This window comes from Zingiber officinale, chromosome 10B, assembly GCF_018446385.1.
Source record: "Zingiber officinale cultivar Zhangliang chromosome 10B, Zo_v1.1, whole genome shotgun sequence".
NCBI classification, from domain to species: domain Eukaryota; kingdom Viridiplantae; phylum Streptophyta; class Magnoliopsida; order Zingiberales; family Zingiberaceae; genus Zingiber; species Zingiber officinale.
In genome coordinates, this window is record NC_056005.1 from 91,095,577 (window position 1) to 91,167,665 (window position 72,089).

At 35.8% G+C, this 72,089-nt stretch overlaps 4 protein-coding genes and 1 pseudogene across 4 annotated transcripts; 4 read left to right on the forward strand and 1 right to left on the reverse strand.

Annotated features, from left to right (window-relative positions):
* The first annotated feature begins 21,210 nt into the window (after nt 1–21,210).
* On the forward strand, nt 21,211–23,956 carry LOC122030379 (adenylate kinase isoenzyme 6 homolog). Its single transcript, XM_042589585.1, has 3 exons — nt 21,211–21,452; nt 23,299–23,444; nt 23,609–23,956. Exons 1-3 carry the CDS (start codon nt 21,255–21,257, stop codon nt 23,790–23,792), a joined length of 528 nt encoding a protein of 175 aa, XP_042445519.1. The 5' UTR covers nt 21,211–21,254; the 3' UTR covers nt 23,793–23,956.
* A 1,452-nt stretch (nt 23,957–25,408) lies between these two features.
* LOC122029403 (dolichyl-diphosphooligosaccharide--protein glycosyltransferase subunit 1A-like) lies at nt 25,409–36,772 on the forward strand. The gene is made up of 10 exons (XM_042588369.1): nt 25,409–25,584; nt 27,130–27,174; nt 28,922–29,556; nt 29,644–29,791; nt 29,897–30,073; nt 33,148–33,216; nt 33,300–33,389; nt 34,174–34,332; nt 35,503–35,727; nt 36,366–36,772. Exons 1-10 carry the CDS (start codon nt 25,486–25,488, stop codon nt 36,555–36,557), a joined length of 1,839 nt encoding a protein of 612 aa, XP_042444303.1. The 5' UTR covers nt 25,409–25,485; the 3' UTR covers nt 36,558–36,772.
* Nucleotides 36,773–41,667: 4,895 nt separating this feature from the next.
* On the reverse strand, nt 41,668–43,924 carry LOC122029268 (probable ubiquitin-conjugating enzyme E2 23). The gene is made up of 5 exons (XM_042588203.1): nt 42,968–43,924; nt 42,525–42,920; nt 42,066–42,305; nt 41,893–41,962; nt 41,668–41,819 (listed from the first exon to the last, which is right to left on the reverse strand). The coding sequence occupies exons 1-5, from the start codon at nt 43,922–43,924 to the stop codon at nt 41,668–41,670; spliced, it is 1,815 nt and encodes a 604-aa protein (XP_042444137.1).
* A 7,327-nt stretch (nt 43,925–51,251) lies between these two features.
* LOC122030749 lies at nt 51,252–51,383 on the forward strand (annotated as a pseudogene).
* Nucleotides 51,384–56,954: 5,571 nt separating this feature from the next.
* Nucleotides 56,955–57,920, forward strand: LOC122029269 (F-box/kelch-repeat protein At1g80440-like). The gene has a single exon (XM_042588204.1). It carries the CDS (start codon nt 56,955–56,957, stop codon nt 57,918–57,920), a length of 966 nt encoding a protein of 321 aa, XP_042444138.1.
* The last annotated feature ends 14,169 nt before the right edge of the window (nt 57,921–72,089 follow it).

Below are 72,089 nucleotides of genomic sequence, written 5' to 3' on the forward strand. Positions count from 1 at the left end.
GTACTAATGTTGTATTTGGTTTGATTAATAAAAATTAAACACTTACATTGCAATGACTTGTGATTGATCCTTTTTGTTTAAAGGACGATTATGATGAATCACCCCTACGGAATCAAAAACTAAATCCCTTAGCACTTGGTGATCTTCTTCATTGATTTTCATCATCATCCACATCTCTTTACTTGGACGCATTATATAATATGGAGATGGACAATTTTTTCAACTGCAATGGGCAGTCTTTCATCCACTACCAACACAGAACAAAGCATGATGTCTTCTCAGCAGTTGTTCGTATCTCTGCGAGAGAGAGAGGTCACAGAACCTGTAGCAAGATTTCAATGGAATCACGTCGATCCTGTCTGTGTACAATATTTCCTATGGCATGAACAAGGATGCAATAATTTAAAGGGCTTTGGTGTTAAAATTAGTGATGAGGCGGAGATAAGTAGCCTATATGTGGCACCACCAAATCGGTTAAAAGTCAAGTTGAATTGTAAGTCGAGTCGAAAAGGAAATAGACTCTAGTCAAGGTGGACCCAAAACTGGTCAAATTGAACATTGAGGTGCCGATGTGGTAGGTCAAGACACACCCCCAATACGCCAAGGCTAGCTTAAGAGGGATTCCTACTCCCTCAACTCGGCTACACTCGACTCCCTCAAGCTCTACCATACTCGACTCCGTCGGCTCGGCTATATTCAACTCCCACAAGCTCAGCCACACTCGACTCCCTGAGCTCGGTTACACTCAACTCCCTCAAGAAATCGAAAACGATTATAACTATAAACCTTTCTTTGATTGTTCTTTTCTTGCTTTGGATTGCCTCTTGATTGATTAGAAATGTAGTAGTAATTATTTCTCAACGTCACAAGAACCGATGACGAAAACTCCAGACGAACTCTCCTTTATATGGATGTTGTACAAAGTGATTTTTGTCTCCAATCGATTAGCTTTTCTTCCCAATTAATTGCCACATCGTCATTCGATCGTTCAGCTTGTAGAATGATTTTTTTTCAAATCCATAATTAATTAGTGAAACATACTAATCGATTCAACAACTTCTAATCAATTGTCTCGATCGATTTAGAAGTTTTCTCTTTCAGGACAAAGGCCTCAATCAATTGGGAAATGTTGAATCGATTAACCCAATCGATTCACTAAGCCTATGTTCTTGGCAAAAAAAACAACTCAATTAATTGAGCATATTCCCAATCGATTCAGCACTCTTACTCAAAAAGCCACTGTACTTCATGAAAATCACACTCCAATCAATTGGATGGGTCAATCAAGTACCTTAATCGATTGACTTAGGGTAAATCAATTACTCCAATTGAGTGGATGAGCCTATCGATTACCCTAATCGATAGGCTTAAGGTCAATCGATTATTCTAATCGATTGTCCAATCCTAACTCACTTGATCCAAATTTAGGGTTCATTTACCCAACATCCAATCAACCATGATTTGTTGGGACATTCTATTACCTAGCATCCGGTTAGTCTTGACTTTTTAGGATTTCTTGACCAAGTGTTCGGTCCTCCGTGACTCACTTAGACTTTCCCTTGTTAACTCTCGTTGAACTTCCAATCACCAAGTGCGGTCTTCCTTGACCCACTTGGATTTTCCTCTTATCTAACCTCTAGTTAGGACTTGGCCAAGTGTCCGGTCCTCCGTGACCCATTTGGACTTTCCCTTGTCAACTCTCTTGGACTTCCAATCACCAAGTGCGGTCTTCCTTGACCCACTTGGATTTTCCTCTTATCTAATCTCTAGTTAGTACTAGTTACTCGGTAGTCTTCCACCCTACCTAAATTCAGTTAGGATTTTTTTTACCAACGTGTGATCCTCCTTGATCTATTTAGACTTTTCTTTGCCTAACTTTAGTTAGGACTAGTCACTTGGTAGACTTCCACTCTGCCTAATCTCAGTTAGGAATTTCTCTTGTCTAAACACAGTTAAGGTTTTCCTCTGCCAATGTACGATCCTTGATTCACTTTAACTTTCCTTTGTCTAACCTAAATTAGGACTAGTCACTCAGTATACTTCCATCTTGCCTAACCTCCAGTTAGGACTTCGTGGGTAAGTATCCGGTCCTCTTTCGATCTACTTGACGTCGCTCTCACATATTGTCAAACATCAAAACTCAAGCTTGACCCAAAGACAATTGTAGCAACATAAATGATAGATTGTGAGTATGAGGATGACCAACATGAGATGTGGCCATGGAATCAAATAATAATCAAGGGTGAGGGATGGAGTTGAAGAGCCAACGCCCTTGAGAACTCTCCGTAAGTAAAGAAGGAGTCAAATGATATTCCTTCCATTGACCATACAAACTTCTACCAAGGTTATCACTTAATGTCCATCTTAAAGAGGAATGGACATGTAAACTCCTGGTAATAGCTCATCACCAGACAATAGCCAAGTTTCCACATTTGCTCTTCTTTGAGAATATCCATCTTAACACAATTACACTCATCGATCCATCCAGCATACTCTCACACAAGCAAGATAAAGTTATTCCAAAATGCGAAAAGATATCCCGAATGACATATCTTATCTTTTTCCAATCGATATATAGAGAAGGGAGACAATGATGATAGTTCGGTAGCGCCCCATGTAAGAGTCAAAAGTGAAAATGCCTAGGAGAGTTAGCATTGATGCGATGCCATTCCATACATTAATAGCGGCTGTTATCGTCACTGTCCACTCATGGAGAGGCCCCATGAGGAAGGAGATCAGGTTGCAGACGCCCTGTAGTAGGCGAACTCTGCAATCTCTACCCCTATTATAAAGAGGGCAGATGACCAGTGTTAGAGTGTATACTAAAAGTCTAGCTTTTGTAAATATTTATTTTTGAAATAAAAGAATCACATTGGTCAAATGTCTACATTTTATTTGTCAAGTATAGTTGTTTAATTAATTTATATTGTAGATAACATGGTGTGTGGTGTCACACACAGAAGATCATGTTATAAGTTCTTTATAAATTATAAACAGTTGCTCACGACTAAGATGGAAAGGAACAAACCATTGGAATAGTCGTAGTGTAATTAGGAATTAGTTTATCTTGACTAATAAATTACACTAGTACACTCTAAGTGTATTGAGCAGGACTATTTTAGGTAAGTTCTTTTATATTGACTTAATAAAAGAACTAGACCTTAGTTATTATGTAAGTGTGTGCTCTTAATTCTAATATAATAACAAGCACATATATTTAGTATTTATTTCTTTAACTTATCAAAGGGTGAGATTTAGCTCGATAAGTCAATAGACCCGATAAGTTGGGAAATGATATTACTTATAGTGTGTGTTGTTGATTATAGAATGAAACTGTGTCCTAGTAATCTAGGTTGAGAATGCCCCCAATAGGAGCTCATAAGGATCGTCATATTAAACCCTGCAGGTGGACTTAGTCCGATATGATAATGAGGTTGATTGGTATTACTCTTGGACTAAGACATTAATTAAAGTGAGTTGTCAGTAACTCAATTAAATTAATGGACATTAGATATCTTAAACACAAGGAGACTAACACACTCACGATAAGAAGGAGCCCATAATGTAATTTGGAATTGGTGCGGTAGTGCAGTAATAACTCTCTAGTGGAATGAGTTATTATTGATGAACTTAAGTTGTGTGTTCAGGGCGAACACGGGATACTCAAGCTCATCGGAAGGTCAAAACCAATTTCTCCTCTAGGTCCCTTACGTAGCCTCATTAAAGCCACAAGTCCACACATATAAAGCCCTTCTTGGTGTTCAAGAAGAGGCCGACCCATGACTTGGTGACCAAGCCAAAGGGGCCGGCCAATCTCCTTCACAAAGGGGTCGGCCCTTTGCTTGGTGTCCAAACAAAGAGGGACCGGCCATGATATGTCAAATTAGGAGGGGTGTTTTGAATTTTTAAAATCTTCTCTTTGTAGAAAACTACAAGTTTTAAAAGAGAGTTTTTAAAATATAAAACTTTTCTTATTTGAATTAGGCCACATGGTTTAAAAAAAGTTTAAAAGTTTTAAAACTTTCCTTTTTTAACCATCCTCATGGTTTTAGAAAAAAGGAAGAGAAGTTTTAAATTTTAAATCTTTTAATTTTGTAACCATGGTTAAAAAGGAAATTTTAGTAGAGAAGATTTAAATTTTAAAAATTAATTTTAATTTTAATTTTTAAAACTTTCCTTTTTTAACATTCACAATAGGAAAGAGAGCTTGTAAAATTTTATAAGAGGATTTTTTCTTTTGTAAATTTTTTATAAAAAATTATTTTTCTCCTTGATGATGTGGCTGGCCACCCTTGCTTGGTGCCCAAGCAAGGGGCCAGCCAAATTAAATTAAAATAAATCATCATTCAATCCATGATTGATGATTGAATCAATCAAGAGGAAAGAAAAGGAAAAATAAAAAGGGAAAAGGAAAAACAAGAGGAAGATTTTAATTTTTGTAAAAAGTCTTCCCTTATTTGCCTTGGGCAAGTAATATAAAAGAAGAGGAGGGGAGGCCTCATGAGTTAACAACTCTTATTCTCTTGGTGGAGACTCTTCTTGTGGCCAGTCCTCTCTCCCTCTCCTTTCCCCTTGCTCTCTTTTCCTTGGTGGTGGTAGTGGCCGAAAGTTAGAGAAGGAGGAGAAGCTTTTTGGGTGGTGTTCATCTTGGAAGATCGTCGCTCACACGACGTCCAAGGCGAGGCGAGGAATACGACAGAAGATCTCGAGGTCATTAGCATACAAAGAGAAGGTATAACTAGTAATTTTCTTCCACATCATGCTAGTTATTTTTCTTTATATGAATTCCAAACACAAGAGACAATAGATTCTAGTTTTTCGGATTTGTTATTCGAATTTGTGTTTTTTGTTTTTCGAATTTGTGATTCTATTATTCTTTTTGGTTAAACCTAGAGTTATATAAGGGAATTAAATATTAGCTTTCCTTAAAAGGCTTTGTCTAGGAAGTGGTGGTTGCTCCCATATCCAAGAAGGCCTAGTGCCTCGCCATGTTTAACCTGGAAGCCAATTTTAGAAATTAATATTTAATTAAATTTATAACGTAGGTGGATTTGGATCAATAATGTTAAGTTCTGCTTGCGATCCAAGTCTAAACCATTAAGAACAGATAAGTTAAATTTGGAATCAATAATGTTAAGTTCCATTTGCGATTCTTAATTTAACATCTAAAGAACACAATAGGTTATTTAGGAAAGGTTCGACACTTGTACAAAATTTTTGTACAGTGGAACCGGTATGATCTTCCTAGGACTAACCAACAACCAGTTGCTAGAGGTAGATCTCGAGGCAAGATGACTGTAGTAGTCAACAACACCTTCCATTGGCTTGAGAAGCCTACCTTGGGAATTTTAGAGAGGATCCATCTCCATTGCCACTGATTTGTGATATTAAAATGCTCTGCTCCTGCCCCTCATTTGGAAAGACCATATTGTTCATCTCTATTTTGTTCTTCAACTTTTGTATCTCAACCTCAATGTATCTTGCTCGTGTTTCCGCAGTGGTAGTGACGGTCCGAGTACCTTCACCATCCTTTTGCTCCCCTTCTTGTGTTCATCTTCTGCCATAGCTTTTTGTAAGATTTTTCTCTAGATGGTGCCATTTTGATGGTCACTTTTTCCATTTACTCGGGCTATTCCTTTCCCGAATGCAAGATTGGCTTACCATCCAGCGAGATCCAAGTATCTTGAGATATAACACGTATTAGAGCTTAGGTTGGCTTGTCCACGCATGACCCCTCTGATGCTCAAGCCAGTTATCAATCAGAGAAGGAAGAAGTAGAAGACTAAAGAAGAAAACTGATGGAAAGGAGTCACCTCCGCTTGCAAGAAGAAAAGAACCAACTTCGTTGCATCTTACCTCTTCTAGTGCTTATATAGCTATTAAAAAGGCATCTCCACGTCGGATCCTTCGTGTCCTTCCCATTTTCTCTCATATGAGTGAAGACACAACCTTTGACAATCTGTTACTCACTTATTCATTCATTGATCGCCATGTGTTGAGATAAATGAATCAAGGGAACCAGATCTGATATTTACTACTTGCCTATCCATTTAATGATTGTCACATATTCACAACTAGAAGCTTCAAAAACTTTGCTGATCGGCAGAGCTCAACTAATTGCTCAGTGAGATTTATTTGTATTACTCAAGATAACTTGAGTATATTGCTCAAAGACACTTGGTGATGTTGCTCAGCAAAACATAAATATATTGCTCGGTGGAACTTTGGTCATATTATTCTGGAGAATAGACTAATTTCGAGAACATTATATCTTTGTGAGTATTGTAGAGTACTATTTATTGGAACCCCAAGGTTGTTTTGATGTGATTAAACAAGATAAGTTAGGTCATGTTGGGTTTTGATCCATGTGTCTAAGTGTGCAGAAACTTAGGAGCATAGGAAGTCGAGCAAAAAATGCAACTAGCGAGAAGGACGACACAGGAGAGAGCCGATGAGCTTGGTGCGTCTGAGGGACGAGGTGTTGCGGAAGAGTACACCGGCGGATGAGAAGGGAGCGTGCGATATTTCTGAGAGACGAGAAGCTGGAGCGGAAGATTGCTCGGGGAGCAAAAGACGTAGCTAGAGAGAAGGTCGGCACGGGAGAGAGCCGATGGGCTCGGTGCATCCGAAGGACGAAGTTGCGGAAGAGTATGTTGGCGGACGAGAAGGAAGCATGCACCGATTTCGAGGGGCAAAAAGCTGGAGCAGAAGGTTGCTCGAGGAGAAGGCCGAAATTGGGTTCGGGTGAGTCTTATTTCGGTTGGTTGAAATCACCCAAGCGAGCGGAGTCGGAGTGGAAGACTCGGATCGAGGTGAGCAGCACCAGAGTAGAGGGCCGGGATCGAAAAAGACAACAGCGAAACCCTTCCGGGTGCCCGAAACCCAAATATTATCAGCATCGACATGGACATTGACCGTTACGTCGGGGATAGATTTCTATCCCACTCCAGGTGCCTAGAATCCTTCCAGGCGCCCCGACCAAGGTTATAAATATAGTCTTGGTCCAAGAAGCTAAGTAGAATAAAAATTACTGAGCAACACTTGTATACGCTTTCCACTTTGTTTAGCTTCTTCATTTTTGTGTGCAAATTGCTATAAAGAAGCTTCTTCACCTGAAGGAGAAAGTAGTGTGATTCATTTCCTTGGATTAACAACCTCCCCGGTTGTAATCAAGTAAAAATTCCAGAGTCTCTTTCTTTTCTGTTCATTTAATTATTTTTTGCAAGTGTTCGTTATTTAAGTTAATTGTCCGAGAAGAGTTTCTTTTTGTAATTGTGTAGGGCTATTCAACCCCCCCCCCCCCCCTCTCGCCAGCCAACTAGGGTCCAACACTATCGCACTCGCAATTGGGATTGTTTGGGGAGATGAGGTTGATTTTTTGGAGTATTATAGCACAATAATACTATAGCAGTTACTGTAGTAGGACTGTTACTGTAGTACTTACTATAGCACTCGTAATTGGGATTGCTCAAGAAGCTAGGGCTGATTTTCTAGAGTAGTATAGTGTAGTAACACTATAATAGTTATTGTAGCAACATTGCTGCTATAGCAATCAAGCAATATATTGCGTGAAAGAATAATCTTGTAGTAGAGCTACTGTAGTAATGTTACTGTAGTAATCGAGCAATGGATTGTTTGAAGAATAATATGGATTGTGGAATAAGTACCCGAGAATGAATTGATCGGGAGAAGATTCTAACTATTTGGAATACTCGGGGATAAATTCGGATACCATAAGATATCCCTCTTTCAAGTTGGACTAAAAAGCGAAGTCGAATGAAGTTAATTAAAAAAGTGTTTAAAAATACTTAGCTTGGGGGTAAATCTAGTTACCATCAATACCTTTGGGGAGTTCCTCGGTAGGATTGCAATGGAGTTGATTCCTCAAAGATGTTGAATATAATGGGGAAGTCCAAGGAGACTTCGAGCTCCTCCTGCAATCGCTTGTTCTCGTCGAGTAGCTGAAAGCTTTAGGATATATCAAAATGAAACAGATCTAATTATCATCATCAATACGATTAACATAGATATTGAAACATTGAAGAAACCAAATGTTCGATCTGAATCTAGCGATAATACCATTTGTCTCAATATTTATGAATACAAAGGAAGAAGTTAGGCGATAACCGGAGTCCTTGTTTCAATGGAAAAATAGAGAGGAAGAAGAAGCTTAGATTGTAACATCATGCCTAAATTGAAATAGCTTTCCCCTCTTATACTAAGCCCAAAACTACAACAATCATTCATCTTAAAACTCATAATATGTTAATAGTCCATTAATATTAACCAATTAGGTTATTAGATTTACACATACAATCTACATTCAATAACTTAAATCCCTTTCATACATGATGTATTAGATAACTTAATGAAGTTTAAGGTGGTGTTTGGTTAAATGATGGGAATGACTATGTGTATAGGTTTGATAGTAAGGTGGAATGAGAATGAGAATGAAAATGAAACCCACCTAGTTATATGAGTTTTGTTGATTCCCAAAAATCTAGAAATCATTCCCAAATTGTCATTCCGAAACCCACAAATCAAACATTATCTTTTACAATCATTTCATTCCCTCATTTCCAAATTCATCAACCAAACACCCCCCTAATTTTTAATGATAATTATGTGCGATATTAATTCTGTTGGTTGGTCCTAGGAAAATCGTACCAGTTCCACTGTACAAAAATTTTATACAAGTGTCGAACCTTTCCTAAACAACCTATTGTGTTCTTTAAAAATTAAATTAGGAATCACAAACGAAACTTAACATTATTGATTCCAAATTTAATTTATCTATTCTTAATGGTTTAGATTTGGATCGCAAATAGAACTTAACACTATTGATCCAAATCAGCCTATGTTACAAATTCAATTAAATATCTATTTCAAAAATCGGTTCCCAGAACAAACATGATGAGGCACATGACCTTCTTGGGTATGAGAGCATCCACCACTGCCTCGACAAAACCTCTTAACGAAATTAAATATTTAATTTCCTAAAATAACATTAGGTTTAACCAAAAAGAACAATCAAATCACAAATTTGAAAAATAAAAAAAAACATAAACTCGAATTACAAATTCGAAAAACTAGAATCTAATGTCTCTTGTGTTTAGAATTCATACAAAGAAAATAATTACTAGTTATGCCTTTTCTTTGTATGCTAATAACCTCGAGATATTCTGTCGTATTCTTTGCCTCACCTTAGATGTGGTGTGGGCGATGATCCTCCAAGATGAACACCACCCAAGAGCATTCTTCCTCCTTCTCTAGAATTCGACCACCACCACCACCAAAGAACCAAAGAGAACAAGGGGAAAGAGAAGGGAGAGAGGGTCGGCCACAATAGAGAGCACCAACAAGAGAATAAAAATTGATAATTCATGACGTCTCTCCTCCCCGTCTTTTATATTACTTGCCCAAGATAAATAAGGAAAATATTTTTACAAAAATTAAAATCTTCCTCTTGTTTTTTCCTTTTCCCCTTTTATTTTTCCTTTTCTTTCCTCTTGATTGATTCAATCATCAATCATTGATTCAATCATCAATCATTGATTCAATTGACTGAATCATGGATGATTGGATGCTCTTAATGGCAGGCCCCTTGCTTGGACACCAAGCAAGGGTGGTCAGCCACCTCATCATCAAGAGAAATAATTTTTTATAAAATTTTATAAAAGAAAAAAATCCTCTTATAAAATTTTATAAGCTCTCTTTCCTTATGTGGATGCTAAAAAAGGAAAGTTTTAAAAATTAAAATCAAGTTTTAAAATTTAAAACTCATCTTCTAAAATTTCCTTTTTTAACATGGTTACAAAAATAGAAAGTTTCAAATTTAAAATTTCTCTTCCTTTTTTTTTTCTAAAAACCATGATGATGGTTAAAAAAGGAAAAGTTTTAAAACTTTTAAACTTTCTTTTAAACCATGTGGCCTAATTCAAATAAGGAAAGTTTTGTAAATTTAAAAACCTTCTTTTAAACTTGTAGTTATCTACAAAAAGAAGGTTTTAAAAATTCAAAACACCCCTCCTAGCTTAAATTTTATTGTCGTCGACCCCTTCATGCTTGGGCACCAAGCAAAGGGTCGGCCCCTATAGAGAAGGTTGTGGCCGACCCTTATGGCTTGGTCACCAAGCCATGGGCCGACTCCCTCTTGGACACCAAGAAGGGCTTTTCTCAAGTAGACTTGAGGTATTAATGAGGCTACGACAGGGACCTAGAGGAGAAATTAGTTTTGGCCTCTCGATGAGCTTGAGTATCCCGTGTTCGCCCCGAACACACAACTCAAGTTGATCAATAATAACTCATTCCACTAGAGAGTTATTATTGCACTACCGCACCAATCCCAAATTACATTATGAGCTCCTTCTTATCATGAGTGTATTAGTCTCCCCGTGTTTAGGATATCGAATATCCATTAATTTAATTGAGTTACTGACAATTCACTTTAATTAATGTTTTAGTCCAAGATTAGTACCACTCAACCTCATTGTCATGTCGGACTAAGTCCACCTGCAGTGTTTAACATGACAATCCTTATGAGCTCCTCTTGGAGACATTCTCAACTTAGATTACTAGGACACATTTTCATTCTATAATCAACAACACACACTATAAGTAATATCATTTCCCAACTTATCGGGCCTATTGACTTGTCGAGCTAAATCTCACCCTTTGATAAGTTAAAGAAATAAATACTAAATATATGTGCTTGTTATTATATTAGGATTAAGAGCACACACTTCCATAATAACTAAGGTCTAGTTCATTTATTAAGTCAGTATAAAAAGAACTTACCTAAAATGGTTCTACTCAATACACTTAGAGTGTACTAGTGTAATTTATTAGTCAAGATAAACTAATACCTAATTACACTACGACTATTCCAATGGTTTGTTTCTTTCCATCTTAGTCGTGAGCAACTGTTTATAATTTATAAAGAATTGATAACATGATCTTCTGTGTGTGATACCACACACCATGTTATCTACAATATAAATTAATTGAATAACTATACTTAACAAATAAAATGTTGACATTTGACCAATATAATTCTTTTATTTCAAAAATAAATATTTACAAAAGCTAGACTTTTAGTATACACACTAACAAATTTATGTATAGCCAGTCAAATGGTGACCTAATATTCAGTAGTTCCTTCATGTAATCGATGGTGTAGAATGGAGGTTCTGTCTATCTGTTGAAGGTGTTGAAGATCAACTGATTTCTTGGGTAAAGGTATGTTTGAGCCTACTTAGCTTACTTGAACTAATCAAAAATATAAGTTCAATTAGTGCATTGGCCTAACTAAAGTGATTGTTCTAGTGAAAATGGATTAGATACCCAAATTATTTCATTAGTGAATTAATAATATTAAAACTTTAGAGGTGATATTTTATTGAAACAAATAATATAATATTAAAAAATTTATTGTAAAATAAAGTATGTGGATGCTCATAACCCCCAATGACTTCATAAACTCCCTCATCTACATAATCTATCATCTTTTAAACTCCTAAGTTATGTAAATTCATGAGGAGTTTCAATATGATTATGTACATATAAATACATATGTATTCATTTCAATAAGTAAGAAAAAGTGAGGAAAAAGAGAAAAGGTTAATAATATTTCCTTTTCATATGCAGTTGCTTATATAATTTTATAACACGTTATCAGTACGAAGAGCTCTACTTTTTCTTTTAAATCAGTTATAGGTAATATCATATATATATATATATATATATATATATATATATATATATATATATATATTTTCTCAATCAAAATTATTCACATGCTAAGAAGTTAAATTTATAGTTCCTTTATCATTTATTAGCTATTATCCGATTAACTATTAGTTAGTTACTTATTTGTATGATTTGCAACGTTTTAAAAATTTTACAATATTTTACAGTTAAGTATTACCAAATCATCTTTTGATTATATCATGTTATATCATTTATTAATAAATATATATGATGCACGATAATTATTATTAATAATTTAGTTTTCTTTGTAATAGATTCTTACTATGTCCAATCTTTCAAAGTTAGAGTTTGTTGCTCTTGACATTTCGGGAAAAAATTATCTATCGCAGATTTTGGATGCTATGGGTCTTGGAGACACCATAAAAGATGGAAATAAGGAATCTTTACAAAATTGTGCAAAAGCAATGATATTCATTCATCACCATCTTCATGAAACATTGAAAATTGAATATTTGACAATTAAAGATCCACTTGAGCTATGGAATAATTTAAAGGAAATGTATAGCCATTATAAAACCGTGATTCTTCCAAATGCTCATTATGAATGGATTCATTTACGTTTACAAGATTTTAAATCTGTAAGTGAATATAACTCGGCAATATTTAGAATTAGCTTAAAATTAAAATTATGTGGTGAAAAAATTACTGATGAAGATATGTTGGAAAAAAATATTTTAAAAATCGCTGTTAAAACCGGTGTCTATTAACGAAAAATGGGTGCTCATAGACATCGGCTAAAAAAATCGATGTCTATGAGCGAAAATCTGCGCTCATAAACACCAGTTTTTGAAAAATCGGTGTAAAATACTCAAAGACATCGGTTTTTACTTAAAACCGTTGTTGTTCCACTGATGCCTATGAGGGTTTTTATTGTAGTGATGCTCCTGCAACAGCAATATAGAGAGAAAGGTTTTAAGAAATATTCTGAGTTGATTATATGTCTTCTGGTGGCTGAGCAAAATAACGAGCTTTTGATGAAAAATCATGAGATCCGTCCAACTGGTGCTAGTCCAATCCCTGAAGTGAATGAGATAACTGGTAAAAATGATAAATGACAACACAAACAAAAATTTCATCATGGTCGTGGTCGTGGCCGTGATCGTGGTCGTAGATATGGAAATGATTGATCTCAAGAAAATCATGATGGTTATAATAAAAGAAACACAACAACTCACCAGAAGTGGGTTAACAATAATGTTCATCAAAAGTGGACAAATGACAATGGTAAAAGGGTTCAAAGTGGACAAGATAATGACAAAAAGAAATCAAAAAATTCATGTTATAGATGTGACATGAAAGGACATTGGTCACGTACTTGTCGTACGCCAAAATACTTTATTGATCTCTGTTAGGATCAGTTGAGCTAGAGGGGGGGGGGTGAATAGCTCACTTCGTTTTCTTGATCAACTTGATTTTGCGCAGCGGAAACTCGAAGGCAATGCTAACTCGAATATTTACTTGGTATCCACCTCCCCAAGGAGGTGACTAGTCCAAGGATCCACACCACTCACACTCTTCCACTATCAAAAGCCCTCCTTCTCGAAATCACACCGAAGGTGGAGAAACCTTACACAATTACAACCCTCCCTCTCCAAAGTAAAGAATCGCACTCACCACAATGAAGAAGAAAAGAAATATTACATACTTTAGGAAAGGCTTCTTCTTCGCTGCGTGAGATTTGAGAGAGTAACAAGAGGGAGATTCCGAACTTGAGCACCTTTTGAAGATCTTGAGCACTTGAGAGAGTTGAGACCTTGGAGAGCAATGGAACAGTGTTTCTTTTGTTTCTACTTTCTTTTCTTTTTCTTCCATGCCTTTAAACGTTGAGAAAACTAGCTGTTTCTCACGTAGCTGTCGCCGTGAATCGATCGGAGTCATATTTGGATCGATTCATAAGTATCCGTTGGAAACCATCGCGTCACGATCAACAGCTTAGATTGATTCACTTGAGTTTGAATCGATCGGTGCAATTCTTGAATCGATTCAGACCTCTGCTAGTGAGTTCGCAGCTTTGTGAATCGATCCCCCGATCGATTGAGTAACCTCAATCGATTCCCCGATCGATTGAGTAACCTCAATCGATCGGATGATCGATCTAAGGGAAATCTGTGCTTCGCACAGAGACTTCCTGATCGATCGCTCGATCGATTGGATTTTCCCAATCGATCGGCCGATCGATCCAGAAGCATTCTGTGCGTCGCACAGAAGCTTCCTGAATCGATCGGCCGATCGATTGGTTTTCTCCAATCGATCAGCTGATTGATCCAGAAGCATTATGTGCTTCGCATAAAAGTTTCCTGGATCGATCGCTCGATCGATTGGTTTTCTCCAATCGATCGGCTGATCGATCCAGAAGCACTCTGTGCTTCGCGCAGATCCTTCCCAATCGATCAGCCGATCGATTGGCTTCCTTCCAATCGATCGACTGATCGATCCAGAGGCATTCTGCCTCACAACCGTGTCTAAATCGTTTTTCCAATTGATTTCTAATACGTGAGGGATCATGCATCCAGCTTTATGACCTGCAGGAACTTCTCTTGCCAAGAATCTGGTCCTCGACCTTCTTGGACTTCTCTTGCCTTGCATCCGGTCTTCCGACCTGCAAGGATTCTTTTGCCAAGAATCCGATCCTTGACCTTCTTGGACTTCTCTTGCCTTGCATCCGGTCTTCCGACCTACAAGAACTTCTCTTGCAAACTCACACTGTATGTTAGATCCAACGTATTAACCTAAACTTAAATAATTATCAACACATTGAAACTTCCAGGGCATGATTGCACCAACAATCTCTATCAAGACTCTTTAAAGGGCAAGACAAAAGATACAGAGACAAATGTTGTCTTTCAAGACAATAATACAATTGTTGGTCCTTCTATGACAACACATTTGGATGTTTCTGATTTCTTTATAGATCCTGATGGAGGGATAGACAATTTGACCGGAAATGATGATATTTATGGAAATGTCTAAATCAATCAAATATTTTAAAATAAATTAGTTCATTTGCTATTATGTTTTCTTTTACTAATCTTTTAGTTGTTTCTCATTATGTATCTCTTTTGTTTTAATGAAGAATATCATGGCTTTTGGATTACATAATGGAGATTTATGCCTTATTGATAATGTAATGACACATTCTATATTCAAAAAGAAAAAAATATTTTTCTTATTTAGAAATGGGTGAAAGTAATGTTAATACAATATCTGGTACTACAAATATTATTGAAGGTTCTGGAAAAGCTAATATATCATTATTTGGAGGAACAAAATTTGTTATTGATAATGCATTGTTCTCTCCTAAGTCTCAACAAATTTTGCTAAGTTTTAAAGATATTCGCCGAAATGGATATCACATTGAAACATATAATGAGAATATTGAATATCTCTATATTACAAAATTAGTGTTGGATAAGAAACATGTATATGAAAGATTACCCGCTTTCTTATCTGGTTTGTATTACACAATAATATATGCAGTAGAAACAAATGCAATAGTAAACCCGAAGTTTACTGATTCAAATGATTTTATACCTTGGCATGACCGATTGGGACATGCTGGTTCTACAATGTTTCAAAAAATTATCAAGAATTCACATGGGCACCCATTAAAGAACAAGAAGATTCTCCAATTTAATGAATTCTCATGTTCTACTTGTTCTCAAGGAAAACTTATTATGCGGCCTTCACCATCTAAAGTTTGAATTGAATCCCCTACATTGCTGGAACGTATACAAGGTGATATATGTGGGTCTATTCACCCACCATGTGGACTATTTAAATATTTTATGGTGCTAATTGACGCCTCTACAAGATGGTCGCATGTATGTTTATTATCAACTCGCAACCTGCGTTTGCAAGATTGCTCGACCAAATAATTCGGTTGAGAGCTCAATTTTCAAAATATTCTATCAAGAAAATACGTCTTGATAATGCTGGTGAATTTACATCCCAAATATTTAACGACTATTGTATGTCTACTGGAATAACTGTTGAACATCTTGTTGCTTATGTTCATACACAAAATGGTTTAGCTGAATCATTTATTAAACTTCTCCAGTTAATAGCTAGACCATTGATTATGAGAACTAAGCTTCCTACATCTATTTGGGGGCATGCTATTTTGCATGCAGCAACACTTATACTTATCAGGCCAACCAGTTATCATATATTCTCCCCTTTACAATTGACTTTTGGTCAAGAGCCTAATATATCCCATTTGAGAATATTTGGATGTGCAGTATATGTGCCAATTAACCCACTGCAACGCACTAAAATGGGACCCCAAAGGAAATTGAGAATATATATTGGATATGATTCTCCTTCAATTATAAGATATTTGGAACCAATGACAGGAGATGTTTTTACGGCGCGATTTGCTGACTGTCACTTTAATGAAATAATTTTTCCAAAGCTAGGGGGAGAAAATAAAGAGTTTCCCAAAGAAGTCACTTGGAATGCATCATTATCGCAATTTGATCCTCGTACAAATTAATGTGAACTTGAAGTTCAAAGAATAATACATTTGCAAAGTATTGCAAATCAATTGCCTGATGCATTCACTGACTTGAAGAGAGTGACTAAGTCATATATACCAGCTATTAATGCTCCGGCTCACATTGATGTTCCAGTTGGACAATCAATTAATGAGATTACAACTCGCCTGAAGCGTGGTAGACCAATCAGTTCTAAAGATAAAAATCCTCGAAAAAGGAAAGGAGCAACTAATCAAGATGTTCATTTTGAAGCACCTAAGTCTCATATAGAGACAACTGACATAACTTTTGATAAAACTCCAGAAGAGGTTCAAATACTTGAAAATAATGAAGAAATCTCAATAAATTATGTTAGGATAGGGAAGAAATTGAATCGATCAAGATTAGTTATCGACAATAAATTTGCATACAATGTAGCGCTAGAAATTATTTATGAAAATGATGATCAAGAACCTAAATCTATTGAACAATGTCGTAGTATGCATGATTGGCCAAAATGGAAAGATGCAATTCAAGAGGAATTAAACTCACTCGCAAAACGTGAGGTTTTGGGATTTGTAGTCCAAACACCAAAAGGTGTAACCCCTGTAGGGTACAAATGGTTTTTTGTACGAATGCGAAATGAGAAAAATGAAATCATAAGATATAAAGCTCGTTTAGTGGCACAAGGTTTTTCTCAAAAACCTGGTATTGATTATGAAGAAACATATTCCCCTGTAGTGGATGCAATCACATTTCGATATCTTCTTTGTATGACAACACATGAAAAGCTTGAAATGCGTTTGATGGATGTAGTAGTAGCTTATTTGTATGGAAAACTTGATAATGATATTTATATGAAAATCTCTGAAGGGCTCACAATGCCAGAAGCATCAAGTTCAAATTTTAAAAATATTTATTCCATTAAATTACAAAAATCTTTGTATGGATTGAAGCAATCTGAACGTATGTGGTATAAACGTCTAAGTGATTATTTGGTGCAACATAAATATCAAAATGATCCAATATATCCATGTGTTTTTATAAAAAAGGATGGATTAAAATTTATCATTATTTCTGTATATGTTAATGATTTGAATATCATTGGAAGTTCTAAAGAAGTTATATATACAGTTGATATCTTAAAAAGAGAATTCGAGATGAAAGATTTAGGAAAAACAAAATTTTATATTGGATTACAAATTAAACATTTTGCGGATGGAATTTTTATCCATCAATCAGTTTATACACTAAAGGTTCTAAAACAATTTTATATAGATAAAGCTCATCCATTAAGTTTCCCAATGGTTGTTCGATCGCTTGATGTGAACAAAGATCCTTTTCGACCTAGTGAAAATGGTGAAGAACTGCTTGGTCATGAAGTACCATATTTAAGTGCAATTGGTGCATTAATGTATCTTGCTAATAATACAAGACCATATATAGCATTTGCTGTAAACTTATTAGCAAGATATAGTTCTTCTCCAACACGTAGATATTGGAATGGAATTAAACATATATTTAGGTATCTTCAAGGTACCATCGATTTGGGCTTATTTTATTCTAATATGTCTACTTCAGACTTAATTGGTTATGCAGATGCAGGATATTTATCTGATCCACATAAAGGTCGATCTCAGACTGGTTATTTATTTACATATGGTGGAACAACCATATCTTGGAGATCTATCAAACAAACCATAGCCGCTACATCATCGAATCATTCTGAAATACTTGCTGTCATGCCCCAGAGGAGTCTCTGCCAGAGGAAATTCCGACAGCATCTCCCCTGTACGGGTGACAATTTGAATGCTTTCTATATGCACAATATACCTCAGCCACATGCGGCTGGAATATACACACAACCACGCAGTTTATATGCAGTCTACTTGGCTGATAAAATAAAAACACAACCACACAGTTATATGTAAATTTAACAACTCACTCGGCTGTACCAAAAACCCAAACACAGCGGAAAATGATAGAAAATCAAATACAAACCAAAATACAAGACTGCTAGCCGGCTAGACTTACACCACACAACAACACAACACTCCGGAAACAAAACCGGAACACAAAGCTAAATACACACATATCATATACCAAGATAAAAATAAACAAAAATGCGGAGACTGGTTTTCTAATGTGACGTGGGGACCAGTAGACATGATACTCCAAGCGACTCCATAAACAACCTGGTACCTAAAAAAGATAGTGTCCACGGGGGTGAGTTTAACAACTCAACAGATACCAGTTGACATGTATACTAAGCTATAACAGACAGTAATAATTATGGAGTACAGTCTCCTGGACAAAAGCTGGAAATGCACAATAGAAAAGACTGAAGAGAACTGTACTCACCAGGGCCTCCTATCAGAATTATCAGGTCATCAAACCGAGAGTATCATAAATCCTGTATGCATGTCAAACATATGCATCCATCCAAATGCAGCATATAAGTGCAACAAACACAATCAGTAAATGCAGCAATGCATATGATGCCAATGACATGGTCACCCCTGATGCCAGTCAGCCATCTCACACACGATGGTGAGACCGAGTGGGTAGGGCTGTGACAACCGTCCACTCTGCCATCACTGTTCCTGATGAGTGACCGAGTGGACGAGATGCTGTCGGAGTACACCTATCCTCCTACCCCAAATCATAAGTGGGGGAGCACAATGCTCTCATCTCCCGATACACGATGACGGGGAGGAATCTCTGCCGGATACCACGCTGCGTCACACTACCCATGAGCGGACCAACGGAGTCAAACAAAGTCCAACCGCCTGCTGACTACCACGCTGCTACACTAAACCAGCGGAGCCAAACAGAGCAGAACTGTCTGCCGGCTACCACGCTGAGTCACCAGACCAATGGAGCCAAACAACAGAACTGCCACACACTTGTCTGATATACCACTAACCCATGAGTGGTGGTGTGTGCAGATACATGTAACTGGCGATGTGCTCGACAATAATGGAGCAGACTATCGCACAACATGCAATCATGCGAGATGATGCATGACACTAAACATGACAATATCCCGAACAGCATAACAATATCCATATATAAATATAAAATGTGTACCATAGGACAAGGAGCCAAATCAAAGGTACACATATAAGATAAGGTATAAAAACCTAAATCTTGAACATAATAAACACATGGTCGTATCACTACCCTAATAAGCATGTATAATCAGGTAGGTACTATCATGAAGTGCATAATAAGTAAACAAAACAAGCATGTAACAGGTATCGGGTAGTGACCAACCGAAGCAAAGATGAGCATAATTATTACTAAAGGTTATAACCTACTAAACATATCAACATGACATTATCAAAGATAAGTCAAGGTACCTGCCTCCAATAGGAAGGTCCAATCCAATCCAAATCCGATGTCGAGATGCTCGTCTCGTGTCAAGGTCCTGTGTCACCAATATAAATATATTTTATTTAGCTAACTCAAATGTATAGCTAAATAAAATCCTTAAGGCTAAATTATGGTAAAACCCTAATCAATCTAACCATCTAGTAATCCAATTTATCTCTAATTCAATACATAAACCTAATTCATCAACATCACGTATCAAAATTACTACACACGAACCTAACTACAAAATATATCAAATTCCTACCCCCTTACCTCAAATCACAGCCGAAAAGGTTGCTGTCGGAAAGGAGATGCTGCTGGAAACTACTTCTCTGCCCTGATAAAGTTACTGTCCACCAAATCAATATCCCTAAATTAGCAACAATCCTAGATAAATCACAACTAGAGCACGGTACAACAAGGATAGGACCACAGTGAAGAGCAAACTAGGGCACAAACCTTTACCCCTTTCCTTCTTCCTTGTCGGTTAGGGCACGCGAGGAGAAGGCGCGGCGCGCGGGGGAGGGGAAAGGAATGAAGGGAAAAGGCTTGGGGAAAAGAAATAAAGAAAAAAGGAGAGGGAATAAAAATAATTAAACATTTCCTCGTTAAACGGGGTAGCCTAAACAGGCTTTCCCGGGGTCCAGTTTTTTTTTATCCCCGTGACCTGAGCCATACGAGCTCCGAAAAATTTCAGAAAATTTTCTTATCATTATTCGCCATTTTTCAGTATTTTACACTTGCAATACATGAAGTCGGTCGGGAATGTGTTTGGTTGAGATTAATGATTCAACATATCAAGGAAAAATGTGGTTTGACTACTAATAAGAAAATTCCAACAATATTATATGAAGACAATGCGGCATGTATAGTTCAATTAAAGGAAGGGTACATCAAAGGAGATAGAATTAAATATATTTCACCAAAGTTCTTCTTCACTTATGATCTACAAAAAAAATGGTGATATTAAAGTTCAACAGATTTGCTCTAGCAATAATTTGGTAGATTTATTTACTAAAGCATTACCTACAACAACATTTAAGAAATTAGTACATGGTATTGGAATACGGCGGTACAGAGATCTCAAATGAAATTTCAAATAGGGGGAGTAAATTTTCACTATATCATATTATGTTGTCTGGTAAATTTATAGTGATACAGTTGTAGAATGACGTACTCTTTTTCTTTACTAGGTTTTTTCCCATTAGGTTTTTCCTAATAAGGTTTTAATGAAACAGATTCCTTAATTATGGGCATCCAAGGGGGAATGTTGTTCATAAACTCCCTCATCTACATAACCTATAATCTTTTAAACTCCTAAATTATGTAAATTCATGAGGAGTTTTAATATGATTATGTACCTATAAATATATATGTATTCATTTTAATAAGTAAGAAAAAAAAAGAAAAAAGGTTAATAATATTTCCTTTTGATATGCCTTGTTTATATAATTTTATAACAAATTTATATATTTCATAGATGCGATAGATTAAAACTGCTGTGCTAATTTGAAAATTCCTTACAAAGTTGGAGATTGAGCCCATTACTTATGTGGGCCGGTCCAGGTTTATGGCTCGCGTATTAAGTAGACGACCTTAACGCTAGCGACTTCGCTTGCCGACTCATTATTTGGTGCCATGGCCGACGGCGGCGGAAGAGCGAGGCCGAACATCCTGGTGACCGGGACGCCGGGGACGGGGAAGACGACGACTTGCTCGCTCCTCGCAGAAGCCACCAACCTCCGCCACATAAACGTCGGCGAGCTCGTCCGTGCGAAGGATCTCCACGACGGCTGGGACGAGGAGTTCGAGTGCCACATCATTAACGAGGATCTGGTCTGTCTCTCCGTAGCCCTAAACTTCGCATTCATCATCGATTCCCTATATTTTGATTTTTTTTTTTAGATTCCTTTTCGTTGTCCTTCGTTCGTGATCATTCGACGAGTAAAGTTGCAATTTTCTCTAGTATCTCATAGGAGAGTGCTTGATCGAATCTTTCCTAGTTGTAATCGAGGATTAGAAGCAAAATAACTGTTAAAATACGATGAGATTGTCAAATTTGATCACGGAAGTAGGTTTTGATGGAGTAAAAAAGGGGCAGCTGTGTGGAAAATAGTAGAATATGAAAGATGACTCTTTTCCTGTTGTTCTCACTATTTTTGCACATTGACCTTGAGTGAACGTTAACAATAATGTGAGCTCTCACTGGCTTCCACTATCTGAAAGATGGCCTTTTCCTATTGTTCTCACTATTTTTGCACATTGACCTTGAGTGAACATTAATAATAATGTGAGCTCTCACTGGCTTCCACTATCTGATTCTTGGTCTTGTAGTTCTTCATATCATTTGGTTATCCTTATACTCTCTATTATTTGCATTATACTCTGGTACAATTGGTGTTCTCAGAAGAAAAGGGAAGTGAAAATAACACCAAAAGAGAAGTCGCTCAAACTTCTCCAGATCAAGTCTATGTATCATGGATTTCTGTGTTGTGGTGCTCAGTAGCTTTTCCAAGTTTGTGCATTTAACGCTTTTTGCTGGAGAAAGCTATAGCATATCACCTCTCGTTTTCTGCTAATAGAATTGAGAATTTAATCAAGTTTCTATGCTTTGGATATATGTTCCATAAATATGGGAAAAAGGAAAAGCTAAAAAGAGGTGCAGCTGATTAATGTAGCATAGAAACAAGAAACGAAAAGAAATAAACTGGAGGCACTATGATCTCGTAGAGTTTTAGTGCTCAGTATAACTTTGAATCTCAATAAGCAAACAGCAAAACTGGCATGCACAAAGATCAAGCAAGCATTATCAGTTGTTGATTAAGCGTCGAATGATCACCGCTACTCGTGAATTACTAATTGATCTCACATGTATGATTAGTCACAATCATGTTATGTCAACTTCATCTATTCCACAAAGTATGTCTGCATGGAGTAATGGTCATTTACTAATGTGTAACTGATAGAAATTCACTCTTTTCAAAACTTGATATTTCCTAACATCTTAATTGTTTTGGTTCATGTTCAAGTACTAGTTCATTGTCTGAGCAATTTTTAAGATAGTTTTAATTTGCATAGACATCTAAAGAAGCTGGAAAGAGGACAGCTACAAAATATATTTCTAATTTTTTATGGTAATTTTTTTCTGCAAAAAGGTTTCTTGGACCTTTCAGATCTTCATAAACCTTTAGCCTTCATTGTTTGCTCATCCCATGGGTTGTTTTGATCGTGTAGAAGTTTCTTATGCTTCCAAAATATCCTGTTACTAGTTTACAAGTTCATTTTCAGATATATCACCTTTTCTTTTAACAATAAAGCCTCTTACTGTATAGTCAATAACTGTTTTAAATTATGGCATTGAATCATCATGAACTTGTTTTCTTCCTAGTAAATTGAATTGTTACCGCAACGTGACTTAGTACACCGTTGGATTGGAATTTGAGACGTGAATCATCAAAAGAATTAGGGCTGAAGATGACAATACACGGTTGCTATGATCTACTGTCTTATATGTATGATATTTATCTTGCTCTATGATGGAGAGAACAATTCTTCAGTATGTCCCTTGCAGACCACTTTCCTAAGCTTCGTTTGAATGTTCAAATCAATTAGTCTTATGGTGCATTTAATTTGCCGACTGTAGGTCTCATGGTACATTTAATAAGCTGAGTGTAGTTTGCAGGTGTGCGATGAAATCGAGGATAAAATGGAAGATGGTGGTAACATTGTGGACTATCATGGATGTGATTTTTTCCCAGAACGTTGGTTTGATTGTGTGGTGGTTCTTCAGACTGACAATTCTATTTTGCACGACCGTTTAAGTAGCAGGTATTCCTTCCCGTTTAAATCTTTCATGGACATAAAAAGTGCTATCTTTCCCATTGATTCCTCTCCTGAAAATCTTGTAAATCTGGTGATAAACGCAGCAAAATTTCCTTCATCACAGTTCTTAGTTTCCTAACTTGTATTTGTCATTCGTATACTGCTCGCAGAGGATACATGGGTCCGAAGCTTATGAACAATATCGAATGCGAGATCTTCCAAGTCCTACTAGAGGAGGCCAAGGCGAGTTATGCCGAAGAAATTGTAGTAGCATTGCAGAGTGACACTGTCGAAGATATCAGTAGGAACGTAGCCAATCTGACCGAATGGGCTGCTAATTGGACTCCTCGTTGATTCTGTCAATACGATATGGTCATTGTAGCTTCTGAGTGCATCTATTCTGTGTGACATAACGCTGAAGAGCGATTAGTTAGGAAGGTTAGTGACCAAATAAATGTTGGTTCCAAGAGTTTGTAGTTTGTACGTGCGATATTTGCTATTTAGTATTTTGCTGTCAATTTTCGATGTCTTTGGCTGTTTACTTACGAAACGAATTGAAAGGAAAATCTTTTCTTAATAAAATTCCCCAGTTTTGAGGAAAAAAACAGTGAATTAATAGATTTGTCAGCATTATCTTGTGTTTTACTAGGGGGAATATTATCTCGTTTTAGTATTGATAATGTATTGTAAAATAATATTTTACTAAGGGGGTGTGATGCAGTAAGTAAAATATTTAAAGAAATAACTATTTGAAAAAGGTTTTCTTTTGGTCCAACTAGTCCCGAAGATGAGCAGACTTCTTCTAAGCTTCCACATTTGTATTAATGTAGGATTATTATAATATCTAAATGATTTTACAAACTAATAATATGGTTGAATGCTATAATATCCACATATTAACCATGTTTAATTGTTTAAAAGTAGTTAATGAGTAAATTTTATATAAAAAAAATTAAAACTTAAGAAAATAATTTTTTAATATAAAAAATAAAAATAAATAAATAGATTGTGAGAATGACACATAATCAATGTTAACATTACAAATAAATGTAATATATGTTAATAAAAAGGAAAGTATTAATATAATAAATACTTTTTAAAAATGCGACATATATTAGCGTTTAAATCAATATAAATATTTAACCCATATAACATGAGCTGTTCTTTGACACGATAGATCAATTGTCTCAGTAAATCAAATACTCATCGTGTCTCATATAACAGAGCTCAAATTCTCTCGTCCATAAAAAAAAAAAAAAAAAAAAATAGATTAAGGAATGGATCATTTATAATTGCGGTTGGATTATGATTGTAATTTGACTGTAATTGATTGTGATTTTTCCCTAGACTTACTATCCCTTTTAAGTTGTAGTTTGGGTCAGGACGGATGGTCGGAGACTACGGACAGTGGAAAAGTAGTCAGGAAGCTTGGCACCGAATGAGGAGCAGCCTTCGACCATCCACCCTAGACTCAAATTATAATCTGGGGATGCCTTCACGGACTGGATCAGCTGGTTAGGTGCCTGCAACTCACCAATGAAGTCGTGGGGTCGAAGGTCGCCAGTTGTACTCGGGGATAAAACCTTGGTCTGCTGTGCCAAAAATTCCTTCGACCCCCAGTCACCTATCCTGCCCAGCATTAACCGTGATTTACTCCCTCTGAAATCTTGTGGGGTCGGGGTCAGGGGCCGCTAGGGTGGTGGTTCCACCTTTTTTGTTAAATTATAATATGGGGATATGATGAATTAAAAAAAATCATAATCAATTACTATGAAATTATAATCATGATCACCTTAATTACAAATGATCTATTTATCTCTTGTTGGATATATATTTTTTTTTTTTAGATCAGACTATGTGCCCTGTCGGAGGGAAATAAAATAAAATAAAAAATGGATGCAATTATGCAAAATAGGCTGTGTGAGAATACTTTGGCCCAATAAAAATGAACACCACACGCGGCCCGACGAGGGTTTTTATCGTGACTGATATTTTGGGCAGCCAAAGACCTCGTCGAGGGGGCTCTTGGTCCGATCCCGATAGTGCCATGGCGACGTCGTCTAGATTCGCCTTCTTCCTCTTCTGCCTGTCACTCCTGTACTCTACCGCGCTCTCCGACCTTGTGATCTCGAGAGTCGATCGACGGGTGAGCAGATCTGTTTCTCCCGCCTTGCTTTTGTCGTATCGTTGGTTGACTAGCATTATTGTGCCTCAAATTCGATCGTTGGATTACATATAGGTTGAATGTGATGCTCTTGTTTCTGATCTGTTCCACGAAAATAGATCGCTTTTTGTAGAACAGAAAAATTTGTGATGTGTTAGCTAGGTGAACGTACGAGGTTTGAAGAATGGAGTGGTTGTTCGATTACCTTTCTTCTTCACTTGGTGCGCATAATGACGTATATTTGATGGGTTAGTCATCGGGGTGTCAAAAATTTCGAGTTTGAATTTGTCCTAGTGTATATTTTATCGCGAGTTTAAAGAATCTTATTGCTGAGCATTTTGTATACTTGGAAGCTGTATGCCAATGGATGGGATAGCTCTCTCCATCTTTGGACTGACGGAGATCTGTTTTAAAAATGTTTAATCGCAGTGCTTTGGTGCTGTGATAGAGAAAAAAACGTCTTGAATTTGTTATTTCTCTGTCATAAGCTTCTTGTTGTTTTGGATCGAAAGCAAGTAGAGATCCAGATAAGTTAATTTAGATGGCTTGGAAGTAATAGGTTAATATTATTAGAATTCTCGACGTGAAATACTATTATTATTATTGATGAAAATCAGGCTCACAAGCAATGACACTATATCAGGCAAGATGAAGTCAGTCACATTTTTTAGTAACTGTAACCATGATATTTATCATTAATATTTCTTGAACTTTCCCAGTGGGATGGTTACATATAAATAGGAGAAGGTCCTTTACGTTAAGATTGTCCAATAGACTCTGATTTGGAGCAGTATTTTTGACCAAGTTAAGTGTGAATCTGTAGAATCAGAATCAATCACTCAAATCACTGGTCTAAATTGTTTTGATATGATAAAAGCTAACTTGAAAATCATTGTCGAATAGATGAGATTAGTCACAATTTATTCAGGTAAGACTAACTGACTCTTGTTGTTCTCCGGCTAACTATTTTGTTCCTCACTACAATGATGCACTGGGAGATGTATCACTTAATAAAGTTATATGACAAAGTCGCTAATATTTATTGATAATGACATCTTTTCAGGTCTTGAATTTTACATTGAAAACTAGAAGTTTTCTTCATTTCGATATGCTTATACAGCAGATGGATGTGCGCTGATTAAAATATAAAATTTATATTTGTTTTTTCAACATCTTCTTGCAGTATAATTGTTTTTCACAGATTTTGTTAATCTTCTTGTTAATCTTATTTGAGGACACCACAATTTGTTTCATGTTTGAAGCGCTTTTGATTACATTGATCTAATGCTGTTGCATGTTTGTTTAGTTCTTTATTTTAGCTTTAGTGCCCCTTATAAATCACTGACTCTGGCTTTGATTCTGAGAGACAGATGGTAATAACTAATAAGGCTGGTTCTGCTTTGTCAAAGATATTCTTGGTCACTTAACATTCTTATCCTTTTTGGTTCCTGACCTTATTTTGATCTATATTTACGTTGATTGCCACCTTCTTATTGTTCACAAAAATGAAACATCTCTTTCCAACAGGTGGATTTGACTTCCCATGTTGTACGGATATTGTCCTCGTTAAAGGTAATATATCACTTCTCTACATATTTTTCATAACCTTTAGGGTACTAATTGGGATTTTGTTGTACCATTTAATATTTACAAGTTTCTGCCATATAATCTCTGTGAGAATCGCCATAGTTTTTCTTTATTATTTTCTTGTTATTCAAACCTAGCCATTTCTTTCTACCATATGCACAATATTTCAAAGTCAAAATTGAGTAACCAATTCCTTTGGTTCTTATATCTGTATAATTAGGTTGAGTTGTGGATGTGAATTGAATTCTAAAGAATCACCATTTCAGAATAATCTCCGTGACAATTGTTCTTATTGTTGATTCTTGTGTTCCATGATGATTTCTTTTTAAAGAATTATTAAATAAAAGAATCATGATTCTGACTTCTACAGTTTTGGCCTACGTTTTAGAATTCATTTCTCTTAAGGTAGAAAGGTTATTGTCTCCATCGAAATCATTCTGTTATGGTAAAATTCAAGCGCCGAATTGGTTACCGCCTCAATCATTCTAAAGCTTGTGTCAAGTTATACTAATTAGATTAGCATTGCACTTCCATGGATGAATGTATTTTCAACAGCAGTGACTTCAGCATAATGCTACTGTTCCTCGAAGAATCAAACACTTCTATTTGATATGTGATCATTATGAAATTCACTAGCTCTACCATAAACATATCATTTTCTTCCTTGTGTTTAGATCCCATGAAACTAATTTATGGTTCCTGTTTTTTTTGCTTTCCCAGCATATGCTTAAATGCCTTTTCCTGCATGTAGATTTTCTAAATTGTGAAAACAATGTGAATGCAACTATACAATCTGCTAAGTGTTGATAATAGTTTTTAAAATTTTAATTGGTAATAAAATATTTTTTTATCAATTAGTACAAGTCAGGTTATGCAGTTCAAGTCTCAGGAACTATCAGAGGCTCTGCTTATTTGTATCAAATGTTTTCTAGGGAAAATTTTTACAAGGAAAATGAATTATTCTGTTGTTGGGATATGATAATAAAATATGTTAGCAAATATTTTTTTGTGCTTGGTGCAAAGGGGAAAACATATTTTCCTCCTCTTTAGGTTGGTCGGAGTGGTCTGGTTGAATCAGGCTAGCTGGTTGGTCGATCTAGCTGGGTTGGGTGGGCTAGTCAGCCTAGTTGGGTTAAGTTGGTCAGATAAGCTGGTTGTGCCTGTCAATTTGGTTGGTTCAGTGGGTCGGATAGGTTGGTCGGCCCACTTGGGTCCGTCAGTCTGGTTGGTTCAGTTGGGTTGGGCAAGGCCGGTTGGTTAGCTTTGGAAGTACGGATCAAGCTCCTGATGCAAAAATGTTATTTCAGACATAATGCTTTATGGTAAATCATTTAGTTATTGTGTCAGACTCCCTGGAAGTATGGAACCTTGCCTGCGAGATAAGAGATTGTTTCCCTGATTCCCTTGCTGCCTATGTCACACCAAACAACCATATAGTGATGTCATGATGCATTGTGAAAATGCACAGGTTAGTATAATTCCAAACATTTGCTAGCAAAAAATTTTAGCAGAAAGAAGTATCAATATTGACAAATTAACTATGACATGATAACATTTTGTCAACCCATTTGAGATAATCCTTCTTTCTTAGTCTCTTACGAATCATGGGTTTCACCAATCAAGTTAATTAGGTTTGAGAACTTATATTTTCTTTTTTAATTTTGAGGTTCTGGAAATGATTTTCACGTTGATGTCTAATTTGTTTATTTATTTATTTATTTTCTCTTGTTAGGTAGAGAATGGTGGTAATGAAATTGCATCAGAAGTTTTGCTGGCATTTCCTAATATGCAAGCAAAAAACTTGGCAGCTATTAAAACATTTTATAGTGAAGGAAAAGGAAAAGAAAAGGGTTCTAGTGTTAGTCTTCCTACTACACTAGTTGAACCAAAAGGAATGCCCCAAGAGTTGACTTTTTATTCTGTGTCCTTACCTAAAGGTTTAGGAAAGGGAGGAGCTATTACTTTGGATGTGCTTTCTGTATTCACTCATTCTCTGCAACCATTTCCTGAAGAAATTACTCAAGCTGATGTGCAACTTGTACTCTATCAGGATAGTGCCTACTATCTATCTCCTTACAAAGTGAAAATGCAGACTCTTGGTATTAGATTGCCTGGTGGAAGAGTTGAATCTTACACAAAACATCCAAATTCAAAACTTGTTGATTCAGAAATTAGATACGGTCCATTTGAAAAGCTTCCTGCCTTCTCCTACTCTCCTATAGTTCTTCATTTTGAAAATAATAATCCTTTTGCTGTTGCACATGAATTGTTACGTGAGATTGAGATTTCTCATTGGGGTAATGTTCAAGTTACTGAACACTATACTCTTGTTCATGGAGGTGCCCTAACAAAGGGAGGGTTTTCTAGGTAGAGTTTCTGCTGCATTGCTACTTCTGTTTATAGTTGATCCATTTAAATTTTGTTAGTGAAATTTATTTTATCCTTTTTCTGCAGGCTCGACTATCAAGCCAGACCGGCAATAAGAGGGGTTTCATCGTTTAATCATTTAATTTTTAGATTGCCACCAAGGGCACATTCTATATATTACAGAGATGAAATTGGAAACATTTCAACCTCACATTTGTGGGGTGATTCTAGAAAGGTGATCTCTCATTCAGAAGAGCCGCCATGTATGCGGGTCATTGTAAGATTAGATTAACTTTATGGCATCCATATGCTCTTAAATGAGATTGTGTTATCTCTGCAGACACAACTAGAAATAGAGCCAAGATTTCCAATATTTGGTGGTTGGCAAACATCATTCACTGTTGGCTATGGTTTACCATTGCAAGATTTTCTATTCAAGTTGGATGGAAAGTATATGCTCAATATTACATTTGGCAGTCCTATGGATGAGGTTGTCATTGACAATCTCATTGTAAAGGTAAATTAATTTTCTATTCTATGTTCTCATGCGGCATTTGATTTTTAACATATTGCAGATTGCTGGATGTGCTATCTTTTATTTTTAGAATGCCAAGAACTGAAAATACCAGATGATTAGTGTATTTATGTTTTTAACTGAAAATACCAGATGATTATTTTACAACTTCGTGGAACTTCTAAGTTTTATTTAAAATACATGAAATATCTTGGTGCTTTTGATGAGACTTAGTTAAGGGTTTGATGAAATCACTTCCACGTGTAAGTAAACATGATACCATTTATTTTCAAACATTAAAGCTCATATAGCTTCTGATTTGTTGAATGAGGTCAAGAAAATGAGCGATTGAGAAAAAAACATTCTGTGTATTATAAGAAAGATTTGAAACCTCGAGCCAAGCCGGGGTTTCACTCCCCTTTCTGCTCGAGATGATTTTGTGTGCCAATCATGTGCCGGTGATGTGTCAAACACCAGAAGAGAGGACAAGGGGAAGAAATTGCTTCAATTTTGGACGTTTGAGTGGAGGAAGAAGGAGAAAAGAGAGGAGGGAGCAGAAGAAGGGAGAAGGAGATGAATATGCTTTGTTCTGCACCTCTCTAGTTTCGTCGCACCTTGCTGCTCTGGTTTTGTCATGCTGCACATTTCTTCTTTCATTTTGTCACTCAGGTTGCATCAGCGTGTTGACGTTAAAAAGGAGGAAGAAGGGGGAAGGGGAGGCTAGGTGGAAGGTGTAGCGCCATGGGCTGTTCCGCATGGCAGAATTAGCTGGCATAACAAAATGTTTCGCCCATGCCGATTGACACGGAACAAACTTGGAATACTGATAAAAAATCATCCAGTCCATAGTTGAGTTGAGAGTTTGAATTAATTTCAGAGATGGGTTCAGTTTTAGCATCTAATTTTGAGATATTTTGGTCTAAACTATATATTGTAAGACTGGTGAAAATGCATCAATCAGAATCCTAGTAGCATTGATTTGTTGAATGAGGTCAAGAAAATGAGCAATTGAGAAAAAAAAACATTTTGTGTATTATAAGAAAGATTTGAAACCTTGAGCCCCGCCGGGTTTCGCTCTCCTTTCGGCTTGAGATGGTTCTGTGTGCCAATCACGTGCTGGTGATGTGTCAAACACAAGAAGAGAGGACAAGGAGGAAGAAGAGGAAGAAGAACTTGCTTCGATTTTGGACGTCTAAGGGGAGGAAGAATGGGAAAAGAGATGAGGGAGCAGAAGGGGGAAGGAGATGAATTGCTTTGTTTTGCACCTCTCTAGTTTTGTCACATCTTGTTGCTCTGGTTTTGTCACGCTGCACATTTTGGGTTTCATTGTATCGCTCAGGTTGCATCGGCGTGTTGTCGTTAAAAAGGAGGAAGAAGGGGGAAGGGGAGGCCAGGTGGAAGGTTTAGTGCCATGGTGCAGGGCTGTTCCACGTGCCGGAATTGGCGGGCGTAACAAAATGTTTCACCTATGCCGATTGACATGGAACAAAGTTGAAATATTGATGAAAGTCATCCAGTCCATAGTTTAGTTGAGAGTTTGAATTAATTTCAGAGATGGGTTCAGTTTTAGCAACTAATTTTGAAATATTTTAGTCTACACTATATATTGTAAGATTGGCGGAAATACATCAATCAGAATCTTAGTAGCATTCCTAGACAGGCTGAGTTATGCTGGTCTTTATTGTAATCAAAGAAAACCTAAATTACTTTTTTGATTATAGATGCAAAAATAGGCAATGTTTTAGACGAGATATTGTTGAAACAATAGTTGTTAAACATTGTTGATCCCAATAAGGTTCAGGCAGGATCAGCAATAGCCAATCCAATTCTTACCGATATCTCAGACATCTGTCCAATCTGGAATGATAAAGAATCAATGAAAAGAGATTGGGACCCGCTAAAACAATGAAATCATGTAGGAATTGAAAGAAATCTGGAAATATTTATTAAAAATTTGATCAATTTTAGTAGGATTGGAGAATCTGGTCTGGAGAAGATCCATTAACTGCTGGATTTTCAGCAGCAATGTTCAGTATGGGAGAAATATAAACCACTAACCCGAATTGCCACCCATAGAAATAAGTGTGTTTGGCATGCAAGAATAGAATGAAATGAGAATAAAGCTAGGAACACAATGGAATGAAAAAAAAAATGATTCAATCTGCTCTTTTATTTTGTTTTAATTATGGAATGGCACAATATATCATGTGATTCATTCTTATGTTTGACCTATTTTTTTCCTTTTAATTCATTCACCCAATTTGACTTAATTGGTCTATTTGATATGTTTTGAATTCCCAATATGCCTTGTACTTTGGAGATACCCACCTTGGTCTATCTGCCTTACTTGCGCAGCCTAGTTGATCCATTCGCCTGACATGATCATCTTGATCAATCAATGTTGCTTGATTGGCCTTTTGGGTCACGAGATGCTCAATTGACTCGAGTGGTTCATCCTGAATAATCAGATCAATAGTCCCTGTTAATTAGCAACCTATTAGCTTGAGTGGTTGATCGGCCTGCTCCTCTCAACTGATCCTCCTAGTTTTTTTTTACTTGACTAACCAGATAGATCTGTATCACCCATCCAAATCGGTTGACCTCATGATCCACTTATTCTATTTATCTTTATTTCAGTTATGAAATGATAATTTGTTAAGTTGTATTATATTTGATGGAAGTGGAATGAAGCTTTTTCATATTTTAAATTGTGGAATGGATAGAATGGAATGAGTCATTCATTGAAATGGATGATTTTACTTCAAATTGTTCATCCAAACAATTTAATTAAATCCCAAAGGGAGTAAACGATTCCCACTTCATTCCATTCCCCCTATAAATCAGCAGGGCATCCTTTCTTTATCCTCATAATTTTGTCAATTTTTTTAGCTGAAAAGATGATTTGCATTTTGAGATTGTTGCTCCAACTTTAGCAAAATCTTTACTAGTTGAAGTACACTATTGATATTTGAGATCATACATCTCAGAGTTGGATTTATGAGTACTAATAAATATTTTTAGTTGATCTTGGTATTTCACTTGGATTGGAAATCTTATATTAAAATTGCTGGATGCAGATTGTCCTTCCAGAAGGTTCAAAAGGAATTATTGCTGCTGTTCCCTTTCCTACAAAGCAAGCAGAAGAGGTAAAGGATTCTACCTTGAATTTTAATGACATATAATCATCCCTTAGCCAGAAAATTATGAAATGATTTTTATCTTTTTACAGATTAAATATTCCCACCTTGACATCGTTGGAAGGCCCGTTTTAGTCTTGGAAAAGAATAATGTTGTTCCAGAAGATAACATCTATTTCCAGGTATGCTTTGACATTGATAACCCAGTATCAGCATAGCCTAATTTATTAATTTATTCATCAATTTGTAGAAACTTAATCTTTTGGTTTGTGGTAAACTCGGAGATTGTTTTGCTTGTTTGATTTGATTAATTTAGTTAAAATTATTGATATATTCTTGTATAGATGCATATAGTTGTTGCATAGTTTTATCACAACCATATCCATCTGTTGTTTCTAGAAAGAAAAATCTGGCTTGAACAATATGTTGTCATTGATCTTCAAAGTAACTCCTTTACGTTGATAAGAATTTGATCTAAATTTTATTTTGATGCTGATTTGAGAGGAAACTCCTTTTCCTTTTGACGTTCAGTTTCACAAATTGTCATCAGTAGGTGTTTGTCTAATGAGACACTTACCTTTGTGATGTTTATTTATTTTTACCAAAGACCTTATGTTTTATCATATATCAGCAAAATGTGGAATATAGATTAAATGAGATGCAAATTGGTTTTGAAGACAATTATTCACCAAAAATAAGCTCTGAAAACTCATGAATTCTTCTCTAACGTAATTAAAGATATATTTTCTTTATCCTTTTGTCCATTCATATGGTTGCCTCATTACTTGGTTTACCAGGTAGAGTCAACCAAATAATATTGCATATATTGACTACTGATTTCCTGCATCTCTCTACTAATTGGGGAATTCTATTGGTTACAAATTTATGATGTTTAATTCACAGAATTTATTGTGTGGAAATATCCCTGTTGATTAACTGGATTAATGAATCTCGTTTGACTTTTAGGTCTACTACCAGTTCAGCAAGATCTCATTGCTAAGGGAGCCAATGATGCTAATTTCTGGCTTCTTCCTCCTTTTTGTTGCTTGCATTGTTTACATTCACACTGATATGTCAATCTCGAAGTCTTCTGCGTCATATATTGCAAAAATTCAATCAGAGGAGGTATTAAACTTTTTTTTTTCTTCATCTTGTCCTCATGGAGTTAAATTCATAGAAGCAAGTTTTCTTTGATTGGGGTTGCTACAACATGGTTTACATTATATGGATATTTTTATTCATATTGCAGAACAAAGATTCTTAAGTCCTGTGTTTATATAATAGGTAGCAAATTTTATAGCTTGAATGTGAGATATAAGATGATGATAATAACAATAATTTAAAAAGATTCTTTTGTTTTGGAGTTAAAAAGGAAACTTATATTATTGAAAATTTTCTTAAATACTATGACATGGAAAAAGATTTTCTATTCTAAATATCCATCTTTAAAATGTCTAATTGAATGTACATATTGTTTATCTAGTTATGCTTGCTGGGATCTAGATCCTACATAGGAACAGTAAACAAACATATCATAGGTTTGATCCAATGCACTAATTCAGATCCGACATAGGATATGGATCATCTAGGTAGTTTGGACAATAAGATTGTAAGATCGGGATTGCAATCTTGATTACTATGGTTACATTACTATGGCATCCATCACTCACCACTCACCAGAAGGGAGGCCTATACAAAATGCGGCATAGATGTTCCCAATTGTAGTATCAGGAATTCTCTAAAGAATCCTAATAACCTGGGAATGAGCTGTGAGGGACGCCTGTGGTGAGTATAATCACCTTTTGCTACAAAAGGAATTCTCTAAAGAAATTGCATCTTGCAATGTGATTTTAGGATTGATGTTATTGTTTATATTATTGTTATACTTGACCTTCTGGTTGAGAGTGTTTGTGGACTAATTTTGTCCTTCTGGATCGGGATTGCAATGTGGACTAATTTTGTCTTTGTCGGCATGTATTGGCATTTGGTTTGCATCTTGATCAGAGTGTTTTTCTTTGATTTAATTTTCATCCACTCTTACTGTTATCATTTTAATCCTTTAGACCAGTTATTACGCTTCCTCGAGTTTCTTTTGTGGTCAATTGCCATGTTTAAATGTTTGAAAGTTTTTCTCAGTTGCATTATGTCATTTGATTAGACAGTTCCACATATTAAACACATTTCATTTCTCTTTTTTCATATTTTCTGAGTATCACAGTTTACAATATCTTCTCTAATGATGGCCAAATTGAGTGTGCTTAAATTTGACATGCGAACATATTGATTTTGTTGCAGGTGCAAGCAACAGTTCAACAGGTTCTTAATATCATCAACCAGTGTTTAGCAGTTCATGACAAGCTGGAGGCCTCACTAAGAGATCTCTCAAGGACTGGAGATGTCCAGTCTTGTAAAACACTTCGTAGGACAGCTGATGCACAGCTCAAGGAATTGGTTAAGGAGTTGAAGCCATTGACAACATTTTTACACCATTCTCCTCAGGCTTCCCATATATTACCAAAGGTAATAACATTATTTATTTATGAACATGCAATGTGGACTCTTCTCGTTTAAACTATGATGGTGTTACTTTCTCATAATGAAGTGGTCTCGGGAATATTAGAGTTGACATTTGACGCTGGTAAAATATTACAGTTAACTATTGGTTTAACTGTGGCAAAAATTGTCATACTCGTGCTTGCATTAAAATTGGTCAACTAGTTCATATTTGTACACTATGAAAAAAAAACAGTTGTCTATTGAAAATTTTTTACATTTGAACTGAAGGTTTTAAAACCTGACATGCGTTTGATATTATTTAATCATGAAAGGATGAGGGATTGTTGTTCATTAACCATGCCATGCAGCGGAAACTGGGGGCACTCACCAGTTTGGGAGAGTGCCCTATGGTGTATGCAATCTGCAATCACAAGTGGGATGTGGATACGGAAAAATCCTCGTTGGAAAAAGTTGTGCAAACTGTTTGTTTCGTGACTCAAAGAATTAGACTTGAAAGCACTATCGTTCTGATTTGTTTGAACTGTCAATCAACATTGAAATAGATTACCTGCTTTTGCGAATGCCAACAGAAATCGTTCTAGCTTTTCCTTTCTTTCTAATAATTTTATTAATTTTTTTGTGTGAAATATTTATTTTTCCAGGTGGAGGAGCTGATTGCTAAGGAGAAAGACTTGCAAGACAAGATGATGCTGAAACACTCCACCGTGGTTGATTGTTTTGAAAAGAAGTACAGTGGAAAAGATATAGAGAACCGCATTGCTCCTCAGCAGCAGAAATTAACTGTCCTGAGGCAAGAGATGGATGACCTTCACGAGTTCCTTGATGAAATCTAAGATCATCACAATTCCCATCGTAATCCTTAGCATTATGAAATGTTATTGAGAGTTTTGTGGTACTATGAGATGTCTTGATTTTTAACAGTACTAGATCTTTTAATTTGTTTTATCAGTAGGTGGCTGGAAAACAATCTGTTTTATAGATACGCAGCATTCTTATCATATAACCTGACAGCTCTCAATTCTATAGAGGAATAACTGTTTTTTGGTAATGCACTATTCGCATAGCTTGTAGTAGCTTGAATTATTGCATAAATATGCAGAAAATAGTTGCCACCGAAACAAAATTTCCCATAGCTCATGTTATATTCAAGTATTCAAGTTTGCTCGATGCTTTTCATTGCTAGTGTGTTCACATTGTGCCAGATGATGCATAAATTACGTGAATCACCATTAGCCACTCTTAAGAAGAGGGTTTGCAAGCATTGAAAGGGAAACAAAACAAAACCAGCAACCAAAACTAGAATGAAAAATGAGACCAATTCAAGTAAGGGCAACGAAAACCAACTTGGAGAATGAACTCATGGTGATCAGAGGAGCAAAATTCTTGAGTCATCTAAGAAGGTAGTGCCCATCAATATCAATTTCAATTCAAGTAAGGGCAACGAAAACCAACTTGGAGAATGAACTCATGGTGATCAGAGGAGCAAAATTCTTGAGTCATCTAAGAAGGTAGTGCCCATCAATATCAATTCCAAAACAAAAAGCAAGAAACACCCACTAAAAAGATCGAGGAATTACACTTAAGTACATGTGGCCTGTATTAGACAGTTTAAACCTCCTATGACTGCTCAAAATAGTGGTCCTAGGAGTCAAATGAGTTTAGTTACCAAGGGTATCATGAACGCTAAACATGAAAATGAATAATAATAATAAATAAATAAATAAATAAAATCAACTCAAATTCTGGTCGTTCAGGCTCAATTCATCGAGCTATAGTCAATATGGGCCCGGCCCAAATACGCGTGTTCGCTCTTCTAACGGTCTTGCACTTCAATAAAAGCGTGAGAACGTGGCATCCCTTCCTTCCGACTCTGATACCGTCAGTAAGCTCAGCTTCATTCTCTTCCCGCCCATCGATCGAGCAATCGCCGACTCCACTTCGACCTCCACCTCCGCTGCTCCAGGTACGAACCCCCTCCGTCTCTTTGTTATCGCCAGTCCTTCATCTTGTTTTTGGATTGACGCGGCATTGTTTTTTGGTTCCATTTCGCATACTTTTGGCTTCTATTTGTAGATTGGTTCTGTAGATAGCTTGCTCTTTGTTTTCCCTTTCTTTTCGATTTGATTACCGGATTAGGTGGGATCTTGCTAGCTGTTTAGTTGGGCATCTTGGGTTTTGTTAATTTGAGCTAGGTTTTTTTAGTCCAGAGGTCATCGTCGTTTGATTTTAGGGAAATGAGTAGAACTTCTGATTTCTTGTTCCTTTTTGCTTGAGCTTCGGTTTGTAGTTTGGTTCTTGTAGATAGTGTGCTCTTTGTTGATATTGTCTCCCGTTCTTTTCGATTTGATTATTACCAAATGCAGTCGATCTGATCTTGCTCTTTGGATGGATATCTTAGGTTTTGATTAATTTGGGTAAGGTTCTTTTAATCCAGAGGTCATCTTCGTTTGATTTTAGGGAAATAGGTAGAATCTGATTTCTTGTTCCCTTTTGATTGAGCTTTGGTTTGTAGATTGGTTCTTGTAGATAGCGTGCTCTTTGTGATCTTGCTGTTTGGTTTTGATTAATTTGAGTTAAGTTTTTTTGTTTAGTTCAGAGGCCATCTTCGTTTGATTTGAGGGAAAGATTTCTTGTTCCGTTTGCTTGATCTTCGGTTTGTTGATTGGTTCCTGTAGATAGTGTGCTCTTTGTCTTTTCGATTTGATTACCAAATGCAGTCGATCTGATCTTGTTGTTTGGATGGATATCTTAGGTTTTGATTAATTTGAGTAAGGTTCTTTTAATCCAGAGGTCATCTTCATTTGATTTGAGGGAAATAGGTAGAATCTGATTTCTTGTTCTCTTTTGATTGAGCTTCGGTTTGTAGATAGTGTGCTCTTTGTGATCTTGCTGTTTGGTTGGACATGTTTGATATTGATTAATTTGAAGTAAGTTATTTTTAGTTCAGAGGTCATCTTCGTTTGATTTGAGGGAAAGATGTCTTGTTCCTTTTGCTTGATCTTCGGTTTGTTGATTGGTTCCTGTAGATAGTGTGCTCTTTGTCATTTCAATTTGATTACCAAATGCAGTCGATTTAATCTTGCTGTTTGGATGGATATCTTAGGTTTTGATTAATTTGAGTAAGGTTCTTTTAATCCAGAGGACATCTTCGTTTGATTTGTTTGTACAGACTTTTAAATGGAAGGTCATCGTACCGATGATATTGGGAGTGTTGCTAATACAAGCGAAGTCTATATCGACGATGTTGTAATATGTACGAAGTATGGAGGTCGACCTTCATACTTCGTACATATTACAACATCGTCGATATAGACTTCGCTTGTATTAGCAACACTCCCAGTATCGTTAAAGCTATTGATGACAACGAGATACAAGTTGAAATAACTTGGATTGATGGTTCTGAGACCACAGAAATTACTAGTGATGTTACCGTAGTGGACAGAAGATTCAAGCATGGTAAGGTTGTTGCTTCTGCTGTATCAACACAACAATTAGGCCTTGTTATGAATGTCAATATTTCGGTTGATTTACTTTCTATGGATGGGAAAGTGATAAGAAATGTCTGTTCTAAAGATCTCAAACCCATAAAAGAAGTCAATGTCCATGATTTTGTACTTCTGGGTTTTGCATTTGGCAAGGTAAAGAAAACCGTAGATATTGTTACCATTCTATCTGACGATGGATCCATATGTGAAGCAATTGATGTTAATCCTTTGGAACTGAGACCTCTTTTGAAGTACACTAGAAATTGTCCATACTATCCGGGTCAAAGGGTAAGTTCTGTTTTAAACACTGTTTTCAAAAGTACTAGATGGATTTCTGGCTCGCGCAAAGCTAATCGTCTTGAAGGCACTGTCATCAAAGTTCACCCAGCTTCTGTGAATATCGATTGGATATATCCTTTGGTTCTGAATGATACTGAGCTGCCACCTGTTGCTTGGCACAATCCGAAGGACTTAACTATGTTGTCTTTCTTTACCTACACACAATGGAAATTAATTGTTTTTTTGTCAACTTCCATCTTGTCAGCAGCCACCATCTGTTGTTTCTAAAGGTACTTCAACTTCCAAAGAGACAAATGACACCAAGTCAACTGAGGGTTCTCAGGAAAGCTGGCCTGACTACAATAAAATGCTACAGAACATCTAATCTAAGAGAGAAATGAAAGCTTTGAAGAAATCTTTGGAAAAAGAAGAAAGTTTGAAAAGTGTTTTTTCATATTAAACACATACACAACGGTTGATGTGATATGGCAGAATGGGACGAAAGAATATGAGGTGCAATCGACATCATTAATTCTGAGTTCTCAAAATGACGATCAATTCTTCCCTGGAAATTCTGTGACAGAAAAGACATTAAGCGAAGAAGGTGATTCTATTGAATGCAACCGTGTTGGTGTAGTTGTAAGTGTGAATTTTGAGGATAGAATTGTATGTGTAAGATGGAGTGACAAATTAAAACAATTGGATCGTGAGGAACTTGTTAGTGCATATGATCTTGATATAGAATATAAGTACTGCTATGGCGATTTTACTGTGCGCGTCTCTAGTACTCCAATAGATGATGTAACAATTTTATCTAACTTTGGTAATATAGTTGATTTTCGAGACGGTGATGTTGTAGTTGCATGGGCAGATGGGGTGATATCAAAAGTATGATTGATATAAATAATAAATTCCAAATCTATAAATATCTTAATTATTTTTTTTTCAGGTTGAACCTCAAGAAATTGTAGTCATTATTTTAAATGATGATGAAACTAGGGCGGATACATCTGACAGTAATGGACAGGTTATTCAATAAATATACCCTTGACTTGTAAATATTGTTTTTTTTCTTTTTTTTTTTTAATATTTATGTCTTTCATTCTAGGAAACTAATTCAGTGAACAATGGCGAGGACACTACAACATCACCAGAAGTTAGTGCTGGTGAATCACAAGAAGACAACATTAGTGAATATAAATTCGAACATTATGATGTTACTGAAAATGCAACATCACGAGAAGTTACTGGTGATACACAAGAAGACAACATTAAAGAATATGAATTCAAACACTTTGATATTATTGAAAATGCAACGGATCATCATTATTATGGCGGCGATAAGACGGTAGTTGAAATCTGCTATATTTATTTTATTCTTAGATGTGAAATTTGTATTTACATTTAATTTTCATTTTATTATTGTATTAATTATATCAATCAAAATACAAGAGAATAGTGGAAGGGAATGGGCTAGTAGAGTTCAAGAAGAATGGAAGATTCTTCAGAAAAATCTATCTGGTAAGTCAATTATGGCCAAACCAACTGCATTAATTTTTCTTTCATATAAACTCTACTTGTGCTTTGTTTACAGATGATATATACGTTCGAGCAATTGAGGAACGAATGGATTTAATAAGGGTTGCAATAATAGGAGCAGATGGGACACCATATCAAAATGACATATTTTTCTTTGACTTATATCTTCCTCCATACTACCCTAAAGTCCCACCGGTAATTGAATAAATCCAAAATTACTAGTGTTTAGTTAATTTCCAAATTGTATTGTTTTCTACACTCTAACTTACAATATTATTCCAATTAATTTTGTAGTCGGTCTATTATTACTCTTTTGGCTTATGGATAAACCCAAACCTCCTCGAGGATGGGAAAATTTGTTTAAGCCTATTAAATACATGGACTGGTGAGGGAAACGAAGCATGGGTCCCATATTCATCTAATATCCGTCAAGTATTGGAACCCATGCTTCGTTTCCCTCACCAGTCCATGTATTTAATAGGCTTAAACAAATTTTCCCATCCTCGAGGAGGTTTGGGTTTATCCATAAGCCAAAAGAGTAATAATAGACCGACTACAAAATTAATTGGAATAATATTGTAAGTTAGAGTGTAGAAAACAATACAATTTGGAAATTAACTAAACACTAATAATTTTGAATTTATTCAATTACCGGTGGGACTTTAGGGTAGTCTGGAGGAAGATATAAGTCAAAGAAAAATATGTCATTTTGATATGGCGTCCCATCTGCTCCTATTATTGTAGCCCTTATTAAATCCATTCGTTCCTCAAATGCTCGAACGTAAATATCATCTGTAAACAAAACACAAGTAGAGTTTATATGAAAGAAAAATTAATGCAGTTGGTTTGGCCATAATTGACTTACCAGGTAGATTTTTCTGAAGAATCTTCCATTCTCGTTGAACTCTACTAGCCCATTCCCTTCCACTATTATCCTGTATTTTGATTGATATAATTAATACAATAATAAAATGCAAATTAAATGTAAATACAAATTTCACATCTAAGAATAAAATAAATATAGCAGATTTCAACTACCGTCTTATCGCCGCCATAATAATGATTATCCGTTGCATTTTCAATAATATCAAAGTGTTTGAATTCATATTCTCTAATGTTGTCTTCTTGTGTATCACTAGTAACTTCTCGTGATGTTGCATTTTCTGTAATATCATAATGTTCGAATTTATATTCACTAATGTTGTCTTCTTGTGATTCACCAGCACTAACTTCTGGTGATGTTGTAGTGTCCTCGCTATTGTTCACTGAATTAGTTTTCTAGAATGCAAGACATAAATATTAAAAAAAAAAGAAAAAAAAATAATATTTACAAGTCAAGGGTATATTTATTGAATAACCTGTCCATTACTGTCAGATGTATCCGCCCTAGTTTCATCATCATTTAAAATAATGACTACAATTTCTTGAGGTTCAACTTGAAAAAAAAATAATTAAGATATTTATAGATTTGAAATTTATTATTTATATCAATCATACCTTTGATATCACCCCATCTGCCCATGCAACTACAACATCACCATCTCGAAAATCAACTATGTTACCAAAGTTAGATAAAATTGTTACATCATCTATTGGAGTACTAGAGACGCGCACAGCAAAATCGCCATAGCAGTACTTATATTCTATATCAAGATCATATGCACTAACAAGTTCCTCACGATCCAATTGTTTTAATTTGTCACTCCATCTTACACATACAATACTATCCTCAAAATTCACACTTACAACTACATCAACACGGTTGCATTCAATAGAATCAACTTCTTCGCTTAATGTCTTTTCTGTCACAGAATTTCCAGGGAAGAATTGATCGTCATTTTGAGAACTCAGAATTAATGATGTCGATTGCACCTCATATTCTTTCGTCCCATTCTGCCATATCACATCAACCGTTGTGTATGTGTTTAATATGAAAAAACACTTTTCAAACCTTCTTCTTTTTCCAAAGACTTCTTCAAAGCTTTCATCTCTCTCTTAGATAAGATGTTCTGTAGCATTTTATCGAAGTCAGGCCAGCTTTCCTGAGAACCCTCAGTCGACTTGGTGCCATTTGTCTCTTTGGAAGTTGAAGTACCTTTAGAAACAACAGATGGTGGCTGCTGACAAGATGGAAGTTGACAAAAAGCAGTTAATTTCCATTGTGTGTAGGTAAAGAAAGACAACATAGTTAAGTCCTTCGGATTGTGCCAAGCAACAGGTGGCAGCTCAGTATCATTCAGATCCAAAGGATATATCCAATCGATATTCACAGAAGCTGGGTGAACTTTGATGACAGTGCCTTCAAGACGATTAGCTTTGCGCGAGCCAGAAATCCATCTAGTACTTTTGAAAACAGTGTTTAAAACAGATCTTACCCTTTGACCCGGATAGTATGGGCAATTTCTAGTGTACTTCAAAAGAGGTCTCAGTTTCAAAGGATTAACGTCAATTGCTTCACATATGGATCCATCGTCAGATAGAATGGTAACAATATCTACGGTTTTCTTTACCTTGCCAAATGCAGAACCCAGAACTACAAAATCATGGACATTGACTTCTTTTATGGGTTTGAGATCTTTAGAACAGACATTTCTTATCACTTTCCCATCCATAGAAAGTAAATCAACCGAAATATTGACATTCATAACAAGGCCTAATTGTTGTGTTGATACAGCAGAAGCAACAACCTTACCATGCTTGAATCTTCTGTCCACTACGGTAACATCACTAGTAATTTCTGTGGTCTCAGAACCATCAATCCAAGTTATTTCGACTTGTATCTCGTTGTCATCAATAGCTTTAACGATACTGGGAGTGTTGCTAATACAAGCGAAGTCTATATCGACGATGTTGTAATATGTACGAAGTATGGAGGTCGACCTCCATACTTGGTACATATTACAACATCGTCGATATAGACTTCGCTTGTATTAGCAACACTCCCAGTATCATCGGTACGATGACCTTCCATTTAAAAGTCTGTACAAACAAATCAAACGAAGATCTCCTCTGGATTAAAGGAACCTTACTCAAATTAATCAAAACCTAAGATATCCATCCAAACAGCAAGATTAGATTGACTGCATTTGGTAATCAAATCGAAACGACAAAGAGCACACTATCTACAGGAACCAATCCACAAACCGAAGATCAAGCAAATGGAACAAGAAATCTTTCACTCAAATCAAACGAAGATGGCCTCTGAACTAAAAAATAAACTTAACTCAAATTAATCAAAACCAAACAGCAAGATCACAAAGAGCACGCTATCTACGAGAACCAATCTACAAACCAAAGCTCAATCAAAAGGGAACAAGAAATCAGTTTCTACCTATTTCCCTAAAATCAAACGAAGATGACCTCTGGATTAAACGAACCTTACCCAAATTAATCAAAACCTAAGATATCCATCCAAAGAGCAAGATCAGATCGACTGCATTTGGTAATAATCAAATCGAAAAGAACGGGAGACAATATCAACAAAGAGCACACTATCTATAAGAACCAATCTACAAACCGAAGCTCATGCAAAAAGGAACAAGAAATCAGAAGTTCTACTCTTTTCCCTAAAATCAAACGACGATGACCTCTGAACTAAAAAAACCTAGCTCAAATTAACAAAACCCAAGATGCCCAACTAAACAGCTAGCAAGATCCCACCTAATCCACTGCATCTGGTAATCAAATCGAAAAGAAAGGGAGAACAAAGTGCAAGCTATCTACAGAACCAATCTACAAATAGAAGCCAAAAGTATGCGAAATGGAACAAAAAAACAATGCCCGAGATTCGGCCGCATCAATCCAAAAGCAAGATGAAGGACTGGCGATAACAAAGAGACGGAGGGGGTTCGCACCTGGAGCAGCGGAGGTGGAGGTCGAAGTGGAGTCGGCGATTGCTCGATCGATGGGCGGGAAGAGAATGAAGCTGAGCTTACTGACGGTATCAGAGTCGGAAGGAAGGGATGCCACGTTCTCACGCTTTTATTGAAGTGCAAGACCGTTAGAAGAGCGAACACGCGTATTTGGGCCGGGCCCATATTGACTATAGCTCGATGAATTGAGCCTGAACGACCAGAATTTGAGTTGATTTTATTTATTTATTTATTTATTATTATTATTCATTTTCATGTTTAGCGTTCATGATACCCTTGGTAACTAAACTCATTTGACTCCTAGGACCACTATTTTGAGCAGTCATAGGAGGTTTAAACTGTCTAATACAGGCCACATGTACTTAAGTGTAATTCCTCGATCTTGAATTGATATTGATGGGAACTACCTTCTTAGATGACTCAAGAATTTTACTCCTCTGATCACCATGTGTTCATTCTCCAAGTTGATTTTCGTTGCCCTTGACTTGTGAATTGGTCTCATTTTTCATTCTAGTTTTGGTTGCTGATTTTGTTTTGTTTCCCTTTCAATGCTTGCAAACCCTCTTCTTAAGAGTGCTAATGGCGATTCACGTAGTTTATGCATCATCTGGCACAATGTGAACACACTAGCAATGAAAAGCATCGAGCAAACTTGAATACTTGAATATAACATGAGCTATGGGAAATTTTGTTTCGGTGGCAACTATTTTCTGCATATTTATGCAATAATTCAAGCTACTACAAGCTATGCGAATAGTGCATTACCAAAAAACAGTTATTCCTCTATAGAATTGAGAGCTGTCAGGTTCTATGATAAGAATGCTGCGTATCTATAAAACAGATTGTTTTCCACTCATAAATCTGAAGCATTGGATTACTTTATTCATTATATGAACAAAGTTGAGAATCAAACAAAACATAAAGTTAAGACTTTACGCACAGACCGTGGATGAGAATATTTGTCTGATATATTCAAGATAATATGTAATGATAGAGGGATTATTATACAACTGACAATCCTTGGAACTTCATAGCAAAATGAGGTAACTAAAAAAAGAAATAAAACTCTTCTTGAAATGTTAGGTCTATGATGGCACAAGCTAATTTGCTGATCTTCTATTGGGGAGATGCATTAATAACTGTGGCCTATATACTTAACAAGGTGCCTTTAAAATCAGTTTCATCTATCCCATATGGATATTGGACAGACAGAAAATTGGATTTGAGTAATCTAAGACCCTAGGAGTCAACCACTTATGTTTATGATAGTTCTCACATGTATGGAAAACTAGGACATAGGGGTAAGAAATGTATCTTTATTAGATATCATGAGACCTCCAAAAGTTTTGTTTTCATAGGCGATGTGACTTTTTTCGAAACAAAGTTCCCAACCAGAGGTGATATTGATAAAAGAGTTCTTCTATTTCAGGAGGATGAGATATTATCAACAAGAGAGGTGTCAAAAGGGATGCCTGAGTCTAGTCAATCAAGTGGGAGCGATATGTCAAGTCATGAGTTGACTTCTCAAAAACCCAACTTATGAAGAAGTGTTAGTAAAATCAAACCTAAGAAGAGGTTTGATATTGAGAATAAGGCATTGATGACACTTTCAGTTGATGATGATGAACCTCAATCTATTGAAGAAGTATTGGGATGTAGAGTTAGAGAAAAGTGAGAAGTTGCATGGTTGAAGAGACGGAGTTTATGAATCAAAATTATATTTGGGACTTAGTTGATATTCCTTCGAGCCGAAGGGCTATTAGAAAAAAGTGGATTATCAAAATAAAGAGGAAAGATGATGGATAAATTAGCAGATACAAAGCTCGTTTAGCTGTAAAAGGATATACCCAAATGGAGGGTATTGATTTTGAAGAGACATTTTCTCCCGTACTAAAATTTTTATCGATATGAGTTATTTTGGCCTTTGTGACACATTGTAACTTGGAATTACATCAAATGGATGTAAAAATTGCTTTCCTTAATGGTGAGCTTGACGAGAAAATCTATATAGTTCAGCCAGAAGATTTTATTGCTGAAGGTCAAGAGGAGAAAGTATGTAGACTTAAAAAGTCTATATATGGGCTAAAGCATATTTCAAGATAATGGAACATAAGATTTAACGAAGTCGTTTTATCTTATAATTTCAAGATCAGCAATGAGGATCATTGCATTTTAAAAGAGAAAAATGAAAGTATGTCATTTTATCATTATATGTTGATGATATGTTGATCGCTGAAAATAACATAGGGTATGTGAATAAAGTCAAGAAATCACTGTCATCACAATTTGATACAATGGATATGTGAGAAGCTAAATACAACTTAGAGGTGATGATCATTAGAGAACGTCCTAAAAGATTTTTGGGTCTGTCACAAAAATCTTATATAAATAATGTTATATCATTTCAGCATGTCAAATTACAACGTAGATCATACACCTATTGTGAAAGGTACTTGATACGGTGCGTAAATGAGGGGTTCGATAAGGCCAGGAAGTCAAAAGTCAAGGGGGTGTGACAGTTAAAAGTTAAAAAGACGTGGTAGTCAATAGTCAAGGAGAGACGGAAGTTAGACTATCTTACGTCATCAGCTGCATAATTTCTGGTTGGTCACTGGCAGGGTAGGTCCCTAGATCCGCATAATTCCTGGTCGGTCATAGGCAGGGCAGGTCACCAGATTTGAGACATAACACTAAGCTTGGACTAGTTCCTAGCCTGCACCCGACTGATCGTACTTCCTGAACTCAAGCTGTATAGATGATCCTAGTACTTTTACTGAGACAACGCCCAACCGACCCTTCAACGGTCAAATCATGAAAGATGGATCTCTCGCCGCAGTTTCATATAAAACCTGATCAGTTCACCATAGCTCATCATCAAGGCTCAGTCCTGGTAGCACATCTGAGCAGTTGTCCTAAGCTGGCTATAGCTAAACCTGGGCATGACGGAAAGCACTAAGCGATAACAATGTCAGAGAATTATAACCTCCTGTCAGAGAATAATTGTCAAACGCTAGGAAATATTCTAGTGGTATATCATTCTCTGAGAGTGGAACCTTCCTTCTACCAATAGGAGGTCGTCGCACAACCTCTCTCACTCAACAGACTCTGACACCCGACATTCTCTGACAACAGTCAGGCTCTAAGGTATGCAACGTCATATAAAAAGGGAGGTCCTCTTTCTTGGCCAGGTACGTACACATACACCCTCATCTTCAACAGTTCTTTTTTCAGTCGTACACTGTTCTTCCGGGGAAAAAAGACATGACTTGAGCGTCGGAGGGCTTGCGCCGGAGACTTTTTACTTAGTTTCTGGTCTCTAACACAGCCTTTGGAGGTTCCATGTGGGGGTTCACCTTTCCGATGTACGTAAATAGGGTGCATTAAAGTCGCCTCTCCGTCAACACCAATGTCATTTCCGCCGGCCTTCATCTGACTCAGATTTTGGATAGGATCAGTACTATTTTGAGCAAGAGTATGTGCCCCAAAATTCTAGATAAAAGAGCTAAAATGAATAAAAAATCATATGTCAGTGCTATTAGTAGTTTGATGTATATTATGTTGTGTATACGTCCCGATATCAATTATGTTGTTGGCTTAGTCAGTCACTTCCAGTCAAATCTAGGAACGAGACACTGGAAGACGGTAAAAATGATATTTAGATATATGAATGCGACAATAGATTATTGTCTCTATTTTCAAGGATCAGATATGAGTCTGAAAGTTTATTCATATGTACATTAGGCTGGAGACCTAGATGATAGAAAATCTACATCAGGCTATGTATACTTGCTTAATGGTGGCACCATCTCATGGAGTGGCAAGAAACAAGATTGTTGCTTTGTCAACTATGAAAGCTGAATATGTGGCATGTTCAGTGGCTATACAAGAAGCAGTCTAGTTGAGAAGGTTCCTGAAGCATCTGAAGATTTCTGAGGACAGTGGGAGTCCAATAACTATCTACTGTGACAGTCAAATTGCAATAGTTTGTTCTAAGGATTTCAAATATCACAGCAAAGACAAGCATTTAGCGATAAAATATAACTTTGTGAGGGATATTGTGGCTAAAAGAAAGGTAATTATTGAGTATGTCCCTACACATACTATACTATCCTTTTACTAAGCCAATGACTAGAGAATCATTTAAAGAATATGTAAAGTCTTTGAGACTTCATAGAATGTAACAATATTGTAATAGCAATCAAATATTGTGATTTGATTGTGTAATTTGCCATAATTTATTCAGTGTATATGATTTTGTTACATTCATACAAGATCTCAGTGAGCATGTTAGCAGGTTGATATCCATTCATATGGACAATCATCTCTATTTGTTAGGTTCAAATAGAGATAAAACTATTACTTATAGGACAATTTACGTAGCTGTGATTAGAGACAGATCCATAAGTTAAGGTCGCCTTGATAATTGTGTCAAGATCATTTATGTTGAATAATAATAGAAGTAAGTGAACTCACTATTTACTAAACTTGTTGACGATCATATTGGAATTCATATGTTGAATTCAGGATTAGATATTAGATATGTCTATATCAAAATTTGTACGATGTTAAATTTGAGGAAAACATACGCTCTTTTTAGTAAAGAGAATAACATCATAGAATGTGTTTCATACCACTTGTGCTATTACGACAATAAAAGTAGTAGGGTAATGGATCATTGTTTCTCTACTATGTGAGACCTTTGAAATTATAAGCTAATCTCGATTTTTTCCCTTTATGATTATTTAGTTGTTTACTTAAAATTTTAATCAGTGGCTGCTACTTTAACATGTATCCTATGACTATTGATGATTCGCTCTATGGAGCATAACTATGAAAGTGATTGGTTAGAATGAATATATTTTAACTAAAAAGGAAGATTAAATAAATTTACATCTTTTGATGTTATTTACTGGTCGATCCATTTCTGTTATGTATAGAAATGATTATGAATATTGAATATGGAACATGCTCTTGACATAATAGTCATGATAAGGGATTAGAGATGTTCATATTAATGTAAATGAAGATGATTTAATTTGGATAAATAGTAAGATATGGATATTTTCAAGATAATGGCTGTGTTACTAAGAGATTGGATGTTTTCTGGATAACGAATATGTACCGCTAGGAAAGAGGCTATGTGCCATAATAAGTATGTCTCTAATTCATTTGAAAAAACGGCTAAGTAAAGTGTAATAACTTTGTTAGCATCGGCTATATAAGGTGTAACAATCTTCTTAGCAATTATCGCTCAGTGTGCTTGTTGTCACACAAACTATTTTCTCTAAGTATGGATTAGATGTTCTGATATAGTCTTTGTGACTATACCCTTGTATAGTCTATGCGATTTATTTAGTTTTGTGACTAACTAGTCTTAGTGACTTACCTTGGACGAGTGGAGATGTAGAAAATGGGAACGTGGGCATGCCCACTTTCTTTTTAGGAAAAAGCCTCTTTTACCCCTGAGATAATTCTCATTATAGAAGGTGCGCCCAAGGGTGGTTTACGGAGAAAGGAAGAGAGGGGTTGTGAACGTAACATTCATTTTCACATTGAAGAAGAACATCTGAGATTGCGAGATTTGATTTGCGGATTTACGGAGAGCTTTCCGATTTTGTGATCGCTCTTCTGACAACAAGAGGCGTCTTCCTCCATCCAGTATTTTCTTCTCTCCAAATTTCATCGCAACAAGGTATGATTTATTATTCCATACAATAAATTTCTATTATACTTTCATCACGAGGCAAACCATCGTAGACAGTGCCATGAAGAGATTCAAGAAGAACGGAAGCGGCGTCCGAAATGGCGGCGTGGCTAGGATGGGGAGGAAAGCGGAGTGAGGAGGATGCCTGGAGGAGACGGTCGGATTAGAAACTGATTAGGGATAAAAACAAGAAATGTAATTTGATCATTTTGACATGCAGTTTGGCTAAGTATTGAACCGAGCACGGTTGCGAGTAGCAAATCATATTTTATTTTTTAACTGTTTTGTAAAAAGTTAAAGTTTGTAATTAAATGAACAAAATTAAATATCTCATTAAATTTAATAAATAAATTTGAAAAATATATTTATTATTTAATTCATTAATTTTATTATTTTATTAAAAATATATCTATTTTACTAACTAATTTTGATGAAGTCTAATATAAAATTATGTTAAGATCTTTTTTTTTTACATCGAAAATAATTTTAAAATTTATTAATAATTTCTATAAATGCATATCTAGAGTTTAAGACTAGTTATTGAGAATTTTTCTCATTAATTAATTAATGATCTAGAGTTTTAGACTCAGCTATGACGTATTATTGAGAAGCATCTATAAATATATTGAGTCGGCCATGTTAGAATGCATGTTTTTCTCGACTTTTTAGCTAAGATCAAGTATGATATTACATTAATTTTTTATAAGGGGAGTTCTTGCTGCTGGAATTATCAAGCATCATCCTCGCATTGCACTATTACATGGGTCTAGCGCACTCTTGCCTAATTTATGAGTGACCTTTTGACTAAGATTAAATGTAATATTTGTTCTTATCAATTTAATATTTGATATAAGTAAGTTTAAGTGTAGTATTTGTTCTTATCAATTTAATATCTGTTATAAAGAATTAAATTTTTTTTTTTAATGAATGAGAGTCAGTTATCCGCACGCGTTCATGTATTATATTGCACACGCAACGACGGGCAGAGCCATGCCTGCTGTGCTTTTTACTGATAATTTGGGTGTCACGCCTCCGAACTACGAGTTACTCATATTCCTACTGAGAATCAGTTGGTTGATACACTTACAAAGTCGCTTTCTCGACCTCGGTTGTTTACTATTTGCAGCAATATTGGTGTCATTTTTGGAACACCATCTTGAGAGTACGTATTAGGAAATAATTATTATAAGTAAATAGTTATTTATTTTTTAGTTATTAGGAAATAATTATTATTAGAAAATAGTTATTTGTTTCGTAACTATTAGAGAATAATTATTATTAGGAAATACTTATTTTTTCTTAATTTATATATTTTCTTATTTTTATTTGTAATGATATTTATATATATCATATACTATCATTAATAATATGAGTGAATTTTATCATCAATATTATCAATTTGATAAACAAGCTTATACTTTGTTAGCTGCTTGAACTTCACTAGAACAGCGCTGTCACATGACTGAATCATGTCTTGTTATAACCGGCATCATTTAGGGTAGAAATGACAGAATCTACTATGCTAAAGCCTAATTGCTGAGCCATAAAAGCAGCATGCTGTAACCATGGAGGCATTAGTATCTACTAAAGGCTTAATCCTATAAAACATTCGACTAATAATAAATAATAGAATTATTCTAATAAATCTTTTTGGTCAGCGAAATCAGTGCAATCTGGATAGTCAAAACTCTCTACTGGCTCCATTATGTGAGATGATTAAAGGTTTCCCTGTATTATAATTTTAAATTGTGTCTAAAGTTGAGTGTTATAAAGGAAATCAGCATATGCTTTTGTTTAACTGAGACAAACAACATGCAACAATTAAAACTAAGTCAACGTAGTAGCCGGAAATTCAAATATGTGATTAGCTATCACACTGTCAAAAAAAATATTCATCACGGCGAAAAAATGATGGCTGATGCATTTAATTCTTGTTTGTATTTATCAAACTAAAAGAACATGGAAGATAGTCTGAAGCAAGAAGAAGAACACTTTATACGAAGCTTAGTTGCACAGCTGGTGTTTTGGAGGGAAGAAATTAGTTTCTCTTACAAGAAAATAACAAATTGTTTAAATCTTCAGGGCAAAAGAAAGAGAAAGATTTACCTATTGCCTCTGATGGAGTTATAGGGAAGTCTGTCAGTAGCCCATCAACTGAGAAAACTCCATTGTTAATGAACATGAGATACTCTGCTACCGGATCATAGCTGTAGTTAAAGCTCAAAATGTTATCATTTGCGAAGTCTGCTGCGTAAATCTCCAACCCAGCTTTATGAGCATCGTTCACAATGGATGTGTAAGGTAGTAGATAATTATCACTTGAAACTGACCAAATTCAATTCTTTGGAACAAGAATTCCAGGAGCAAACACCTTAATAAATGTGAGATTACTCAACAGTGAACCATGTGATTTGTTTAGGCGTTCGAGAATAAATTGCTTGCGTTAGTTACTGATCCAGATATAATCAATGATGAGTGGTAAGGTACGTAAAGGAGGAGTTCGATAAGATAAGGAGGTCAAAAGTTAAAGGGATATAACAGTCAAAAGTCAAGAGAATGTAACAGTCAACGGCCAAAAAAAGACGGGAGGAGTTAGCCCGTCTTGCGTCATCAACCGCATAATTCCTGATCAGTCGCAAGCCCTGACCGGTCACAGGTAGGGTAAGTCCCTAGATCCACATAATTTCTGGTCGATCACAGACAGGGCAGGTCCCTAGATCTGAGACGTAAGATGAAACTTGGACCAGTTCCTGGCCTGCCCCCAGTTGATCAGATCTCCTCAGCTCATGCTTTATAGATGGTCCTGGTACGTTTACTAAGACAACTCCCGACCGGCTCTTCAGCGGTCAAATTATGAAAGATGGGTCTCTCGACACAGTCTCAGATAAAGCTCGATCAATTCACCACAGCTCATCATCAAGGCTCAGTCCTGGTAGCACAACTGAGCGATCGTCCTGAGCTGGCTATAGCTGAACCTGGGCAGGACGAAAAGCACTAAGCGACAACAATGTCAGGGAATCGTAACCTCTTATCAGAGAATAACTGTCATACGGCAAGAAATATTCCAATGGTCTGTCGCTCCCCGAGAGCGGAACCTTTCTTCCACCAATAGAAGTCGGTTCCGCACATCCTCTCTCACCTGATAGACTCTGACATTCGATATTCTCTGACAACAGTCAGACTCTAAAGATATGCAGCGTCATATAAAAAGGGAGGTCATCTTTCTTGACCAGGTACGCACACATACATATTCATTTTCAACAGTTCTTTTTTTCATTATATACTGTTCTTCCGGGAAAAAAGGATCTGACTTAAGCATCAGAGGGTCTGCACTGGGGATTTTTTCTCTGGTTTCTGGTCTCTAACGCTTGTTGTGGTTGTCTGAGTGTGTGCAGAGTCTGAGTACCACCAGTTCTTCTACCACAACCTTTGGAGGTTCTAGGGGGGTTCGTCTTTCCGATGCTCATACACAGGGTGCGTCAAAGTCGTCTCTCCGTCAACACCAATATCATCTCCGTCGACTTTTGTCTTACTCAAATTTCGAAGAGGATCAATGAATATGTCATCCTTCACACTTATTTTAAAACAATGTGTATGCAGACATATTTTGTACTAACAGTAAACTTGTGACAAATCATTTATGGTGAAGTCCACACAGAGAACCAGCCGATGTGTTTACGCCATTAACCATGTATGCTGTCTTACTCGGGGATAAGTGGATACAATATCAGTGCAATTGTCTAAATTGATGTTGGGAAGACAAACCCCAATGCCATCTTTTGTCAGTTGCACATTACACCATAAAGTTGTGTCGTTTGAACTGGTAAGTGACAAAAAAAATATAAGCAATGGGACTGGAATCAGGAAATAACCCCCAAAAAAACCTCCCTTAGCTATTATTGAGGCACAGCTCAATAACTAACCTTTTGTCATGTGATGAAATAATGACCCTAACTGTATGTGTGATTCATGGTTAAAGTGGCCAAATAAAGATTGTAAGTTTTCAGGAAACATGATTCAGCTTCATAGGAGCCAATGGTATATCAGTGGCTAACTCAACCATGGTGTACGTCATTTTACATTTCAAGTTTGGTTAGATTAGCTTATTTAACCGAGAGAATTTAAAAATTCACTTAGGTTTTTTTTTTAAATTTCAATTTTTTCTAAAAATGTTATTTATATATATTGATTAATTCGATTATTCTGTTAAACTGAATAAATTAAAATAAAAAGAATAAATTAGTAAATTCTTGGACCTATAAATCCCTAACAAATCAGTAAATTATTGAAATGTGACTTGAAGACGTAATATCTTTTAAACTAAGTCTGCATGAATTCTAAAGAAACGATCATCATTCCTTATCTAAGGGTTGACTTAGCATGATGAGCTACAAATGTTAGATCATCTCCAACCACAAAATCTATTTTGATGTACTTTCAATACTAATTTGGTGTCATTTGAGCACCAAAACTTTTTCCAACTCCAATCAATGGACACCATTTCCTACACTAAAAGAAATATTTTTTAGAATATTTTATTTTTCCATCTTATAATTTATTATTCAACATATATATATTAATTTGTTAAATATTTTTATTACGATAATAATTACTATTAATTTTTATGATATTATATTTTTAGTTACAAGAAAATTAAAATTAGTATTTTTATAATTTTGTTAGAAATAATTTAATAAACATACTAATATTTAATATTTAAAGATAATACACCATCATAAACAATTTAGATAATTTTTTTAAATATTTTCACCAAATTAATAACACCTAAAAATATTTTAAATATAACTTACTTATTAAAATATAATATATTTTAAAAATCCATCCTTACACCAAATTGGTGCAAGTAAACAGTGCAGCACCACCATGGTGCTGTACTGTTCACCTACACCAAAATGGTGCAGGTTTTGAGATCTCCATTGAAAGAGACTTTGTCCCTTTTACATCAAAATAATATAAAAAGATACGGATTGGAATTGGTCTTAGAGCATGCCTTTGATATGAAATGACAACTACAGCATGCCTCTAATATAGATTGACAATACCTCTGACATGGATTGACAATCACCATATGCATGAAATAGTCTCCGCCCGTACCGGAAAAAGATGATTTGACATGGTTTGTTGTGCACACAAAACCAAACTCTATTTATATAAAAGGTAGATGAAGTTCGTTGCAAAGGATTCCTCCCTTGGTCACTTTGCCAAAGAACTCACCATAACTAAAGATGGTGGTTTGACCTGATCAAATACTATTCTTCATCTTCTATTTCTCCTACTACTATTCTTGCAAAAGCTCTTCCTCCGATGGAAGACACTCTGCTCCACAACTCTACTCCGCAGACTACAAAAGTCCTACCTCCAACTGAAGGCATTCTACTTCACAACTTTACTTTAGGCTATTTTTTTTTTTTTACCCGAGCTACCTTCTTTTCTTTCTCATATATTTTTTTCTTTTTCCCATAAAAAATCCAATTGCTCCTCCTTATTATCGATGTTGGCCCACGGGCTATAGCTCGGCACGCTTTACGGACACATCGAGCAATCTTGTTATTTTTTTTAAAAAAAAAAAACGGATAAAACAACATAGTCATACAACCCTATAGCAGTAATAACAAGCCTAGTAGTAGTATTAGCTCAACCGCCGTGGGAGACAATTTAATTAGATTCTTAATTTTAATATGGATTATATATATATATATATATATATATAGAGAGAGAGAGAGAGAGAGAGAGAGAATAATAGGAATTAGTTAAGGAAATTTTTATTCAGTTTCAGTTAGAAAATTATTCTAATAATTAGAATAATAATTTAAATAGAGATTTTAGGGAAAATTTTCATTTAGTCTAAATTAAGAATTCGTCTAGCAATTTATGAGCATGACATGTTAAAATTTAGAAATTAAATTTATAAAAGGAAAATGAAATATATAATTATTAATCATCCACTTTTGTTTTAAAAACATTATTTTGTTATGGAAAGATAAAATTGATTTCTAAATATAGATAGGTAGATAGATGGATGATTAATAATTATATATTTCATGCACGTTTAAAGTTTTATTATTTAGAAATTTAATTTTTAAATTTTAACTTGTCAATAGACTAATTCTTAAATCGGACTAATTAAATAAAATTTTTCATAATTAATCATTTTCTAAAATTTATATATATTTATGCTGATAATTATTAGATTGATTGATTGATTGATTCTCTAATATATCTAAACTAAATAGAAATTTCCTTAATTAACTTTTCATGCATCTCAGACAACTATCTATATATATATACCCACCATATAAAAAAATTAAAAATCAAAATTGTATATGATCGATGGAGGTTGAGTTAATACCAGGGTTGCCTGACGCTGTTGCTCTTGAATGTCTCATCCGCCTCCCTTTCTCTTTTTTACGGATTGCTCGACGTGTCTGCAAGCGATGGAGGCATGAAATCTCTTCGTCATCTTTTTACCGCCTCCGTAAAGCCGCCAACGTCGCTCGTCTTCTTGCTGCATTCGTAGTATCGAATCCTAAGCATCCCTTCGAAAAGTGGGTAGCCTTGTACGACGTGACCGAACAAGTCTGGACGAGGCTGCCGATGATCCGTGACTCGGCTGCCGAATGTCAAGTGGTGGCCGTGGGGCACGAGCTGGTGGTGATAGGACATCGGCACAGCCCTGGGACTAATATGGTCCACGTGCACAATTTGTTGACCGGCGTTTGGCGGCTGGGGGCGCCCATGCCGGGCCCGCGGAGGGCCTTCTTCGCGTGCGCCGCCTCAGCGGAGTCGCCGGTGGTGTTCGTGGCCGGCGGGCGAGACCAGAAAGGGATGGCGCTGAGATCGGCGCTGGCCTACGACGTAGAGACGGACGCATGGGCGCCTCTGCCTGACATGGCGCGTCCCCTGCACAAGTGCAGAGGATTCTTCGCCCGTGGCTTATTCGGCGTTTTCAGCGGCCAGCTGCCAACGTTTGAGGCGTTCAAAGCCACGGCTGGCAAATGGACAACGAGGCGTATGGTGATCCATCGGCGGACGGAGGTGGCTGCGGAGGAGGAGGAGGGGAGGGCGTCCACGTCCTACTTGAGAGCATTAAAGCACGCCCACGAGCAGGTGCTGGTGCTGATTATAGCAAGGAGTCGGGGAGGGATAATTGACTACTTTTTGGGGAAGTTGAAGGAGAGGTTGCAGAGGGTGAAGTTGCCGACGCCGTACGGTATCGAGGAGCAGAGGTTCGTGGCCTCGCTGAGGAAGAGCAACGACTTTTGCGATGTCGAGTCTCTATGTTATTTCTATTTTTAATTTTAATTTTAATTTTAATTTGTTCAATATTGCTTATCCGAATTTATTTGCCAACGCTTAATGTAATTAATTCAAAAATAGGCTAATTAAAAACTCCCAAAAATAAATAAATTTGTTTTATTTATTATAAAATCTCAAACTATTTTTAATACATTTAAAAAGCATGTAACCTAAATTTAATTAAGAAAAAGACTATGGCTTCTTAGTTCTTACGAATCCCCATAAAGACTATACGGAGATTACCCAAAATCAGATAATTTTATTAATAATAAAAAATTGTTAATAAAAAAGACAAGAATTAAAAAAACAAAAAAGCACTCTTTATTTTTGAAATCATTAAAACACACTCCATTTTATTTTATTTTTATCAAAATTATACTTCATTGTCTTATAAAATAATCCAACTATCATTCACTATATTATTCCTATTATTTCCTGTCTCTTATATTACAATCAAAAATAGGTTATTAAAAAATCTAATTTATTCATTACCTAAATATACATTTGATAAATAGTATTTTTCTAAATTTTGGAAATAAAATTTATTCCAATACTAAAAAATCTCTCTCCTCTAAGTAATAATAAAAAAATATAGAGAAAAGATAAAAAAAATATGGTAAATTATAGAAAAATTGCTAGTGAAATGTGGATATCCAAATTTAATAAAATAGTTTTTTTATTCTAAATTTTAGATTTTGGATGATGATTCTATTGTGGATGTTTATCTTGATTAATTAATTTATTATTTAAATCTAAATTATATAACTTTTTAGAATGGTTCTAGTTATTTTTATAATTACCTTGATTAATTAATTCATATTGTCTAATTTTTTAAAATTACAATTTGAGCTATCAGAATTATCTTGATTATTATTAAATTTATTTAATTTAATTGGATTGTATTTATTGAATACTAAAAATGTGGAACCAGCCTCGTCCCACGGATATAGATTATCTTGATTGAATACTAGATCAAGTTTCTTGTTGATTTCTTCAAAATTTAGATTATATTGATTATTAATTAAAATTTTATCTTGGTTGAATTATTAATATTTATTAGATTATATTTATCTTGATTATTAATTAAATTACTTGAATTTTTCAAACTAGATGAGTTATTAATTAACTTTGGATTTATTAAATTAATTAAATTTGAATTAGTTTAAATAACTTTATCTTAAGATTTAATTAAATTCAAATTATTAGGATTAATTCGAGTTGAATTATTTGTTTTAGAGTTATCTTGATGGAATAAATTAAAAATTAATTAAGATTAGGATTGATTTCATCTAGATCTATATTTAATTGATTTTTTATTAAATTTTTATTAATAATAATTTCTAAGTTTTTAATGTTTATCTTTAAATTTATCTTAATATTTGAACTACTCAAACTATTTCATATTTTTCCAATAAAAGATTTATAAAATAATGTGATTTACATATTAATCAGTATTTTTTTAATATCCACCAAATTTCTTTCTTTAATTTTGGTTTTTTATCATCATAGGCTGGATTTTTTCCTTTTTTTTTTTTTTTTTTATTTCTTCTATTTGATTCTAGATTATGATTTTCTTATATCTTTCATTTCATTTTGTCTAATATATATATTGAACTTGCATGAATCAAATTATTTCTAGAATTATCTTATTAATTATATTTAAATTTTTTAAGTTAATAGGTTTATTAATAAAATTTAATTTAGAATTATCTGAATTATTTAAAATTTTAAATCTAATTCATTATTCAAAATATTATCTAATTTATTAAAAAAATATTCTCTAATTTATCATAGGGTATTTTTATAATTAAATATAATAATTGGAATCACAACCCCTAACTACTACAACATGTTTGGAAAAAAATAATTTAAGACTAAAATTATTAGAAATCTCCGAAAAGGTTTTAAATGATATTTTTTTAGTCTGAAACTGAGTCATTATGGATTCCACCCCATAAATAATTATAGATCTTTGAATGAGTTCCAATTTGATATATTGTGAGTCTCGTGGTTCAACTCGAGTCAAAATATCGAAGAAGATGCAACCCAATGCAACAAAATGCATTTTGGGTCTTTGAAACAGTTCAAATCATTTTGATAATAATAAGTTTGAACCGTTTTACTGAGAAGGTCTACGGTTCGAGTCCGTATAGCCCTATAATCCTAATATATTTTATCTAATATATTTTATAATATTTTAGTATAGCTTTCATTTCCTCATAGTTGTGTTCTAGTATAGTATAAATGAAAAAGGATTTGAAGATGCAATCCGATAGGTTGCCAAGGTATGGTATCTGCCGCCCGATACCTCCTTAGATTTCCTCAACCTGCAAAAGGTGAGGGAAGACCTGCCCGACTCGGAGAAGCGAATAAATGAAAGGGCATTATCATGTTTTCTCTTGTAATTGGCCAAAAAATTTGATATAAAATATATATCGATACCATACAGAAATTTTTGTTGAATCAAGTGGACCGGTTAGAGAAGGGCAAATAGATGATCTACAATTAAAATTAAAATTTCTCATATTTTATACTTAGTAAAGACACATGGTTAATTCGATAAAAATAACATCAAAAATATCAAGGGATTCTGAATTCTACTGACAATGAATGGGGATGGGATCCTCTGGATCATCTTTCTTGGTCTGCTCCTAAATCAAGAAAGGTGAATCGGTGGCAGACAATAGCCCCTACATGTTAAATAGATGGGAGTCATTACTTCCCACCAATACAAATGGTGTACCAAGAGATGATCCAGTATTTATGGACCAAAAGATCCTTCCCCCGGTGAGGGTGAGCTGGGAGGCTGCGACTGCTTGATGGGGGAGGAGGAGGCGGCTAGTGGGGAAGTCTCACGGAGCAAGACCATAATGGATTTTGGATTTTGATCCAGAGTAAGCCTAGTCTTGATCTGATCATGATCAGTTTCCTCATTAATTCATCCACTGCCTGCTGCAGTGACCAGAGGAGCTGGATGATCGAAGCTACGGCAGATAGGCTTTAGAGCGAGCCATCGACTGCCTACTACAGTGATCAGAGGAGTGAGATGATTAGTGCCATCAGTTTGCCAAAGGTCTGCTAAAAAACATAGGGAAGTGGAGGTGGGTCGAGGAGGGAGTCTACCATTGAACCTCGGAATATACCTGGCCGGATTTTGCTTGATTGTTTGGGAGTTGCCAGAACTTGGAGGCTACTGAGACACTGCGGGATGGTTGAAGAGGAGCAACTGCGAACGATCGATGGATCACATGGATGATGGTAGTGTGTATTGGTGATGAGGGATGTACGATTGTGATTTTATTGGTATCATTAGTTCTTGTATAGATTTTGATAATATATATATATCCTTTTTCATATAAAAATAGAGTGATCCGACTTCTATTAAATAAGTATAAGGATATCAAAAATTTATCATGCCAAAAATAATATTAAAAAAAAACTAAATCATCCAATATCCATTTTGCTCCTCCATCAAAAAAAAAAAAATAAAAAAGTTTATTTAGTTTAAGTTAGAGAATTAATCTAATAATTGTAAGCATAAATATAAATTTTAGAGAATAATTATGAAAAAAAAATATTTAGTTAACTTAGGCATTATTCTAAATTTTAAAAATTAAATTTCCAAAAGAGAAAAGAAATATACAATTATTAATCAACCATCTATATTTAGAAAATAAATTTATCTTTCTATACCAAAATAAACTGTATTTTTATATATCATATTAATATTTTAAAACACGATCACTTAAAACAATCCTAAATCGGTTTTCCATATTAATTATTCACTAAAAAAATTCTCATAATTATGATTATTCCTGTCGGGAAGCTGAGAAGATGGATCTGTCGATGTGATGTGTCTGGAATGTTGACCACATCTCCATGACCCAGATGGTGAGCTGTCTTCTGTGTTGACCAAGTCGTCAGATGTCCTCTGGTCAACAGTATCTGTAGCCAACGACCGGATTGCCCCGATTCCTGGTACCTCGATGCTCGAGGCGAGTCCCAATAATGCATAAGAAACAAGCTGAATAAATAGTGGAATAATGAAATAAATAGAGAACGAGTACGATGACGTACCCTGGCCCCGAGGGGGGAGGGCGCCCTCGGATGGATGGGTGAGCTGATCGAGTCGTCGCTCGACTCTGGATAGCAGATAAATATCCACCAGGTGAGTAGCTGGCTCCGGTGGCTCGAAGCCGGACGCGATATGGATCCGCAGGGCGACGCACAATCCGACTACAACCTCGGCTCACAGGCCGGAGCGCCACAGCGGCACAAAGGCCGAACAATCCATCGGCTCGCAGGCCGGGATATAATAACAGCACGAAGGTCGAATACACTCTCAGCTCGCAGACTGGCATATAGACATAGTACGATACCTAAGCCCTTGAGCGGTGGTTGCTCTGAGGGTGGTGACGACTGCCAGGAGGTGTCGGCGGCTGCGGCAGTGGCTGCCAGAGGTGACGACGCTGGACGTCGGAGGCGCTGGCTGCCAAAGGCGGCTGTGGCAGTGGTCGCCCGAGACGACGGCGCTGGTTGCCGGAGACGGTTGCTGTGGGAGGCGGCTGTGACAACTGCGGGGGATGACGATGATGCCCCCCAACGGCGTCGGCGCCGGAGAAAGGAGGAGGAGGCGGTGGTGCCGCACATCTAGTAAGGAAGGAGGAGGTGGCACGTCACCTGCCCCAGCCGATTGTGGCTCAGATCGGGGATGAGGAGAAGGGTGAGAAGAGCAGAGAGGCGGTGTCGGCCGGCGATGGCACCGGCGGACAACATGAGATGAGGAGGGAGGAAACCCTCTTCATGTTGGCGGCGACTCAAGGGAATGAACCCAGTCTCCTTCCGCCTGATGACGGAGTCGGAGTGAAGAGGAGGTAGAGGAGAGGAGGAGGGCAACACCGACAGCTTTGTCTGACACCGACGAAGGGTGTGAGAGGGAGAAGGCGGCGGAAAAAACTTGAAACCCCCCTTCTCTTCTCAGTTGCTACAGTGCCCTCTTTAAAGACAAAAACCCTTATCTCATGAAAAGACCTCCTTGCCCTTCCTCTTCCCCCTATTTCCATCCTATGCCATAACCTGTATCCGGATCACAAGCCTCTCCTTCAAGTCTAGTCGAAGGAGGTGCAAGTCCGACTGACTAGATAGTTAGTCACAAAAGCCGAACTACTCTCGCACAAGCTGAAACGCTCTTGATAACAAAATCCCATCGTCGAATCCCTCGCATAATGTTACGCAAGCAATCGCTGTATGGTGCCTCATGAGGGATGGAAACAATGCCGAGCGGACTGCGAGAATGTCAAGCATGCGACAAGTAATATGATAGTAGATCGAGCGGCACGCGGGATAACGAGCAGGCCAAGCGGACGAGCGATGCCGAGTGTGTGACCACAAAGGTGCCGATCGGATGATCGAAAGGATGTCAATCGAGTGGATAGACGTCAGGCGGACGGTACTGAGCGCGCGACCGCGAGGATGCCGACCGAAGGATCAAGAGAACAGGAACCGAGCCATCAAGAAATATCGACTGGATGACTGTAAAATGCGACCAGGCGACCTAGGGAGCGTCGAGCGCGCGACCTACTTCAAGCGTGTGGCCGATCGGACGACCAAGTGATATCGGTCGGACGACTATGAGAGTGTTGACTGAGCAGCCCAGAGAATGCCAAACGGGCGATTGCAAAATGCTGATCCGTCAATTGAATAATACCGAGTGAGATAATGCTGCCCGGGAGATGATCACGGCCACCACTTGGCATCTTCGAGACCAGTCATGGAGCACGGGCAGCTTCCTCCAGCCCGCCGGAATTCCCCACCTCCTCTGCGACACGCCTGGGCTCGCGTCGTACAAAGTGACGCGCTTATAGCCACGCTGCCTAGGCCTAGGACTCGATATCACGAATGCGGCAAAGGGACGCGCCACGTTGGCGGCTTTACGGAGGCGGTAAAAGGAGTAGGAAGAGATTTCACGCTTCCATCGCTCGGAGACACGCCGAGCGATCCGAAGAAAAGACAAGGGCAGACGGATGAGACATTGAAGAGCAACATCGTCAGGCAACCCTGGTATTAACTCAGCCTCCATATCGTATGAATTTGGATTCTTAATATCCTCCTTGAGAGAGATATATATATAATAGGAATTAATTAAGGAAATTTTTTTATTTATTTAGGTTAGAGAACCAATTCTAATAATTATGAGCATACATAGAAATTTTATAAAATAATTATAAAAATTTTTATTTAGAAATAAATTGTCTTTCTATAACAAAATACACTTTATCTTTATATAACAAATTAATACGAAAAGAATTATTCTTTTCCATAAATATTTTTCTGAAAAGTGATGCATTATCACTTTTAGAATTTTAAATTTAGAATATATAATTATTAATCAGCCATCTATTATCTATATTTAGAAATAAATTATCTTTCTATAACAAAATACACTTTATCTTTATATAACAAATTAATATATTAAAGCGCGATGACCTTGAATCGATTTTCCATATTAATTATTCGCTAAAAAAATTCTCATAATTACGATTGGATTAATTTTAAAACGAAAAGAATTATTCTTTCCATAAATGTTTTTCTGAAATGTTTTTTAAAGAAATCAATTGATTTTTTCAATTAAATGAAATTAAGGTAATATTTCAAATTTAGTACATATTTTCGATTAACAATTTAAAATATTTTTAATAATTTTTTACTATATATTATTAGAGAGATTCGAGAAAAATATTATTTAATTTTTAGAAAATGAAATTTATTTTCTAAATTTAGAGAATTATTATTTATAAAATGTATATTTAAGAAATGGATAAAAACTTAATTTAAAATAATTCATATGATGCTCCATGAATACCTAATTAATTAAAATTAAGTTCCAGAAGATAACATCTATTTCCAGATATGATTTGACATTAATAACCCAGTATCATCATAGCCTAATTTAGTAAGTTATTCACCAATTTGTTGAAACTTAATTTCTTGGTTTGTGGTAAACTCAGAGATTGTTTTGCTTGTTTGATTTGATTAATTTAGATATCATTATTGATATAATTTTGTATAGATGCATATAGTTGTTGCATAGTTTTAACACAACCATGTTCATCCTGTTGTTTCTAAGAAAAAAAAAAAATATGGCTTCAACAATATGTTGCCATTGATCTTCAAAGTAACTACTTTACTTGCATAAGAATTTAATCTAAATTTTATGTTGATGCTGATTTGTGAGGAAACTCCTTTTCCTTTGTACATTCAGTTTCACAAATTGTCATCAGTAGGTCTTTGTCTAATGAGACTCTTACCTTTGTGATATTTATTTATTTATTTTTGCCAAAGATCTTATGTTTTATCCAATATCATCAAAATGTGAAAAGTCAACGACTGTTGACTTTGCCCTCCGGGGCGCCCGGAGCCCTCCGGGGTGCCCAGAACCCTTCCGGGCGCCCGGACCCTGATTTTGACCAAGATCGTGATTTACGCGATCTGAATGTTGGGGGATAAAGTTTTATCCCCCAGGGCGTCCGGAACCCTTCCAGGCGCCCCGACCAAGGCTATAAATATAGCCTTGGTCCAGAAGCTAATCATTAGTTCAGAAATTGTAACAACACTTGTGTTCTTCCACTGCTTTGATTAGCTTCTTTCTTTTTGTACCTACACTGCTGTAAACGAGGCTTCTCCGCCTGAAGGAGTTCTTAGTGCAACCATCTTCCTTGGATTAACAACCTCCCCGGTTGTAACCAAGTCAAATCCGGTACCTCGTTTTTATGCTTTATTTTCTGCTTAATCTATTTTTCAAGTGTTAGCTTAATTGTTAGAGAAAGGGTTATGTTTTATTCAGGGCTATTCAACCCTCCCCCTTCTAGCCGGCCCAACGGTCCTACAAAAGCATACGTCAGGACAATGGAACATAAGATTTAAAGTCATTTTATCTTATGATTTCAGGATCATCAATGAGGATCATTTCATTTCCTTGAAAAGAGAAAAATGAAAGTATATCATTTTATCATTATATGATGATGATATACTGATCGCTGAAAATGACATAGGGTATGTGAATGAAGTCAAGAAATGACTGTCATCACAATTTGATACAATGGATATGTGAGAAGCTAAATACATCTTAGAGTTGATGATTATTAGAGATTGTCCTAAAAGACTTTTGGGTCTGTAACAAAAGTCTTATATAAATAAGATGTTACATCATTTCAGCATGTTAAATTAGAACGTAGACCATACACCTATTGTGAAAGGTACTTAATACAGTGCATAAAGGAGGGGTCTGATAAGGTCAGGAAGTCAAAAGTCAAGGGGATGTGACAGTCAAAAGTTAAAGGGCGTGATAGTCAACAGTCAAGGAGAGACAGAAGTTAGACCGCCTTGCGTTATCAGCCGCATAATTTTTGATTGGTCATAGGCAGGGTAGGTCCCTAGATCCGCATAATTCCTGATCAGTCATAGGCTGGGCAGGTCATCAGATTTGAGACGTAACACCAAGCTTGGACTAGTTCCTTGCTTGCCCTTAACTGATCATACTTCCCCAGCTCAGACTTTATAGATGGTCCTGGTACTTTTACTGAGACAACGTCTGACCGACCCTTCAATAGTCAAATCATGAAAGATGGATCTCTCGTTGCAGTTTCATATAAAACTTGATCGGTTCACCATAGCTCATCATCAAGGCTCAGTCCTGGTAGCACATCTGAGCAGTCATCCTGAGCTGGCTGTAGCTGAACCTGGGCGGGACAGAAAGTACTAAGCGATAACAATGTTAGAAAATTGTAATCTCCTGTCAGAGAATAACTGCCAAATGCCAGGGAATATTCTAGTGGACTGCCACTCCCTGAGAGTGGAACCTTCCTTCTACCAATAGGAGGATGTTGAACAACCTCTCTCACCCGACAAACCCTGAGACTCGACATTCTCTGACAACGGTCAGACTGTAAAGGTATGCAATGTCATATAAAAAGGGAGGTCCTCTTTCTTTGCCAGGTAAGTACACATACACACTCGTCTTCAACAGTTCTTTTTTCAGTCATACACTGTTCTTCTAGGGAAAAAAAAGACCTGACTTGAGCATCGGAGGACCTGTGCTAAGGACTTTTTCCCTAATTTTTGGTCTCTAACACTCTGTCTGCTTGTATGAGTATGAGCAGAGTATGAGTACCACTAGCTCTTCTACCACAGCCTTTGGAAGTTCCACGTGGGGGTTCGCCTTTCTAATGTACGTGTACAGGGTGCATTAAAGTTGCCTCTCCATCAACACCAATGTCATCTCCGCTGGCCTTTATCTGACTCATATTCTAGATAGGATGAGCACTATTTTGAGCAAGAGTATGTGTCCCAAAATTCCAGAGGAAAGAGCTAAAATGAATAAAAAAAATCATATGTCAGTGCTATTGGTAGTTTGATGTATACTATGTTGTGTATACGTCTCGATATCAATTATGTTGTTGGCTTAGTCGGTCGCTTCCAGTCAAATCTAGGATCGAGACACTAGAAGGCGATAAAAAAGATATTTAGATATATGAATGCGACGACAGATTATTGTCTTTATTTTCAAGGATCATATATGAGTCTGAAAGGTTATTCAGATGTACATTGGCCTGAAGACCTAGATGATAGAAAATCCACATCATGCTATCTATTCTTACTTAATGTGGCACCATCTCATGGAATGACAAGAAACAAGCTTGTGTAGCTTTGTTAACTATGGAAGTTGAATATGTGGCATGTTCAGCGGCTATACAAGAAGCATTTTGGTTGAGAAGGTTTCTGAAGCATCTAAAGATTGTTGAGGACAATGGGAGTCCAATAACTGTCTACTGTGACAGTCAAGCTGCAATAGTTTTTTCTAAGGATTTCAAATATCACAGCAAAGACAAGCATATAGCGATAAAATATAACTTTGTGAGGGATATTATGGTTAAAAGAAAGGTAATTATTGAGTATGTCCCTATATGTACTATGCTTGCAGATCTTTTTACTAAGCCAATGACTAGAGAATCATTTAAAGAGCATATAAAGTCTTTGAGACTTTATAGAATGTAATAATATTATAATAGCAATCAGATATCGCGATTTGATTGTGTAATTTGCCATAATTTATTCAGTGTATATGATTTTGTTACATTCATACAAGATCTCAGTGAGTATGTTGATAGGTTGAGATTAATCCACTCATATGGACAATAATCTCTATTTGTTAGGTACAAATAGAGATAAAACTGTTACTTATAGGATAGTTTATGTAACTGTGATTAGAGACAGATCTATAAGTTAAGGTCACCTTGATAATTGTGTGAAGATGAGATCATTTATGTTAAATAATAATATAAATAAATGAACCCACTATTTACTAAATTTGTTGACGGTCATATTGGAATTCATATGTTGAATTCAAGATTAGAAAGATATGTGTAGATCAAAATCTATACAATGTTAAATTTAAAGAAAACATGCGCTCTTTTTAGTAAAGAGAATAGCATCATAGAATGTGCTTCATACAATATGTGCTATTACGACAATAAAGGTAGTAGGAGAATAGATCGTTGTTTTTCTACTATGTGAGACCTTTAAGATTATAAGTTAATCTTAGTTTTTTTTTCCTTTGTGATTATTTAGCTGTTTACTTGAAGTTTTAATCAGTGTCTGCTATTTTAACATGTATCCTATGACTATGGATGATTTGCTCTATGGAGCATAACTATGAAAACGACTGATTAGAATAAATATATTCTAGCTAAAAAGGAAGATTAAATAAATTTACATCTTTTGATGTTAATTATTTACTGTCGACCCATTTCTGTTATGTATAGAAATGATTGTGAATATTTAATATGGAATATGCTCTTGACATAATAGTCATGATAAGGGATTAGACATATTCATATTGATGTAAATGAAGATTATTTAATCTGGATAAATAGTAATATATGAATATTTTCAAGATAATGGATGTGTGTTACTGAGAGATTGGATGTTATCTGGATAACGAATATGTACCGGCAGGAAAGAAGCTATGTGCCATAATAAATATGTTTCTAATTCATTTGGAAAAGCGGCTAAGTAAACTGTAACAATTTTGTTAGCATCGACTATATAAGGTATAATAATCTTCTTAGTAATTATCGCTCAGTGTACTACCTATCGCGCAAACTATTTTCTTTAAGTATGGATTAGATGTTCTGATATAATCTTTGTGACTAAACTCTTATATAGTCTATGCAATTTATTTAGTTTTGTGACTAATTAGTCTTAGTGACTTACATTGGATAAGTGGAGATGCAGGAAATGGGAACATAGACATACCACCTTCTTTTTAGGAAAAAGTCTCTTTTACCCTTGAGATAATTCTCATTATAAAAGGTGCGCCCAAGGGTGGTTCACGGAGAAAGGAAGAGAGGGGTTGTGAACGTAAGATTCGTTTTCACATATAAGAAGAATATCCGAGGGTTCAGGATTTGATTTGTGGAATTACGGAGAGCTTTCCAATTTTATGATTGCTCTTTTGACAGCAAGAAACGTCTTCCTCCATCCAGCATTTTCTCCTCTCCGAATTTCACCACAACAAGGTATGATTTGTTATTTCATACAATAAATTTTTATTATAATTTCATCACGAGACAAATTGTAGATTTCATCGTGGACAGTGCCATGAAGAGATTCGAGAAGAACGGAAGCGACGTCCGAAATGATGGCGTGGTCGAGATGGGGGAGGAAAGCGGAGTGAGGAGGATGCCTGGAGGAGACGGCCAGATTAGAAACTGATTAGGGATAAAAACAGGAAATGTAATTTGATCATTTTGACATGCAGTTTGGTTAAGTATTGAACCGAGCACGATTGCGAGTAGCTAATCATATTTTATTTTTTTTAACTGTTTTGTAAAAAGTTAAAGTTGGTAATTAAATGAACAAAATTAAATATCTCATTAAATTTATAAATAAATTTGAAAAATATTTATTATTTAATTCATTAATTTTACTATTTTATTAAGAATATGTCTATTTTACTAACTAATTTTGATGGAGTCCAAAATAAAATTATGTTGATATCTTTTTTTTCACATTGAAAATAATTTTAAAGTTTATTAATAATTTCTTCAAATGCTTATCTAGAGTTTAATACTCGGTGTGTTATTGAGAATTTTTTTCATTAATTAATCAATGATCTAAAGTTTAAGACTCAGATATGGTGTATTATTAAGACTCAGCTATGACGTATTATTGAGAAGCATCTATAAATATCTTGAGTTGGTGATGTTAAAATACATATTTTTCTCGATTTTTTAGCTAAGATCAAGTATGATATTAAATTAATTTGTTATAAAGGGAGTTCTTGCTGTTGGAATTATCGAGCATCACCCTCGCATTACACTATTACATGGGTCTAGCGCACTCTTACCTAATTTATGAGCAGCCTTTTGACTAAGATTAAATGTAATATTTGTTCTTATCAATTTAATATATGATATAAATAAGATTAAATGTAGTATTTATTCTTATCAGTTTAATATATGATATAAAAAATTAAATCATTTTTTTTATGAATGAGAGTTAGTTATCCGTATGGGTTCATGTATTACATTACACACGTAACTATGGACAGAGCTACATATAATTTTGAGAAAAATGATATGCACAAAGAAAAAAATTCAAGGAAAACTTCAAGGATAGACACATAAAATGATGGGGCCCACAAAAAGTGAAATAGTGGACCATGATTTTATGTGTCTATCCTTGAGTTTTTTTCCTTGTGTATATCATTGCTCTAATTTTGATGGGGTAGTTGTCCTACCTCAAATTTTTATAAGTGCCTCTAGAAATGTATAAAATTATAAAAATAATAGAATCTTGTCGCACTAAAAAAATAAAGATAGAGGTAATACTTAAAAATTAAAATTATTTACTATAAGTTAAATTTTCTTCTGAATCTCTTCTTGTATTACCTCATATGATATAAGGGGTTTCGCTCACGCAATAGTAAAGATTAAGAATGACCATGAATACACATCCAAACCGTATATTAAATTTATAAATAAATAAAATAGTTTCCAAAATAAACAAAAAAAATAAATAGTAAATTTTCACTTCACTCCCTAAGTAACAGGATGTTTTCAATTTACCCCTCAGAGTTAAAATATAATATTGACCAACATTTTTACAAATATTTACTGAATCCATGTGGAAAGAACAATACAGATAACAGATTCAATACCATGAAATGCTACATTGAAATGTTGACAGTGGTTTTGATAGCTTAGAGTAGAGTAGAATAAACAACAGAAGGATGAGGAACCATACAAAAAAAAAAAGGAACATAATCAAATCAAAAAAGAATAGTAAAAGGAGCCAGATGATCACCGCAGTAGCTTGCTTACTCGCCGTGACAAATTTCAGAAAAGCATTCGGGTTTGAGTCAGATAAGAAGGTCGACGCAAATATAATCATCAACAATGTAAAGAACAGCATGGACGAAGGATAAATGGATTGTTTCCCAAGGGCCACAGCATTGGCAAATCTCTTGATATCCGCCACTGAGGAACTGATAGCATCACCAATGGACTTATCGATTTGATAGACAAGCTTATACTTTGTTAGCTGCTTGAACTTCACTAGAACAGCGCTGTCACATGACTGAATCATGTCTTGTTATAACCGGCATCATTTAGGGTAGAAATGACAGAACCTACTGTGCTAAAGCCTAATTGCTGAGACATAAAAGCAGCATGCTGTGACCATGTGAGATGATTAAAGGTTTCCCTGTATTATAATTTTAGAGGAAAATATGGAGAAGAACAATCATAAGCGGTAATTGTGTCTAAAGTTGAGTGTTATAAGGGAAATCAGCATATGCTTTTGTTTAACTGAGACAAACAACATGCAACAATTAAAACTAATTCAAAGTAGTATCCGGAAATTCAAATATGTGATTAGCTATCACACTGTCAAAAAAATATTCATCTCGGCGAAAAAAATGATGGCTGATGCATTTAATTCTTGTTTGCATTTATCAAACTAAAAGAACATGGAAGATAGTCTGAAGCAAGAAGAAGAACACTTTATACGAAGCTTAGTTGCACAGCTGGTGTTTTGGAGGGAAGAAATTAGTTTCTCTTACAAGAAAATAACAAATTGTTTAAATCTTCAGGGCAAAAGAAAGAGAAA

Coding starts and splice junctions, on each gene's coding strand:
- LOC122029269 (XM_042588204.1), top strand. CDS start 56,955: ATGGAGGTTGAGTTAATACCAGGGTTGCCTGACGCTGTTGCTCTTGAA.
- LOC122030379 (XM_042589585.1), top strand. CDS start 21,255: ATGGCCGACGGCGGCGGAAGAGCGAGGCCGAACATCCTGGTGACCGGG. Junction 21,453..23,298: donor ACATCATTAACGAGGATCTG/GTCTGTCTCTCC, acceptor TGTAGTTTGCAG/GTGTGCGATGAAATCGAGGA. Junction 23,445..23,608: donor CACGACCGTTTAAGTAGCAG/GTATTCCTTCCC, acceptor TACTGCTCGCAG/AGGATACATGGGTCCGAAGC.
- LOC122029268 (XM_042588203.1), bottom strand. CDS start 43,924: ATGTACCAAGTATGGAGGTCGACCTCCATACTTCGTACATATTACAAC. Junction 42,306..42,524: donor CAGATGGGGTGATATCAAAG/GTATGATTGATA, acceptor CTTGCATTCTAG/AAAACTAATTCAGTGAACAA. Junction 41,820..41,892: donor TCTTCAGAAAAATCTACCTG/GTAAGTCAATTA, acceptor TTTTGTTTACAG/ATGATATTTACGTTCGAGCA.
- LOC122029403 (XM_042588369.1), top strand. CDS start 25,486: ATGGCGACGTCGTCTAGATTCGCCTTCTTCCTCTTCTGCCTGTCACTC. Junction 34,333..35,502: donor CAAAAATTCAATCAGAGGAG/GTATTAAACTTT, acceptor ATTTTGTTGCAG/GTGCAAGCAACAGTTCAACA. Junction 35,728..36,365: donor CTTCCCATATATTACCAAAG/GTAATAACATTA, acceptor TTATTTTTCCAG/GTGGAGGAGCTGATTGCTAA.